This window comes from Nilaparvata lugens, chromosome 13 (genome assembly GCF_014356525.2).
Source record: "Nilaparvata lugens isolate BPH chromosome 13, ASM1435652v1, whole genome shotgun sequence".
Taxonomy (NCBI): Eukaryota; Metazoa; Arthropoda; class Insecta; order Hemiptera; family Delphacidae; genus Nilaparvata; species Nilaparvata lugens.
In genome coordinates, this window is record NC_052516.1 from 10,668,391 (window position 1) to 10,737,456 (window position 69,066).

The window sequence follows — 69,066 nt, forward strand, 5'->3', positions numbered from 1 at the left end:
ATGACTAATCAGTGTGTGTTGCGTCATAAGCAGCAATGTGAGGTATTGTGACTAAACGTGACTAGTCTCGTCTTGACTAATCGGTGTGTGACCAGCCTAAGTCTGTCAAATTTAACATCCGTAAAATTACATTTCAATCGTTCATTGGTTGCACTTTGGTTGGATGACGTCATTTTACGACATTTCAGGTAATCTTGAATTGAAACGACTTGCTGTTGACAAACCACTATTTTAACTGGTCTCATCCAAACCTCAATATATTTCTCTCTCTATCTCTCTCTCTCACTCACACTCTCTCTCTCTCTTGAGAGATATTGGTAGAGAGTTAGTGGGGAGGATATTTTGAATATTCTTTCCAAAGAATGGACATTGATATGTCCAAAGCTCCGCCAATTATGTGGATGCATAACAATATTATCTATAGTTATTCCAAATTGCTTTTTTTAATATCATATACAGTTCAATAATTATTTTCTTAGTCTATATTATGTAAATTCATCTATATTTTTGCTGTATTGTAAGCTATTGTATATAAGTGTATAAAGCCAGTATATATTGTTATCTACATGAATAAAGTACTCAATCAATCAATCAATCAATCTCTCTCTCTCTCTCCGTCCCTCACAACCTCTCTCCCTCTGTCTCTCTCATTCTCCCTCACTCTTTCTTTCTTATCTACGTGAATGAAGTACTCAATCAATCAATCAATCAATCAATCAATCTCTCTCTCCACTCTCACATTTTACTCTCTTCCCCTTCGTCTTTACCTTCTGTTACTTTCCCTCTTCTTCTCCGTCACCTTCTCCTCATCTTCTCCCTCTCCTTCTCCTTCACCTTCTCTTTCTCCTCCACCTTATTTATTTCTTTCTTCTACTTCTCCTTCTCTATCTTCTCAACCGTCCCCTTCACCTCCTCCTTCTTCTTCTTTTTCTTACCTTTCCTTCTCACCTCCTTCTATCCTCTTCTCCCTTACTCCTAAGTCTCCAATTCCTTATCTCACACTCTATCTTTATCTGATTAATAATTATCTGTTCCATTTATTTATACGTTGAATTGTAACTTCATGACACAAAATATATTAAGAAAAATCATTATAAAACCAACCAGAATAAAATTCGAGGATTCCCACTTCTGTAATAATAATATTTAAGCGGTTCCCATAATTTCCACCCACAGAGTACATTAAAGTGAGCATTATACTCGAGCAATTCTCATTAAAATTGCTGAGGAATTCTTGAGATGCCAGCGGCGTCGGCGTAGCTCTAGGCCATAAATATGGGAGGAATTAGCGTCATAAATCTGTTTATGACAGTAGTGCTGATTGTGCAGAAATGGAGAGATTTGATGACACTGTCTGTCGCCAGGCTGCGCTGGTAGTCACCATGTCTAGACAACTTATTTGTTATAGTCTCACTCTCTCTCCCTCACACACTCTCTCCAACTCTCTCTCTCTCTCTCGGAATTCTACCAAAAAAAGAACTGACACTACTTCTTTTCCAGTTTTCTTCCGTTCAAAATTTTTGGATGGTTGTATCGCGGATACATTCTCTCTCACCCTCTTTTCTCTCTCTCATTTACTCTCTCACTCTCTTTTCTCTCTTTGACAGTGTCTCTCAAAATCCTTTTTAAAAAAATACTGGCACTACTTCTTTTCCAGATTTCTTCCGTTTAAACATTATTGTCTCTCTACTGTATCTTTAGTAGGCTACATTCTCTCTTACTTTCTTCCACTATCTCTCTCTCTTTTCCACTCTTTTACTCACTCTTTCTCTGTCTCTTACTGTGTTTCGGCTAGTCTCTCTCGGAATCCTTTTCCAAGAGGAACCGGTACATTATTTTCCCAGATTTCTTCCGTTCAAACTTTCTTGTATTCCTGTCTTTCAAATACATCCTCTCTTACATCTTCCACTGTTTCTCTCTTCCTCTCTCTCTGTCTCTCACACTCTCTCTATCTCATTTTCTGTCTCCCACTCTCTCTATCACACTCTTTCTAACTCTCACATAGTCTCTCTCGGAATCCTTTTCCAAGAGAAACCGATACATAACTACCCCAGATTTCTTCCGTTCAAACTTTCTTGTGTTCCTTTCTCTCAAAATACATTATTTCTTACATCTTCCACTATTTCTCTCTCTCTCTCATTCTGTCTCTCTCAATCTCTTCATCTCCACACAGTCTCTCTCGGAATCCTTTTCCAAGAAATACTGAATCTTTTTCTTTTCCAGATTTCTTCCGTCAAACTTTCTTGTCTTGCTATTTCTCAGACACATTCAATCTCACTTTCCAACACTCACACACACTCTATCTCTCTCTCCTCTTTCTCTCTTTCTCTCACTCTCACACTCTTTCCCTTTCCAAGAATCCTCTCTCAAAATCCTCTACCAATAGATACTAACACTCTCTCAGAACTCTTCGTTCCTACTTTCTTGTCTTTCTATTTCTCAGATACATTCTCTCTCAATTTCCCTCTCTCAATTTCCAACACTCAGTCACATACACACCAACACTCTTTTTCTCACTCTCTTTTTCTTCAGGATTCAGGACTTATTCTTAGTTTTTCTCAACTTTCCTTGTTTCACAAGTTTCGTTTGATTTTTTACTTCCATCATTCTCTCTCTCTCTTCTTCTTTCTCGAATCTACACTCTATCTTTCTTCCTTTATTCAATCTCACTGATACATTTTCACACAGCTCACATTCTCTCTCTCTCTTTAGGTAGAGAGTTAGTGGGGAGGATATATTGAATATTGTTTCCGAAGAATGGACATTGATATGTCCAAAGCTCCGCCAATTTATGTAGATGCATAACAATATTATCTATAGTTATTATATTCCAAGTTGCTTTTTCATATCATATACCGTTCAATAATTTTTTTTAGTCTATATTATGTAAATTGATCTATAATTTTGCTGTATTGTAAGCTATTGTATATAAGTGTATAAGCCAGTATATATTGTAATCTACATAAATGAAGTAATCAATCAATATCTTCTTATCATATCTTTTTGTGCCTAGCTATCCCTTACTTTCTACTGATGACAAAATCCCAAACATTCTGCTAATTCTTTCAAATCCAAACTCTGTCTACAGTTGAACTAAATTCTTCTTATTTTTCTTCTTCTTCTTCTTCCCCTCCTCCTTCTACTTCTTCCTCTTCTTCTTCTTCTTATTCTTCTTCTTCTACTTCTTCTTATTCTTCTTCTCCTTCTGACTTTCCACTTCATCTTCATCTCCTTTTTCTTTTCCTCATTCTCCTTTTTCCATCGCAAGTGTCACCTGTTTTCTGCAAATCTCCTCCCTTAGCATCATTTCTTTTTCTATTCTCCCTTTCATAAATCGATTACCATTCAGCCTAACCTACCCGTCCCCCACTTCCAATATAATGTCTTGTTCGATGTATTGCACTGATATACTGACACTTCCAACACAGATAACTCTTTTCCTACATCTTTTTCTGACAACTTTCCTTCGCCTTTGATTTCCTCCTTTCCTCCCAACTTCTTCTTCTCTTTTCTCTCCTCCTTCTCCCTATCCTCCTTCTCCTTCTCCTCCTCCTACTCATCCTCTCCCTCCCTCGATCACTTACTTCTCTTCCTTCTTCTTCTTCTTCTTCATCTTCTTATCGTCTTCATCCTCCTCCTCTTCCTAATTCCTTCACCCATCCTTCTCCTCCTCCCACTCATCCTCCCCCTCCCCCGATCACTTACTTCTCTTCCTTCTTCTTCTTTTTCTCGTCTTCATCCTCCTCCTCTTCCTCCTACTCCTTCTCCGATCACTTCATTCTCTTCTTCTTCTTCTTCTTCTTCTTCTTCTCGTCCTCATCCTCCTCGTCCTTATCCTCCTCTTCCTTCTCCTTCTCCTTCAACTCTTTCTCCTCTTTTTCCTTCTAATCTTTCTCCTCCTCCTCCATACCCCTTTTTCCTCCCTCCTTTGTGGGTTAAGTGGGAGAGAAGTTTGCTGCGTTCTAACTTCATCCTCCAGGTAAACATAAAGGCACTCTCTCTATCTACCTCCTCTTTTTTCTCCTCCTCCTCCTCCTCCTCCTACTCCTTCTCCTTCAGCTCCTTCTCCTCCCCCTTCTCCTCCTAATCCTCCTTCTTTCTCCATCCTCCTTCGAGGTAAAAGAGAGAGAGTGATGAGGGATGACAGTGCCTTAACTTCATCCTTCAGGTTGAAATAAAGGCAGTACATATCTCTATCTACATCCTCCTTCTTCTTCTTGTCCTCCTCCTTCCACTTTTCCTGCTCCTCCTTCTCCACCTCCTCCTCGTCCTCCTCCTCCTCCTCCTCCTCCTCCTTTCTCTATCCACCCTTCGAGGTTAGAGAGAGAGAGAGAGAGAGAGAGAGAGAGAGAGAGAGAGAGAGAAAGAGATGACTGTGCCTTAACTTCATCCTTCAGGTTGAAATAAATACAGTCTCTTTATCTACCTCCTTCTCTTCCTCCTCATCCTCCCTCTCCTCCTCTTTCTTTTCCTTCTTTTTCTCCTCATTCTTCTCCTCCTCCTCCTCCTACTCATCCTAAATCTCTCTCTGAATAACAAACAAATCATCGAAATTCTGAACATGCCACTTGATCCTATCAACTATGTCCTCAGGAGGCTCTTACAGACTTCAAATTTCATGGAGAGAATGTTTGGGTAGAATGATAATATATATATTTAATAGGAAGAAGATGAAGAATATGAGTATATATAACGTATTTTTGCGGGGGTCATATTTTTTCAAGAACCATGTTCATAAGCTTATGAAAGTGTTTCAAATTTGTAACAACTTATAGCACTACCTCCCTAAACAAAGCCGTAGTGTATTCGTGTGACGTCAGCACAGGTAGGGCTTCTACACCAATCAAAACACTAGCTGATATAGATCAACTGAAATCAACAAATTTTTATTGGTGTAGGAGCCCTACCTGTGCTGACGTCACACGAATGCACTACAGCTTTGTTTACTGAGGTAGTGCTTATAGCCACTAGAGAGGTGGAAACTATGTCATTCTATCATTCCCACAAATGTGGATGTCACTATAGGATATTCTTAAGAATCGTATTTAATAAAAATTTAAAATAAAAATTCTTAAGAATCGTATTTTTTGAATATGGTTTCTGATTAAAATACCAGTAACTATAGTGAGGTCCAGTTATAATGACAGTGTTCAATTAGCAATGGTATTGCTATCCTTGTCTATCATTCATCAAATCGGATAGCACTATCTCTTTCTCACTCTGCTCTGTTGCCAGATCGTTTTTTGACAATGTAGAATTAATCATTAATTAACAAAATATTTCATCTCAATTATGAAAATGTATTATGCTATTATTGAACAATATAATTTCTTGCTTAATAGAATATAATTGATTATTTTAAACGAGAATGGACAGTTGATATTACATCAATACACCTGTATCAGCTACCGTCTATAGAAGGCATTGACAAGACAGAGGATCAGCCACGTTGTTCTCCTATCTTTCTCCACTGCCATTATAACGTGGACCTCACGATAGGTGCTCAGAGTATTCTAGCTATTGTTAATCCATCTATATAAAAGCGAAATGGCACTGACTGACTGACTGACTGACTCACTCACTCACTCACTCACTCACTCACTCGCAGAACTAAAAATCTACCGGACCAAAAACTTTCAAATTTGGTAGGTATGTTCAGTTGGCCCTTTAGAGGCGCACTAACAAATCTCTTGGCAATATTTCAACTCTAAGGGTTGTTTTTAAGGGTTTAAAGTTCATCTTTTAGCATGTATATTCTTCTTCTCCCAATGTCTTAATTATAATTGAAATTTCCATATCATATGTTACTATAGAACTATAATCTAGATAGAGCACCTCTTCGAAACAGTTGTTAACTGGCAACTAAATTAATAATTTTGTCAGGTTGGCATAAGTTGAGTTGACTTTGTTAAGTTGGCACCAAGTTGAAGATTTAAATGCATTTATTGCGGAAAAATTGATTGGGCACTGCTTCTTCAATCAGAGCTATTCCTGGGAATATTACTAGCCGTCAGGCTCGCTTCACTCGCCATATCCGTTTAGCCAGACGTTTAGTCTGGACCCCCGACTGGATTGTCCTAACATGATAAAAATGCCCAAATGAAAATGCTGATCTCATTTTTGTACGATCCAGTCGGGGGTCCAGGGGGCGGAGCCCCCTGGCTAGACGGATATGGCGAGCGAAGCGATTCTCAGCTTTATCGAGAAAAAATGAATAGAAAATGTTCAAATTTACTACAGAAGCTCAGCTGGGGTGTAATAATGTTGTGTTAGAAGGAATTTGCAATAACGTCAAAGATACGCCCAAAATTAGCGGTTTTGCAGCGTTTTTTTTGCTGTTTCTCAGATTTATCGTAAACAAATGAACAAAAATTGTTCAAATTTAGTACAGAAGCTAAGCTATGGGGTAATAATGTTGTGTTAGAAGGAATTTGCAATAACGTCAAAGATACGCCCAAAATTAGTGGTTTTTTTGCGTTTTCTCAGTTCTTTCATCAAGTAATAGACAGAAAATGTTCAAATTTGGTACAGAGGTTCAGCTAGGGTCTAAAAATGTTGTGATGAGGTGACTTTAATATTTCATCAAAGATATGCCCAAAATCAGCGTTTTTCTCAGTTTTTCTGCGTTTTCTCAGTACTTTGACTTTCTGATGGAATGAAGCATGCTCAAATGAAAAATGCAGGCGAGCGAAGCGAGCCCGTTGATCTCAATTCCGGACGATCCAGTCGAGGGTCCAGGGGGCGGAGCCCCCTGGCTAGACGGATATGGCGAGCGAAGCGAGCCTGACGGTTAGTTAATAATAAAAATATTAATGTTCAATGAGTTTCACCATCATAACGATTTAATTAAGAGCACCATAAATTACTAATTCCTAAATCATGATCCCATGTAGAGCAGCATACAATTCAGATTTATTGTACAGCCTGTACAATGGCTAATTTATAACAACCTCAGATCGGCAAGGTGTAAATTTCCATAATACAAGCCCTTCCCATTCCCTACTTCTGCCCTTTGTGAGAAGAGTGTGTGGGTGTCTGGCAGCCCTTATGGATTTTCGGCATCCCTTCAACCCCCAATACCCCTCGAGCCCCTACTTTTAACCCCAACCTCCTTCAGAGTCCCCTCCATAGTTCGATTCTCACCCTCCCAAACTCGGAGTAGTTGACGTTGATTGGGAAGAACTGGTTGGATTAACTGTTTTCAGTGAGTAATGATTCAACTGCTTTCTATCTGTTTTCCCCTTTCTCTCCTTCTTCTGAGCTTTCTATATATTTTTCTCTTTCTCTCCTTCTTCTTAGCAGAACCAGTAGGATATCTATGAATTTCAACTCTTGGGAAACTAACAAGTAGTCCAAATCCCGCAATTTCTTTAGCAGGATAATTTAAAAAAATAAATAAACAATTTGCACACATTTTTGAATGGTTCAAGGAAATGCAGTGAATGAGAAACCTTAAAGGAGATTTGGCAGAGGTATTTTGGTATTCATTCATTCCTCAGTTCATTCATACTTTATAGGACAAACAAATTATGATAAGCTTATTCAAAAAATAAAAACCTTCTTCTATCTCTAAATTTTGTCAGTATAGTATGTTGCAGATCTCAGTGTTATACCGTAGTTCTATTCTTATTCTTACTAAAGAATATCATCCGATAAAGGCAAATTGTAGTTGAGTTATTATAAGCTGTGTTTACACCAAAGTTATTAACAAAACTTTAAAAACTTAATCCTTATAGATTCTATAAGATTGAACATAACTTATCATACACATGATGAACATAATATGTGTTTGTCAAGTTACGTTCAAACTAATAAAATCTATAAGTATTAAGTTATCAACATGTTGGTGTAAACGCGGCTCTAATATTACAATAGACTACGATAATTAGAGGTGAATATGGGAAACAAAATAAAGATTTATCGCCTTAGACTTCAAGTAAAATTTGAATATTTTCAGATTTTTTTTTCTGTTTTTGTTCTGTTCCTAATCCGCAGCTTATTATAATCATAGCCAGTCAATACTTTCAATCTAAAGACTACGAGAATGTTTATTTTGTACATACATTTGCACTCAAAATTATCTGAATGATGATTTGAAAATTAACAAAACACAACCTTTAGTCTTTATTATTCATTGATACATACAATAAGTACATCATCAAAATGATAGAGAAAGAAAAAATAAGATAACCTTGTGCTAACCTTGGAGATGATTATGAAAAATTGAAGTCTACAATTGAGAGTTTATCAGAGATTGACAATGGTGTAATAACCGAAACCGGTCTTTCTAAGTATCAATAAATCAGTGGTTTTTTGACAATTTCGTAGTCTTTTTCATTCAATATGAATAATTACCACAATATCAACTTCTCAACTACACAAAAAAATTGAGGTTTGGGCATTATATGCATGTGCATCTAATTGCATTGTATTTATGGTTAGAGAATGAATGAATGAATAAATACATTTTATTCACTGTCAATAAATGAATTGTTGATAAGCAAATGATAAATGAATTATCTAAAGAATAAATGAGTGGAATTGCATGGTTACTGATGAATGAATGAATCCATTATATCCATTTACTATCAATGAATGAATACATCGTTGAATTTTCAAATAAATAATGAGACGAACAAAAGAACGGGTGAGTGAATTGATCTAAGAATGAGTCGCATATAGCTCGTTAAAATTGAACACGTCAACGTTTCAACTAGTTTGTCAACTAGTTGCAGTTTATCGGAAAACTGCCCCACTGCCATCAACCCCCTAAGTCACAGTTTTCATCCCTTGTGCGTTTGAGTGGAAGGGATTGGGTGGGAATGGGGAGCGATCACGCGTCCCTGTGCGTGCGTGAGTCACTGTCTGCCCACGATGATTCATCTCTCAATGGGATTGTTAACCTCACAATAACTGGAACATTTACTGGGAACGGTTACTGGAGGAAGGAAGTGGGAACGGTTGCTAGGGGCATGTAGTGGTAGCTGTTACTAGGGAACGAAATGATTATTTTTGAATTCTTCACTGTTACTGAAGAATCTTTTTTTTTCACTTTTTGTGTAGTTGATGAATTGATATTGTGGTAATTATTCATATTGAAAGAAAAAGACTAAGAAATTGTCAGAAAACAACAAATTTATTGATACTTAGAAAGAGCGGTTTCGGTTATTAAACCATTGTCAATCTCTGATAAACTCAATATAAATAAATCTGTGGTTTTTTGACAATTTCTTAGTCTTTTTCATTCAATATGAATAATTACCACAATATCAACTTCTCAACTACACAAAAAAATTGAGGTTTGGGCATTATATGCATGTGCATCTAATTGCATTGTATTTATGGTTAGAGAATGAATGAATGAATAAATACATTTTATTCACTGTCAATAAATGAATTGTTGATAAGCAAATGATAAATGAATTATCTAAAGAATAAATGAGTGGAATTGCATGGTTACTGATGAATGAATGAATCCATTATATCCATTTACTATCAATGAATGAATACATCGTTGAATTTTCAAATAAATAATGAGACGAACAAAAGAACGGGTGAGTGAATTGATCTAAGAATGAGTCGCATATAGCTCGTTAAAATTGAACACGTCAACGTTTCAACTAGTTTGTCAACTAGTTGCAGTTTATCGGAAAACTGCCCCACTGCCATCAACCCCCTAAGTCACAGTTTTCATCCCTTGTGCGTTTGAGTGGAAGGGATTGGGTGGGAATGGGGAGCGATCACGCGTCCCTGTGCGTGCGTGAGTCACTGTCTGCCCACGATGATTCATCTCTCAATGGGATTGTTAACCTCACAATAACTGGAACATTTACTGGGAACGGTTACTGGAGGAAGGAAGTGGGAACGGTTGCTAGGGGCATGTAGTGGTAGCTGTTACTAGGGAACGAAATGATTATTTTTGAATTCTTCACTGTTACTGAAGAATCTTTTTTTTTCACTTTTTGTGTAGTTGATGAATTGATATTGTGGTAATTATTCATATTGAAAGAAAAAGACTAAGAAATTGTCAGAAAACAACAAATTTATTGATACTTAGAAAGAGCGGTTTCGGTTATTAAACCATTGTCAATCTCTGATAAACTCAATATAAATAAATCTGTGGTTTTTTGACAATTTCTTAGTCTTTTTCATTCAATTACTGAAGAATATTGTTACAAAGTTGCTGAGAAATTTGACTTAAGAGGTGCCCACGTTATAATGGCAATGGAGAAAGATAGGAGGACAGCTTTGCTGATTCTCTGCCTTGCCACTGCCTTCTGTAGTGAGTAGGTGATACCGGTATATCTGATGTGATATCAACTGTTCATTCTTGTTTTAAATAACCAATTATGTTTTAATCGTCAAGAAAATGTTGAAATTGAAATTGAAATTTATTCATAACACTGACAATTTACAAACAAAAATAAATGAACTTAAAAAATAATATATTTTTAATAATTCGATAATAAATTTACATAATAGTTCTGTTGATGAATATTTGTAGATCGTGAAAACCGTTCTGGCAACGATTCGGATGTAGGAAAGGATAGCGCTATCTGCTTTGTTGAACGATAGACAAGGATAGCTACAACAATGTTAATCAAATACTGCAATAATAACATGGACCTCACTATAGTATTATAATCACGAGATTCAGAACAGTAGTTTAGTGTGAAATGATACAAAACGATTGCTTTTGATACACAAAATGGCTGTATTTGATACGGAAAATGAGCGCCTCTGATTGACTGAGAGCTCTGTTCCGTATCAGCGCTGTGACTGGCCGATGTGTAGTGAGATAACTGAACTGTCACTCCCATTTTCAACAATGGCTGCTGTTGATAAATTAAAAGAAAACTTGAAACGTTTGTAGAGAAACACTCGTAATTGGTTTTGAGCTCTGCCATAGGCTGAGACAAGACACGCCCACATTGATAGTGGACTGAGCATTCAAATTACAGTGAAATTTACGATAAAAGAATAATAACATGATATTAATGCTCTAAAGTATACTTTTTGTGTAGTTGAGAAGTTTATATTGTGGTAATTATTCATATTGAATGAAAAAGACTAAGAAATTGTCGAAAAAACACTGATTTATTGATAATTTGTGTAGTTGAGAAGTTATATTGTGGTAATATTCATATTGAATGAAAAAGACTAAGAAATTGTCGAAAAACCACTGATTTATTGATAATTGTGTAGTTGAGAAGTTTATATTGTGGTAATTATTCATATTGAATGAAAAAGACTAAGAAATTGTCGAAAAACCACTGATTTATTGATAATTTGTGTAGTTGAGAAGTTTATATTGTGGTAATTATTCATATTGAATGAAAAAGACTAAGAAATTGTCGAAAAACCACTGATTTATTGATAATTTGTGTAGTTGAGAAGTTTATATTGTGGTAATTATTCATATTGAATGAAAAAGACTAAGAAATTGTCGAAAAACCACTGATTTATTGATAATTTGTGTAGTTGAGAAGTTTATATTGTGGTAATTATTCATATTGAATGAAAAAGACTAAGAAATTGTCGAAAAACCACTGATTTATTGATAATTTGTGTAGTTGAGAAGTTTATATTGTGGTAATTATTCATATTGAATGAAAAAGACTAAGAAATTGTCGAAAAACCACTGATTTATTGATAATTTGTGTAGTTGAGAAGTTTATATTGTGGTAATTATTCATATTGAATGAAAAAGACTAAGAAATTGTCGAAAAACCACTGATTTATTGATAATTTGTGTAGTTGAGAAGTTTATATTGTGGTAATTATTCATATTGAATGAAAAAGACTAAGAAATTGTCGAAAAAACACTGATTTATTGATAATTTGTGTAGTTGAGAAGTTTATATTGTGGTAATTATTCATATTGAATGGAAAAGACTAAGAAATTGTCGAAAAACCACTGATTTTTCGACAATTTCTTAGTCTTTTTCATTCAATATGAATAATTACCACAATATAAACTTCTCAACTACACAAATTATCAATAAATCAGTGGTTTTTCGACAATTTCTTAGTCTTTTTCATTCAATATGAATAATTACCACAATATAAACTTCTCAACTACACAAATTATCAATAAATCAGTGGTTTTTCGACAATTTCTTAGTCTTTTTCATTCAATATGAATAATTACCACAATATAAACTTCTCAACTACACAAATTATCAATAAATCAGTGGTTTTTCGACAATTTCTTAGTCTTTTTCATTCAATATGAATAATTACCACAATATAAACTTCTCAACTACACAAATTATCAATAAATCAGTGGTTTTTCGACAATTTCTTAGTCTTTTTCATTCAATATGAATAATTACCACAATATAAACTTCTCAACTACACAAATTATCAATAAATCAGTGGTTTTTCGACAATTTCTTAGTCTTTTTCATTCAATATGAATAATTACCACAATATAAACTTCTCAACTACACAAATTATCAATAAATCAGTGGTTTTTCGACAATTTCTTAGTCTTTTTCATTCAATATGAATAATTACCACAATATAAACTTCTCAACTACACAAATTATCAATAAATCAGTGGTTTTTCGACAATTTCTTAGTCTTTTTCATTCAATATGAATAATTACCACAATATAAACTTCTCAACTACACAAATTATCAATAAATCAGTGGTTTTTCGACAATTTCTTAGTCTTTTTCATTCAATTACTGAAGAATATTGTTACAAAGTTGCTGAGAAATTTGACTTAAGAGGTGCCCACGTTATAATGGCAATGGAGAAAGATAGGAGGACAGCTTTGCTGATTCTCTGCCTTGCCACTGCCTTCTGTAGTGAGTAGGTGATACCGGTATATCTGATGTGATATCAACTGTTCATTCTTGTTTTAAATAACCAATTATGTTTTAATCGTCAAGAAAATGTTGAAATTGAAATTGAAATTTATTCATAACACTGACAATTTACAAACAAAAATAAATGAACTTAAAAAATAATATATTTTTAATAATTCGATAATAAATTTACATAATAGTTCTGTTGATGAATATTTGTAGATCGTGAAAACCGTTCTGGCAACGATTCGGATGTAGGAAAGGATAGCGCTATCTGCTTTGTTGAACGATAGACAAGGATAGCTACAACAATGTTAATCAAATACTGCAATAATAACATGGACCTCACTATAGTATTATAATCACGAGATTCAGAACAGTAGTTTAGTGTGAAATGATACAAAACGATTGCTTTTGATACACAAAATGGCTGTATTTGATACGGAAAATGAGCGCCTCTGATTGACTGAGAGCTCTGTTCCGTATCAGCGCTGTGACTGGCCGATGTGTAGTGAGATAACTGAACTGTCACTCCCATTTTCAACAATGGCTGCTGTTGATAAATTAAAAGAAAACTTGAAACGTTTGTAGAGAAACACTCGTAATTGGTTTTGAGCTCTGCCATAGGCTGAGACAAGACACGCCCACATTGATAGTGGACTGAGCATTCAAATTACAGTGAAATTTACGATAAAAGAATAATAACATGATATTAATGCTCTAAAGTATACTTTTTGTGTAGTTGAGAAGTTTATATTGTGGTAATTATTCATATTGAATGAAAAAGACTAAGAAATTGTCGAAAAACCACTGATTTATTGATAATTTGTGTAGTTGAGAAGTTTATATTGTGGTAATTATTCATATTGAATGAAAAAGACTAAGAAATTGTCGAAAAACCACTGATTTATTGATAATTTGTGTAGTTGAGAAGTTTATATTGTGGTAATTATTCATATTGAATGAAAAAGACTAAGAAATTGTCGAAAAACCACTGATTTATTGATAATTTGTGTAGTGAGAAGTTTATATTGTGGTAATTATTCATATTGAATGAAAAAGACTAAGAAATTGTCGAAAAACCACTGATTTATTGATAATTTGTGTAGTTGAGAAGTTTATATTGTGGTAATTATTCATATTGAATGAAAAAGACTAAGAAATGTCGAAAAACCACTGATTTATTGATAATTTGTGTAGTTGAGAAGTTATATTGTGGTAATATTCATATTGAATGAAAAAGACTAAGAAATTGTCGAAAAACCACTGATTTATTGATAATTTGTGTAGTTGAGAAGTTTATATTGTGGTAATTATTCATATTGAATGAAAAAGACTAAGAAATTATCAAAAAACCACTGATTTATTGATAATTAGAAATCAGAGATAATTTGATAAACTCAGTTTTTCAGAGATTGACAATGGTGTAATAACCGAAACCGGTCTTTCTAATTATCAATAAATCAGTGGTTTTTTGTCAATTTCTTAGTCTTTTTTTCCATAGAGCTTTATTCCGTATCAACGCTGTGATTAGCCGATGTGTAGTGAGATAACTGAACTGTCACTCCCATTTTCAACAATAGGCGCTGTTGATAAATAAATCAGAAAAATTAATAAAATAAATAGTAAAAAATAATAAATAAATTAATAAAATTCAACTCTTAAGTATAAACAATCCGCGAATCTTCTCTGATATTCTATTGGGACATGAAATTTATGGATGAAAATCAAACTGGAAAATAAAAAAGCTGAAGCCATTGTTCAATTTATTAGACTTTATTGAACAATTCAAAGACAAGTTTGATTACAGTAATTGTGATCAGATATAATAATAAAATAATTGAACTCTGACGAAGTAAACCAATTAAACTAGTAACAAAAATCGAATAAATCTGTTGAAAAGTGTGATTTAATACTCTCAGAATAATTACATTTATCTTTGATTACTTTCTCCAATACATTTAATTATATTTGTGATTGTATAACATTGAACAATCCATCTACAGTTACATCTATAATAATACACTATTTAACTTGTAACATTTTGTAACCTATTTATGACTCATCTAGCTCGTAAATTTTGTTGGATATTCACAATAAATTGACAATACTTTATTGTCTGAGATCAAGTTATCATTTTATTAATATAATCAACCATAGTTAGGCTGGGTCTAATCATTTTCAACACAGGACATACTTATCAATCTCTCTTACCTTAAATCACAAATTAATCAATTTTTATCACATAGTGAAATAACTTTTACATAATATCACATATATACTATTGTTACACTTACATAAAAAGGTCCTCTAGTTAGGCTGTAGGCTATAGTTAGGCTGGGTCTAATCATTTTCAACACAGGACATACTTATCAATCTCTCGTACCTTAAATCACAAATTAATCAATTTTTATCACATAGTGAAATAACTTTTACATAATATATCACATATATACAATTGTTACACTTACATAAAAAGGTCCTCAATTAATGTTCATTTCAACTATCATTTTACAGACTACTAATATTTACATACAATATTACATATCTGTATTTCACAATATCTATTCATTGTTAGTTACTGAACTAGAAAAAAACTGGTGGTGATAATTAGTTAGATCTGTATGTAATATATCACACAATAAACTCCAGTAGGCCCACCCTCAATATTATTATACTGATACATTTTCTGATACAATATATAATGTTTCAACTAGAAAAATCTATCCTCAAATAAACTCTATAGATGTAACAACTAGTCACTTAGTTTCTCAAAATAGGTCACAAGACTGTTAGAACTGAGTCTTAATGAGTCGATAACTGAGTGGTTTTTTGTCAATTTCTTAGTCTTTTTTTCCATAGAGCTTTATTCCGTATCAACGCTGTGATTAGCCGATGTGTAGTGAGATAACTGAACTGTCACTCCCATTTTCAACAATAGGCGCTGTTGATAAATAAATCAGAAAAATTAATAAAATAAATAGTAAAAAATAATAAATAAATTAATAAAATTCAACTCTTAAGTATAAACAATCCGCGAATCTTCTCTGATATTCTATTGGGACATGAAATTTATGGATGAAAATCAAACTGGAAAATAAAAAGCTGAAGCCATTGTTCAATTTATTAGACTTTATTGAACAATTCAAAGACAAGTTTGATTACAGTAATTGTGATCAGATATAATAATAAAATAATTGAACTCTGACGAAGTAAACCAATTAAACTAGTAACAAAAATCGAATAAATCTGTTGAAAAGTGTGATTTAATACTCTCAGAATAATTACATTTATCTTTGATTACTTTCTCCAATACATTTAATTATATTTGTGATTGTATAACATTGAACAATCCATCTACAGTTACATCTATAATAATACACTATTTAACTTGTAACATTTTGTAACCTATTTATGACTCATCTAGCTCGTAAATTTTGTTGGATATTCACAATAAATTGACAATACTTTATTGTCTGAGATCAAGTTACCATTTTAATAATATAATCAACCATAGTTAGGCTTGGTCTAATCATTTTCAACACAGGACATACTTATCAATCCCTCTTACCTTAAATCACAAATTAATCAATTTTTATCACATAGTGAAATAACTTTTACATAATATCACATATATACTATTGTTACACTTACATAAAAAGGTCCTCTAGTTAGGCTGTAGGCTATAGTTAGGCTGGGTCTAATCATTTTCTACACAGGACATACTTATCACTCTCTCGTACCTTAAATCAAAATTAATCAAATAAATAGTAAAAAATAATAAATAAATTAATAAAATTCAACTCTTAAGTATAAACAATCCGCGAATCTTCTCTGATATTCTATTGGGACATGAAATTTATGGATGAAAATCAAACTGGAAAATAAAAAGCTGAAGCCATTGTTCAATTTATTAGACTTTATTGAACAATTCAAAGACAAGTTTGATTACAGTAATTGTGATCAGATATAATAATAAAATAATTGAACTCTGACGAAGTAAACCAATTAAACTAGTAACAAAAATCGAATAAATCTGTTGAAAAGTGTGATTTAATACTCTCAGAATAATTACATTTATCTTTGATTACTTTCTCCAATACATTTAATTATATTTGTGATTGTATAACATTGAACAATCCATCTACAGTTACATCTATAATAATACACTATTTAACTTGTAACATTTTGTAACCTATTTATGACTCATCTAGCTCGTAAATTTTGTTGGATATTCACAATAAATTGACAATACTTTATTGTCTGAGATCAAGTTACCATTTTAATAATATAATCAACCATAGTTAGGCTTGGTCTAATCATTTTCAACACAGGACATACTTATCAATCCCTCTTACCTTAAATCACAAATTAATCAATTTTTATCACATAGTGAAATAACTTTTACATAATATCACATATATACTATTGTTACACTTACATAAAAAGGTCCTCTAGTTAGGCTGTAGGCTATAGTTAGGCTGGGTCTAATCATTTTCTACACAGGACATACTTATCACTCTCTCGTACCTTAAATCAAAATTAATCAATCTTTATCACATAGTGAAATAACTTTTACATAATATCACATATATACTATTGTTACACTTACATAAAAAGGTCCTCAATTGATGTTCATTTCAACTATCATTTTAAAGACTACTGATATTTACATACAATATTACATATCTGTATTTCACAATATCTATTCATTGTTAGTTACTGAACTAGAAAAAAACTGGTGGTGATAATTAGTTAGATCTGTATGTAATATATCACACAATAAACTCCAGTAGGCCCACCCTCAATATTATTATACTGATACATTTTCTGATACAATATATAATGTTTCAACTAGAAAAATCTATCCTCAAATAAAACTCTATAGATGTAACAACTAGTCACTTAGTTTCTCAAAATAGGTCACAAGACTGTTAGAACTGAGTCTTAATGAGTCGATAACTGAGTTTTATTCATGATAAATTTACTTATCGACTGTTAGAACTGAGTCTTAATGAGTCGATAACTGAGTTTTATTCATGATAAATTTACTTATCGACTGTTAGAACTGAGTCTTAATGAGTCGATAACTGAGTTTTATTCATGATAAATTTACTTATCGACTGTTAGAACAGAGTCTTAATGAGTCGATAACTGAGTTTTATTCATGATAAATTTACTTATCGACTGTTAGAACTGAGTCCTTATGAGTCGATAACTGAGTTTTATTCATGATAAATTTACTTATCGACTGTTAGAACTGAGTCTTAATGAGTCGATAACTGAGTTTTATTCATGATAAATTTACTTATCGACTGTTAGAACTGAGTCTTAATGAGTCGATAACTGAGTTTTATTCATGATAAATTTACTTATCGACTGTTAGAACAGAGTCTTAATGAGTCGATAACTGAGTTTTATTCATGATAAATTTACTTATCGACTGTTAGAACTGAGTCCTAATGAGTCGATAACTGAGTTTTATTCATGATAAATTTACTTATCGACTGTTAGAACTGAGTCCTAATGAGTCGATAACTGAGTTTTATTCATGATAAATTTACTTATCGACTGTTAGAACTGAGTCCTAATGAGTCGATAACTGAGTTTTATTCATGATAAATTTACTTATCGACTGTTAGAACAGAGTCTTAATGAGTCGATAACTGAGTTTTATTCATGATAAATTTACTTATCGACTGTTAGAACTGAGTCCTAATGAGTCGATAACTGAGTTTTATTCATGATAAATTTACTTATCGACTGTTAGAACTGAGTCTTAATGAGTCGATAACTGAGTTTTATTCATGATAAATTTACTTATCGACTGTTAGAACAGAGTCTTAATGAGTCGATAACTGAGTTTTATTCATGATAAATTTACTTATCGACTGTTAGAACTGAGTCCTTATGAGTCGATAACTGAGTTTTATTCATGATAAATTTACTTATCGACTGTTAGAACTGAGTCTTAATGAGTCGATAACTGAGTTTTATTCATGATAAATTTACTTATCGACTGTTAGAACTGAGTCTTAATGAGTCGATAACTGAGTTTTATTCATGATAAATTTACTTATCGACTGTTAGAACAGAGTCTTAATGAGTCGATAACTGAGTTTTATTCATGATAAATTTACTTATCGACTGTTAGAACTGAGTCCTAATGAGTCGATAACTGAGTTTTATTCATGATAAATTTACTTATCGACTGTTAGAACTGAGTCTTAATGAGTCGATAACTGAGTTTCATTCATGATAAATTTACTTATCTATTAATTTATTCTACAATATCTACTGATAACATTTTGATATCAGATAACATTTTCTTATCTACTGATAAGATTCTGATTTACATCAACCGTTCACTGAACAATACAGTTGCTCTAATTCATCATGAATGTTACAAACTCTTACTAGACTCTAAAATCAGTACAATTTTTCTATTTCACATATTTGAACGTGTCTCCAAACACTATATTTCAAGGTTCCAAACAACACTATTAAGCTCGAAAACCATTATAATCAAGGTTTTAAAACTCACTAGACTCTAAAACCAGTGCAATCTTCTAATTTCACATACTTGAACGTGTCTGAAAACACTACATTTCAAGGTTCCAAACCTATAAAGCTCGGATACCAGTATAATCATCAAGGTTTTAAACACTCACTAAACTCTAAAACCAGTGCAATCTTCTAATTTCACATATTTTAACGTGTCTCCAAACACTAAATTTCAAGGTTCCAACTCCTATTAAGCTCGAAAACCATCATCAAGGCTAAATAGTTGTAACACTGTAACACTTATTAGACTCTAAACTCTAAAACCAGTGCAATCTTCTAATTTCACATATTTTAACGTGTCTCCAAACACTAAATTTCAAGGTTCCAACTCCTATTAAGCTCGAAAACCACCATCAAGGCTAAATAGTTGTAACACTGTAACACTTATTAGACTCTAGTGAACTCTTTTAATTTCAAATACTTAAAAGTGTCTCCAAACACTTATTTTCAAGGTTTTAACTCCTATCAAGCTCGAAAACCATCATCATGGCTTAATAGTTGTAACACTGTAACACTTATTAGACTCTAAAACTAGTGAACTCTTTTAATTTCAAATACTTAAAAGTGTCTCCAAACAATAAATTTCAAGGTTTCAACTCCTATTAAGCTCTAAAACCATCATCAAGGCTTTCAACACTTATTAGACTCTAAAACTAGTGAACTCTTTTAATTTCAAATACTTAAAAGTGTCTCCAAACACTAAATTTCAAGGCTCCAAACACCTATTAAACTCTAAAACCTGTTAAATCTTCCCAGTTTACATACCTCAACTTAACACCGATCCCTAATTTCCAATTAGAATATCAAATATTTGTGTCTAATTTTAAAATTTGAGCATTCTCATCCTGCTCAGTTCACCCAATACTCTAGTTGACAGCGTACCTTTAAACACAAACGGTAACTGCTGAATTTCCCCACTTTCATTATTTGTGTTAATTTCTGAACTCCTGTAACTCCCCTCCCTAGACTGTAGCCTACTTCCAATCATACTATAAATTTTTTGCCTATCACTTCTGTTCAAAACAGTCGAATTCGAAGCTGAATGTCCATAGTTTACAACATTTCCCCTCAAATTTTGTGAATCTTCAAAATCCTCTGTGCTGAACCCACAATATTTCGATGGAATTTTCGTGTTTGAAGAGTTTTCCAACCCATTTTTCATCGAAGATGAACCAGCTGTACACATTTTTGAGTTCAAACCAATCGAATTTGAAGCTGAATGTTTATAGCTTACAACATTTCCCCTCAAATTTTGTGAATCTTCAAAATCCTCTGTGCTGAACCCACAATATTTTGAAGGTATTTTCGTGTTTGAAGAGTTTTCCAACCCATTTTTCATCAAAGATGAACCAGCTGTATACATTTTTGAGTTCAAACCAATCGAATTTGAAGCTGAATGTTTATAGCTTACAACATTTCCCCTCAAATTTTGTGAATCTTCAAAATCATCTGCGCTGAAACCACAATATTTTGAAGGAATTTTCGTGTTTGAAGAGTTTTCCAACCGATTTTTCATCGAAGATGAACCAGCTGTACACATTTTTGAGTTCAAAACAATCGAATTTGAAGCTGAATGTACATAGTTTGCAACATTTACCCTCAAATTTTGTGAATCTTCAAAATCCTCTGTGCTGAACCCACAATATTTTGAAGGTATTTTCGTATTTGAAGAGTTTTCCAACCGATCTTTCATTGAAGATCCGTAATTCTCACTCATTCTTAAAGAGTTTCCCGATAGAATTTTTGAATCCACCCCACATTTTCCTGAAGAAACTATCATTTTCTCTGATAACCTTCTCGAATTTCCAGTTAGATTATCACTGAAGCCTGACCTCTCTTGAGTTCCCGAGATTTGTACAAATTTATCCATTTTTCCTCCACACTTTTCCACAATTTTCCCTCCATTTTCCACTTCTATACTACATAAATTCCCACTCTCTTCAACAACATCTGGTACCACCATTACCCCATCTACCAAAACATTACCTTTAGTATCAAAAGCCAATTTTCTCACTGGACTACCCCTCAAACTTCTCACGAAAGATCTCAACAGATTTCTATCAAACCGTTCATCGTCTTCAAAGTCTTGAAGCATGTCGCAGAATTCTTCAATTAATTCTCCTTCAAGTTGAATTTCAAGCTCGCTGAATTCTATGTCTCCCTCCATGTTATTCAGACTGTCAAATGTCATGAGGTTTTCATTGGTGAAGAACTCTTCATCCTCTTCTAAAAGTTTTTCATAACGATCGATCGAATCCAAATTTTTTCCACTATTTTCATTTGTACAATTTTTCTTGAAATTTGCTCCATATCTATTACTAGATCCACAAGTATCGTTCGTTTCATATGTACTTGCCTCAAAATTTCCAGAATTTCTTTTTGTCCCAAAGTTATCTATAACACAGTTACTTACTGTTCTATGTTTTTCAATTCCATAGTTTTCAACTCCATTCATATTATCAGTTTCATTGACATAAACTTTTCCACAGTCATTATCTGATTGATACCTCTCATCCTTTCCAACTTCTCCGTTCATATGTCGAATATTATCGACCTCCATGTTGTTCTGTGATTGTTTTCCAATCTCTTCATTTCGATCATCAATTTCATGCTGATTATCTCTTTCTAGATATTTTGTGCATTGATTAGTCTCGAAATTCTTCACATATTTTTCATGATTAATAGATTCTCCAAGATTATCATCAACTCTTTCATATCTCCCATCCAATTTCTCTCTATCATTGATATAATTTACTCCACAACTGTTATCCATATTTTCGTTGATATTTGACCCAAAATTTTCATTTCCAACTCCACCATTCCCACATACATTTTCCAAATTGTTCTCAACACTTTCCCCGTCAAATTTTGAACAATTTTTTCTGTTAGGTCTCAAAATTGAAATCAGGCAATTTTCTATGGGCGCTGAGTTTTCAATAAACCAGTCACCGCTTTCAACATTTTGTCCGTCCAAATTCAAACTGCTCTCTATGACCTCGAGACTTTCATTCAGTAGTGCCAGATTTTTTTCTCTGTTGATCTCAGTATTCCTGTCCACTTCCATAATTTCTGGACAAGCTTCTTCCAAATTCAAATTCGCTCCGATTTGATTCTCATAGACTTTCTCTGAAATTTCTTTATTCTCATCACTCCCAATATTTTTGTCAATTTTATCCTGGGCTTCTACATCTAGACTCTCTTGTATGATTTCAATATCATTTTGAAGTTTCTCTAAACCATCTGCATCGACATGTTTCTCAATTTTGTCACTATTTTCATGATTTATCACATCATTTTTTGAAAAAATTCCTTCCACAACACAATTTAAATCTTCTTTTTGTTCAACAACCTTTCTAGTCTTCATTACCTTGTCTCTTCCACCTAAACCTTCTCTCTCCTCGAATTTGTCACCTCCAGGATTTATCTCTTCCTCATCTCTTCTATTTTGCTCTCTTTGGATTCCTTTTTCATTCGATTTTCTTGAACTTTCTCCACCTTTCATTTTATTTCCTTTGTGTGACTCAATCCTGGCTAATTTCCTTGTAGGCTCTCCTTCATCTTTCTTATTCTGTTTTGATCTATCCTTCCTTCTCTTCCCATCTCCCACCGTTTTCTGGGTCTCCTCCACTATCTGAAGACCTGAAGATTTCATTTTTCTATCAACTTTCCCATCATTTTTCGATCTTTTCCCATAGTTTTCACTATTCTCACCATGTTTTCCACCCTTTTTACAATAATTTTCACCAGTTTCAACACCATTTTTCCCACGATTTTCACTGTTTTTCCCTTTCTTCACAACTTTCAATTTGGTGTAACAACTTTGCACATCGATTTGTTTCAAGCGTTGATCGTAATCTGTCCAACCAGACGAGCATGTCAAAATTTTCCTGCTGGATCTTGTCATGTTGAACTTTTCCTCAACAATTTTCTCACTGAAAACACTAGTTTTTCCACTTGTGCTCACAGATTTTTCACTTTTCACCACCTGTACCTTCAGTTTTCTATACCGTCTTGCCTTATGTGTAGCTTTCTTGATTCTAGCAACGTATTTTGCCAAGAATTTTTCTTGTTTACTGGTGTTGTTTGATTTGTTGACAAAAATTCTGTATTTCTTCTCTATTTCCACCTCATTTATAACACCTTCTTCATCTTTATCTTGATCCTTCCCTATCTTCTCTCCTTTTCTATAATCCTTATTCAACAATAATTCATCACATCTGGTCAGCACTACCCTAAGTTCGGGCATTTGAGACTTTGTAACACTTGAAATTTGAGTATTTATCTGAGAAGTTCCAATATTCTTCCCATCTTTCCCACTAGACTTCAACAATTTGTTGTTGTTTGTCGTTTTTATGCTACTTGATCCTCTTTCAATTGAATCTTTTGAATTCAAATTTGTTTCAACCAAATGAATATCCTCAAATGGTACAGTCTCAGTCAAAACCGCACTACTTATCACTTTCTTTGGTTGTACATTCTTATTCAAAATCACAGGTTTAGGATTTTTCGAGTTTACTGACATATCTTGGGGTAAACTTGTAGGTATAATATTTTCAGACAGTGCAGCGTTATCAAAAATTACAGGAGCATTTCTAGAAACATTATGTATATCATCCGGGATATCAGTGGGTTGTACAGTCCCAGCATTCAAAACCACGGGTAAATCATTCTTTGAATGTACAGTCTGACCCGAAGTTACAGGTGAATCATTATTTGGATGTACCGTTCGACCCAAATCCACAGGTAAATCATTCTTTGAATGTACAGGCTCACCCAAATTTACAGGTAAATCATTCTTTGAATGTACAGGCTCACCCAAAACCACAGGTAAATCATTCTTTGGATGTACAGTCTGACCCAAATCTACAGGTATATCATTCTTGGAATGTACAGACTTACTCAAAACCACAGGCAAATCAAATCTTGTAAGTGCATTCTTATTCGAAATCTGATTTCCACAAACATTTTCAACTTTTTCTTCAGGCTCCAAAAATCCAAACCCTGTCAAATAACCATCCACATCTAGTAAGGGGGCGTTGTTCACATCTTTTTCATTTTCGAAAATTTCTTCTGCATTGATTCTGATTTCGAAATTTTCGAAATTATTGTTATTAATTTTGTCTATTTGTTCAAGGTTCTCATTTGTTTTAGTATTTTGTTGGACTTGTCTATTCTCTTTCAAAATCTTTCCTTCATTTTCTTTCACAATTTTCCCTTCATTCTCTATCAAGCTCTCGTTTTCATTCCTCTCCACACCCTCTTCATCCTTTTCCACCATTTTTCCGTCATTCTCTCTCAAGTTTTCCTTCTCATTCATATTCACACCCTCTTTATCCTTTTCCACCATTTTTCCGTCATTCTCTCTCAAGCCTTCCTTCTCATTCCTTTCCAAACCCTCTTTATTATTTTCCACCATTTTCCCGTCATTCTCTCTCAAGCCTTCCTTCTCATTCCTTTCCAAACCCTCTTTATTATTTTCCATCATTTTCCCGTCATTCTCTCTCAAGACCTCCTTCTCATTCCTTTCCACTCCATTATCCCTCTTCCTTTCACTTCCTTTTCCTCGTCTCTCATTCTTCTTCTCCTTTGTCACTCCTCCTTCATCCCCTATTCTCTTCTCCTTCTTAAACAGATCATCAAGTACTCTTCCACTCTCCTCCGCAAGTTTCTCAAAATTATACTCTGTACCTTCTTCTCTATTTCTCAATTCCTTTTTCATTCTATTTCCTTCACCTTTTTCATCCCAAATCGAGCTACAATTAAGAAGCCGCCTCCTTGTTCCTTGCTTCCTCAAGATTCTCTTATTCTCTGCTATCATATTTTCATTCTCTTCTACTGGTGTTTTGTTTAAACCAAATCTTTTTCTGAATCTTCTACGATTTTTCACAAATGTTCCACTTAGATTAATATCTTTCCGATTATCCCAATCTGTATCACTAGAATGCTCTTCATCTTGTTCCTCTCCTACTCTTTCCTCCTCTTCCATCTCTCTCAAATCAGATGTTTTCCCTCCAAAATTTCCCTTTTCCCTCGACGTACAAACTTCTTCTCTTACTCTTTCCTCTTCCATTACTCTCACATCAGCTGTTTTCCCACCAAAAATGTCCTTTCCCCTCGACGTACAAACTTCTTCTCCTACTCTTCCCTCTTCCATCACTCTCACATCAGCTGTTTTCCCACCAAAAATGTCCTTTTCCCTCGACGTACAAACTTCTTCTCCTACTCTTCCCTCTTCCATCACTCTCACACCAGCTAATTTCCCTCCAAAAATTCCCCTTTCCCTCGACCTACAAACATCCTCATCAAAGTCCGAGACATCCTCTATCTTTATCTCACTCCCAACACTTCTCCTTCCTCTCTTTCTCTCCCTTTCTTCCCTCCTCACCTGCCCATCCCATTCTAGATTGTCGATAAACGTTTCAATTTCTTTCAAGAATTTATTTTTGGGTCTCCTTCTTTTCCTAATTTTCTCAACACTTTTATTAGTCCAGGTGGAACATGGGGTTCTGATGAACTTTTTCCAAGATGGCTTCTTTCTGTTTACATAAACTCTTAGCCCTTGGCTTGAAAGGTTTGAAATTGTGTGTGTTCTTGAGACTTTATACGTTTTAGAATAATCATATCGCTTCACATTTCCATGGTTTGTGAAGAAATTAATTTTTTCTCCACTTTCCCCTACTTTTTCATCAATTTTCAGGTTCTCTTTCGTCTTCAATGCATCATCTTCTCCTTCATTTCTTTCTTCTTCTCCACTACCACTGTTTATTCCATCAGTTCTCTTACTTCTCCTATTTTTTACTGTTCTTCTCCCACTCAGTATCTTGTTTGAAGATACATCACCACCCAATATCCCATTCAGATTCTCTTTATTACCTGAAACTTCATTCAAAACCTCTCCTTTATGATTCTCATTTCTCTTTCGAAATTCTTCCTCTTCTAAGATTTCCTCTTCTTCTTCAATACTCCTCTTCTCTACTGATGTTTTATTAGAGCTTCTCTTTGGTGTCCCTTTCTTCTGAGAATTTCTCTTTGCACATGTTTTTCTCCCACTTCCCACTTTCTCTCTATCTTCTGAACTTTCCTTGATAGATTCCTCATCCTTTGTTTTAGAACTCTTCCCTTTGGAAACTGATTCTACCTCTTCAAAAATCATATTTTTAGAACCCTTTCCCTCTTGTGAGATCTTCTTTGAAGCTGCAATTCCTCTCCTATCTCTCTTCTTTGAAGGTTCTTTCTCCTTGCACCTTTCCTTCAGATGTTCTTCTTTTTCATCGCCTTCTCCTACTTGATCTTCCTTCTTTGTATCTTCCACTTTTCTGCCTTCTGCTTCTTCTTCTTCGTCTCTTTTCTCTCTTTCTCCCCCTACTTCAACTTCTCTAAACTCTTCTGCCTTTCTCTCTACAACATCTTCTTCTTCTCCATTCTCTCTCACCTCTCCTCTCTCTTCTCCAACGCTTTCCTCTTTCCCCTCTTTCTTCTGAAAACTTTTATCAAGAGATTTCTCTCTCTTTTGACTTCTCCTCAGGCATTTCTTCCCTGTCCCCGAAATTTTCTTCAATTTTTGGTCGTTGTTCAAATTTTCCACCATTATTTCCTCCCTATTCTCCACGGTTACTCCATCTTCTAAGTTTTTCTCTAGCCTTTTCTCTGATTCCTCCATATTCCTCACAATTTTCCCATTTTCCAAGTTTTGCTCAAAATTTTTCCCTCCTTCTTCCATATCTCTTACAATTCTCCCATCTTCTAAATCCTCCTCAGGATTATTATTTTCTGGTTCTATTTTGTTCAGAACAATTTTTCCACTTTCAAAATTCCCAATCACCTTATTCACTACAATTTTCGGTGCATTTCTCTTTTTCCTTACAACTAATTTCCTTCCTACAATGTTCTCTTGAAGCTCAAATTCTTGATCTCCTTCATTTTCCGCTATTTCCATATTCTCTAGGCCCTTGATCATTCCGTTTTCCATATGTTCCAAGACTTTTTTCTCATTTCCTTCCACTTTTTTCCCATTTCCTCCCACTTTTTTCCCATTTTCATCCACATTTTTCCCATTTCCTTCCACTTTTTTCCCATTTCCTTCTACTTTTTTCCCATTTCCTCCCACTTTTTTCCCATTTTCATCCACATTTTTCCAATTTCCTTCCACTTTTTTCCCATTTCCTTCCACTTTTTTCCCATCTCCTCCCACTTTTTTCTTATTTCCTTCCACTTTTTCCCCATCTCCTTCCACTTTTTCCTCATTTCCTCCCACTTTTTTCTCATTTCTTCCCTGATTTCTCTCATTTCCTTCCACTTTTTTCCCATTTCCTCCCACTTTTTTCCCTTTTCCTTCCACTTTTTTCTCATCTCCTCCCACTTTTTTCCCTTCTCCTTCCCCTTTTTTTCCATCTCCTTCCACTTTTTCCTCATTTCCTCCCACTTTTTTCTCATTTCTCCCCAGATTTCTTTCATTTCCTTCCATTTCTTCTCCTAAAAACTTCTCACCCTCTACCTTTTTCAAATTTTGTCCAGACTTATTCTTCCCCACATTCTTTTGACTCCCCTCAACTTTCCTACTCCTTGAATTTCCCACAACCTTATTCCCAAAATTTTCTGCTACTCTATCACAACCCTCCATCACCTCATCTTCTAGCAAACTCTTTTCATCTCCCAAAACTTTACCACGTTTTAAATGCTTCAAATCCTTTTTCCCTGATTTTTCCGATACCCTCAGATCACCAAAATCTTTTACAACCCCATTTTCTTGACTCTCTCCCACATTTTTTCTCCCACCCACCACAATTTTCCCACCTCCCAATTTTCGCACGAGCTTTTCCTTTATGCTATCCTCCACTTTTTGTTTACTACCCCCCTTCTCTACCTTCCTATTTTTCAAATCTGCTACACCCTTATCCCGTGAGCACACTACTCCATTTTGATCAATAATTTCATACTTTTCTAACATCAAATTTTCTTCTGTCTCTTCCAAACTATCTGATAGACAATGATCATCGCCATGATTTTTTACCATACCACCTTCAAAAATCTCTTCATCATCGTTCATTTCTAAATCATTTGCTTCATCTTGAATGTCACCATGAATATTTCCGATCATATAATCTAATTTGTTTATAATATTATCGTTTCCTAAATCCTCTGCTTCATCTCGATCAATACCATCATCGTTTCCTAAATCCTCTGCTCCATCTCGATCAATACCATCATCGTTTCCTAAATCCTCTGCTCCATCTCGATCAATACCATCATCGTTTCCTAAATCCTCTGCTCCATCTTGATCAATACCATGATTCTCTACCATCCCATATTCTAAATTATCTACACCCTCGTTTTCTAAAACCCCTGCCTCATCCTGATTATACCCATAATCCCCCACCACCTCATCCCCTTCATTCTCCTCCTGTTCATCACCTAAATTACCTGCTACATTCTGATTATTTTCAAAATATGGTGCTACATTTTGATCATCTTCAAAATATTCTGCTACATTTTGATCATCCTCGCCTACATCCTGTTGATGGGTGTTCGAATGATTCTCCAGATGTTGCTGTTGGATGTACTGCTGACTCACCGATATCGGCTCCGAATCGTCAGTTGAGCTGAAAGAGCATAGAGTGCAGTTTTTCGCTGAAACACCTTCTACCTCGTCGTACACTGTTGCCACGTTGAACAGCTCCTGGTTACTGATCTGCTGGATCCAAAGCTTCACTTTGTCGACTCGCTGTTTTGTGGACAGCATTTTTGCCGTTGAGATCAGCTGATTTCGGCGGTTGTGCGGTTGAGATCAGCTGATTTGTGCGCAGTATATCTACGAAGAAGTAAATTTAAAGTTTCAATATTTATTCTATATAATTTGATAAAATAATTCAAGCTATTATTTCAAGTGAATTTTGAAGCCATTGATCAGCTATGTCTAGTCAATTTTAAAGGCTTTACAAGTATCCTATAAGATTTGGTAGTTAAGACTATAGTGAGGTCCACGTTATAATGACAGTATTTGATCAACTTTGGTTTTGCTAGCCTTGTCTATCATTCGACAAAACCGGTCGTACTATCCTTTTCTAGGTCCGCAGCGATGCCAATTAAGTTTTTGACAGTGTAAAAATATAATTAATTAATGAAGAGAATTGGCATCGCTATTCTTCTATCTTTATCCACTGCCATTATAACATGGACCTCACTATAGCTGATTTCGAGGATTTTTTAAACTTTCTGAGCTTAAATCAACAGATGTTGGAAATTATTGTACAGAGTAAAGAGTTCTTTGTCAACTGACTTTGAAAATATCTATATATATAAAAGCGAAATGGCACTCAATCACTGACTGACTAACTCACTCACTCACTCACTCGCAAAACTAAAAATCTACCGGACCAAAAACGCTCAAATTTGGTAGGTATGTTCAGTTGGCCCTTTAGAGGCGCACTAAGAAATCTTTTGGCAATATTTTAACTTTAAATGTGGTTGAAAAATTGAAAAATGAAAAATGTCTATACCATATGTTAATATAGAACTATAATCTAGAGAGAGTACCTCTTCGAAACAGTTGTTAACTCATAACTGGTAATTAAATTAATAATTTTTTCAGGTTGCCATTAAGTTGAGTTGACTTTGTCATATTATATTAAAGCTGCATAGACAAAAAAAATCACATTATCGCGGAAAAATTGATTGGGCACTGCTACTTCAATCAGAGCTATTCCTGGGAATATTATATTAATAGCCGTCAGGCTCGCTTCGCTCGCCATATCCGTTTAGCCAGACGTTTAGTCTGGACCCCCAACTGGATCGTGCTAACATATGATAAAAACGCTCAAATGAAAAATGCAGGCGAGCGAAGCGAGCCTACTGAATTCATTCTTGGACGATCCAGTCGGGGGTCCAGAAGGCGGAGCCCCCTGGCTGGACGGATATGGCGAGCGAAGCGAGCCTGACGGCTAGTTCAGAATATGAGTATACTTGATCATCTGATTTTAAATAATGTCCAAATGTAATTGTGCTTGATCACCTGATTTTAAATAATGTTCAAATAATGTAACTATACTAACTTGATCGCCTATTTTTGAAGTTTGTCCAGAGTATGAAGTAGCTGATGTCGGATATTGTCCAATTTCGAGTCTCCTATCAGCTGTTTCCAGTGGATAATATGGTTTTCGGGTCTTCAATCAGCTGTTCCTCATGATTGTTCAATAGATTGCACATCAAATTGAAGCTACATATTGATGAACCTGGAAGAAAAGGGGATTTGTTTAAGAGTGATTCATATTGTTAGTTGTTTATTTCAAAAATTATACTATAAGTTATGTAATAAATGATATATAACATGTTTTTGAAAATTGAAAAAACAGTGATGCAATGCTGCAATAAATGAGTTGTGAATTATGAATTCTTTGAACTTACCTCTTAATTATTGGAATTATTACTTGGAATTCTCATACGCTGATAGGTGATACAGATGAATAAACGTTCAGTATCTCTGTTGATAATAACTTAGGTACTTTTTGGAAATGAACCTGAAAAAATATAAATCATTATAGAAAGTAAATAACATTTGAATGGAATAATTTATTATTTCCAAAAATACATATTATATTGTAATAGACATCGAATAAAAATTAAAATAACCTTTTCAATACTGTATTTTCATTTTCCACAACGTATCTTGGCATTGAGATCAATCTATTTTCAAGTGGAAAATAAAAATATATATTGAAAAGGGTACTTTTTTACAAATTTTGTAATTTAAAAGTAGCATTGAAAAGAAAATAAATACTATACTGATATAATAGAATATATTCTATCGTAGATTGTACTAAGTTATGATGTAGGCCTACTGCAAATGATAGAAATTAGTGCTGATACTTTACAAAAAATTAAATAATTGTATTAGCTTACCGGTAATAATTAACGGAATTCATGGTGTATAAAATCATCAATAGGTACTATTATATAATAATTCATAAAGTCAAACATAAGTTAATTCCAGTTAGTAAAATATTTCTTATTAATTATTTCTTGATAAATTGTGTTTATTTTCAAGTCAATAATGCAGCTAATCAAGAGGTTAAAAATACAATAGAAAAATAAATTTTATTGCAAACTTACGTTGAGTTTGATGAACAAAAACTGCTCCTGCTATTATATTCAATAATAAAGATATTTTCAGAGTACTTTTCCACTGTTATATACTATAATTAAGTGAAATTAATTGAAGTGAAAAATGAACAGATCTTTTGCAATATTGTTCAAAATTCAACAACCTTCCCGGCGACGAGTAGTTCGTCATAATAGAGTGCGCAACTAGTCAGCAAGACTATTCTCTAATAAAAATAAAATAAAATAAAGATTGAATAAATATAAGAATATAATAGTTCAAAAAAATTTAAAAATTTATTTTTTCCTAATGAACAATTTGATTTTTGTCTTGAAAATAAAAAATATTTTATAGCAATATTTTTTGTGACACTGTTGTGTTGTTGTCATGGCAGCCATGGAATATTCTGTTTTCTGCATTCATTCGGCATTGTTTGGTCTTGTGAAAGCTGTACTCGTAATTAAAGTTAAATATCTTGTTTATTTGCAATTTATTAACTTTATAAACAATAATAGAGTTGCTTTATAAGTTTTACAATGTATGCCTGTTAATATTTGCCTTTTTGTAGTCAACATGGACTTGAAACTACGTGTTGTAAACTAGTCACCGAATAGGTTACAAATAGACTTCCTATATTTTCATTCTTAAAGGTAAGTTATACGTATTTAAAATTCCAAAATGCTAGTATTTATGTTGAATAATCCATTCTCATTTTCAAATTCACTTATAATTTCTGGTTTCGTAAGCTTAATTTGGTTAAGTTCCAAAAATAATCGTGTACACTACTAGGCAAAGAAACTTTCTATAAAGCTTAATAGACCTATATAAGTAAAAACACTCAGAGATAATCAATTAAATATTGATTATACACTTTTTAAAACTCTTTAAATGCAATTCATATATAATTATATTAGTTTGAATGTGAGATCTTTGATTACCTGGGCAATCATAACCTTTTCAGTATCAGTATCGTAAGTTACTTTTGAGTCTTTACCTAACCTTTACACATCCAGTTATGCTATTCTCTAAAGATTAATCCAAGTATTAAAACTAGTCTTTGATTTTCACTCTTTTTTCGTAATAATTGATTTTTTATTTGTTTTTTACAGTTAAAAATGGAGTTATCTCCAATCAAAGAAGAAGAGATACCTAAGCATACCAAAGAAAGCTCGGGCGATGAGAGTTCAGAAGACAAAGAACCAAAAACGTCCAGCCAACGAGAAAAGAGTGACGAAAAGGACAGGGATGTAAAAGATGACCGTGATAAGTATAAGAGCAAGCGAGATAGATCGAGAAGTCCGTATCACAGGAGACATCGGTCAAGATCGAGAGATAGAGACAGGAAATCGGAGGACAGACGATCGAAAGATCGCAAGTCTGAGGACAGACGATCGAAGGATCGTAAGTCGGAGGACAGAAGATTGAAAGATCGTAAGTCGGAGGATAGGCGATCGAAAGATCGCAAATCGGAGGACAGACGATCGAAGGATCGCAAATCTAGATCGCCACACGGTAAACGATCCAGATCCAAGGATAGGAGTTCCAAGTCACATAGGAGGTCGAGGTCACGTAGTAGGAGACGATCAAGGTAAGCTAAATAATAATAAATAACATTATATTTTATCATGTAGAATTTCAATGCTGCTATTTCATAAAAAAATTATGTACTCATTTATTACAAACTATTTGTTCAGTTTATGAAAGTACACTAATTGTCATTCGGTAACCCTTGAATCATCAGCCCAGGTACCTTCTCATAGAAAGTTGTGTATGTTGTGGATCAGCTGACAGTATTATTTGCTTCCTACTAAACATTTCAATGATTTTGCAACAAAATTCTTCTATCTTTCACCCTAACGGTAGGACTTACATGTACACACATGTTTATCATGCATGTCCTACCGTTATTGGCCAGCCTTATACTAGATTTCCAACTCAATTCATGTGATTGAAAAGCTCAACTTGGTAACAACAAATGTTCGACAAATATTTTCAGCAAATGTTCTTTTATGACGCTAAGAGGTCAAACATTCTAAGACTTTTTGGGCAAACAATTTGATGATGATTGTCGTAGTGAGAGCAAACATTGTCCATTCAAAAAAATGTTTCAATGTTTTCATCTTTTATACTTTTTGGCAGCACCAGCAATGTTTCAATGTTTTCATCTTTTATACTTTTTGGCGGCACCAGCAAAATTTTAGTTTGAGTATTGTGCATTTAGCATAAGGGTATGATCACATTGGTTGCGCATAAATGTACTAGTGCAAGCTTGGTTATACATAGCCAAGCGTGCAGATGAGAAACAAAATGTGGAAAGATCTATAGGAACACTCACACTGAACGCGTGCACTTGCTGGTTGCAGTCAGTGTGAGCAGCTACATGCAAGTCTCAACGTGTTCCAATGACAATTTCCAGATTTTGTTATCGGCTCATGCATGATCTGACGTGCACTTTCACATACATGCATTCAATGTGACCATACCCTAAGCTTAAGTATTTAATGTATATTTAGCATAACATACATAGCTTACTCTTGATAGCTTGTGTCAAATTCATCTCAAAAACATGCTTGTCAAACATTATGTGGATCCGGCTGTTTTTAGGAAATGAATAACTTATTTAAAATTGGATGGAAATTACTGAGATATTGCAATTATACAAATGCTAATGAATTGATTATTATTATCATAGAGAAACAATAGCGTAAGTAGATATCCCACGGTATAGGGCGTTTATGTCGCAACTTTTAATGTTATCTCAAGACGATTACTATCGATAATTGTCGATTTTTACTGTTTTGACCGGGTAAGAGTGTATGAACGGCACAATATGAGAGACTACCAGCGTCATAAAGCTTCACAGGAAAGAACTACGTGGACTATCAGCTTGAGATAACAGTAAAAGTTGCGACATAAACGCCCTGTACCATGGGATATCTACTTATGCTATTGTTTCTCTGTGTTATTATGAAACGAAAATACAAATTAAATTCTCCCCGAAGACTTCTGCTACCCTGCTGTCAATATTTGCAGTAGCAGATTTTCGTTTGATAATAATAATTTATTTAAAATTATTATTTTTTTCAATTTCTAATTATTTTTCTCTGCAGGTCCCGCAGCCACAGTCGACGTCGTTCCCGCTCGCGTTCGCGCGATCGCCGCAGCAGTTCGCGTCGCCACAGTTCGCATCGCAGTTCGCGGCGAACCAGGTCGCGTTCCCGCTCGCGGTCCAGGTCGAAACACCACTCTTCCGGTTCGTCGATGGGCGGCTACTATAGTGGAAAGTACAAACAGCTATCCGGAGGGGGTAGGGGCTCTTACCCCCACTCTGTCGACTACAGTCTCATCAAGTCGCAGAAGAAAATGGCCATCTTGGAAAAGCTGGGGATTGATCTTGTCATACCGCCCGAGATGCAGGACAAAAATGCGAAAGGTTTGTGAATAAATAATACATTATGTTTTAAAATTATTGTATTATTTACAGCTATTAATTAGAAACGTTGAAATTAAATAGTATCTTAGAAATTATACTGATCACGTATCCAGTAGTGTGATCAGATAATCGAAGTATAATTAACAACACAGTTTTAAAAACTTGAAAATACTAGAAAATTGAACACAAAATAAAATAGAGTTAAAATAGTTTCAGCTATTTCGAATTATTTAGGAATGCTTCTTTTCGTCAGGGAAAAAGGTTTCCAATTACAGAAATGAGAGAATAAAGATTATCATAAAAACTGCGACTACGCTCCGTTTCGGACAGTCAGTTTTCTGACTCCAGCTGTCTATTGTCTAGAACTTAGCTAAATCCCGAGCTCGGAAACCGGTCCTTAAGGTCTTCACACGCTGAAGTACATCTTCGGAAGACTTAGTCGTCCTATAGTGAGATCCACGTTATAATGGCAGTGTTTGATTAGCAATGGTATTGCTATCCTTATCTATCATTCAACAAAGCGGATAACGTTATCTCTTTCTCGCTTTGCTCTGTTGCCAGATCGTCTTTTAACAATGTAGAATTGATAATTGATTAACAAAATATTACATCTTAATCATGAAAATTCATTATGAAGTTATTGGAAAATATGATTTCTTGATTAATAAAATATAATTGATTATTTTAAACGAGAATGATCAGTAAATTGACAAGACAGAGATTTATCAACGTTGTTCTGCTATCTTTCTCCACTGCCATTATAACGTGGACCTCACTATAGTCGTCCGATCTCCCAATTTTAAATACAAGCTATGAATCTGTTCTGTACAAACCAGCGTAGCGAAGCTTTTAATATTGGGAGATAGGACGGCTACATCTTCCGAACACCTATTTCAACGTAACGTAGCTAAGTGTGTGAAGATCTCCAGGGCAGAGACACACGAGGCGTTTTTTCAGATGAGTAGGCACTGCATGACTGGAAGTCCTCCGATTGGCTGGTTCTTGATACGTCAACGCAATCAGCCAATAGGAGAGCTTTCTCTACTCTGGTACTGTGCCGGCACCAAACGCCTCTTGTGTGTATGATCGTATTGGTTGGAACATTTCTAAAAAAACTATAGTGCGAGATAAATTACTTTTAACACGGCTCTTTCTCGAAGACGGAGAGGTCCGATGCTCTATCCTCCACTAATCACTCCCACTACCTAGCAGCATTCTCCTTCTTTTGTGTCTGAGTGAGAGAGCTTTGTAACGCGACGCGGCAACACTCCCCTCCATCTATTGCTGGCAATGTTCCAAGTAGTGAACTGGTCAGCAGGTATATTGGTTTGTGTATGTTACAGAGATGTTTTCATCACAAGAACATGAAGCAAAATGACACGGCGCATCCAATTGTGCGCAGGATGTCCGTCTGTGTCTACGCTACAAACTGTGGAGGGAGAAATGGGTTTCTCTATGCTACGGGTATTCATGGATAAGTTATAATATGCTCCCAAGACTTCTCTCTGTGTACAAGCACCCTCAATGGTTCAAGTCGCTTTATTCTACATAGATTCCTAGTTTAACATCACATTTCCTGCAATATATCTAATCGACAGTATAATGTAATAAATTAAAATAATGGAGGTGTGCTTTTCTGCAGTACTGTACCGTATTTTCAAGTCTGGGGACAACATTTTCTTTCTTACTGTAATTATTAGGACTGTATCTTAATATAAAAAGTATTTTTCCTCCACCTACTGTCTAAAGTACTTACTTTACTCCCTGAAACATAATACTAAAGTGTCACTTTTTCGCTCTCGGTAGTAAAAAACAGAAAAACTCCCTAGGGAGTAAAAGTGACTCCATTTAAATAACATGGGGAGCATCTCTATTTTGAAACTTACATTGTAATAGGTTAAAAGGTCTAAGCTCAGATGAGAAAGCATTATAGAGGTGTCTGTCATTGATTTAACTGAATTCAATACCACAACCAGAAGTTTGATTAACTCATGAAATATATGTTTGTATGATAATTATTATATTCTTAATATTAGTAGACGATAAAAATTTATACAATTTTTAAAATATTTTATTCTATTCAAAATACCAGCCAACAAATATTTTTGATCTGCAATTCAAATCTGAACCGCGTGATCTGGAGTCAGCCATTTTTGGTAGCTGCTCAGCTGATATAATTGTTACATCTTTTGCCAATAGATAGCGCAATCGGCAGTGCCAATCAGACGACCGGTTTTTAGTTTTAGATATAGGTTATGTTGTTAGGAATCATTGTCACCAATACGTAAGTTATTAGAATGATTTTATTTGCAGTTTCTATAAAAAAATGTAGATGGAGGAAAAATGTTGTGTACATCACGAGCGAAAAATACTTTTTCTCCCTCAGGAAAATTGCTGCCCTCGGCTTCGCCTCGGGCTTGAAACTTTTTCCCACAGGGAGAAAAAGTCGTACTTTTCACTCTAGATATACAAATAACTATTGACAGACGTCTTTCTCAAAGTGTCTGAATGTCAAAACGATTAATTGGCTGTTAAGCAGTCAATTAGAAGGTTTTAAAGAAAAGACTTCTCTCGAATGTTTATTAAAAGTCATTCTATGAATCGTTGTACGTGGTAGCATTATAGACGATTAATGTACTAAACCTCTCCATCTGTTTTCTACGGTGGTAGGAAGGTGCTTGTGGTTCTGTGGAAACTGTTCGATTAGGCCTATTTCGAAAAGGTATCATATGTTATTTATAACGGACTTAACACAATGAACTCTGTTTGAAATAATTTTGGAAAAAAATATTGACTCTAACACTAAAGAAAGCCAATTGTGAAATAGTCAATTGTGTGGAGTTGATGAAGTGACCAGTAACTAACCGAATGTTTGCTGAAAATACAGACAAAATCAGTTTGATTGTTCAACAACAATCGATTGATGTCAGTTGATGAGAAGAATGAGATGACGTCATCACAACACCGGCTGCCGCCGTATTGGATCGGCGCCATTTTGGAAATGATGATGAAGATGGTGGTGATGATGATGAACTGCAAGGTCTACCCTCTCTCTCACTCTGTCTGCGGAACAGGTTTATGTCTTATTAAGTAATCAGTTGTAAGTAAGTTACTACATGAGATTTAAGAAATAATTGGAAAATTTAGTTTTTAAATGGAGTATTCAATGGAATATTATGTGATGTAATGAGATATAATAAGTTAGTAGTTGAATTTCTTGTTTACTATTGATATGTGCATAAAGATTGAGAATCAAAGTACATTTTCAACATTTTATTTTCATAAATGTCTCTAAAGTTTCATACATGTTGAAAGAGTACTAATTGTGTATTTTCTATCAATAGGAAATATTGGGTTCTAAGTGGGTTGTAATAGTGTATTCAATGAAGTATTATTTATTCATTTATATCATCATAAGCAACTATCATACCTGATGGACAGGCTAAAACCGTTCCTCTTGAAACTGATACTACAGTGCTAATTTTATGCTGTGTGTGTCACCATAGAGAAACAATAGCGTAAGTAGATATCCCATGGTATAGGGAGTTTATGTTGCAACTTTTACTGTTATCTCAAGCCGACTACTGTTGATTATTGTCGATTTTTACTGTTTTGTTGGGGTGAGAGTGTATGAACGGCACAATATGAGAGACTACCAGTGTCACACAGCTTCAAGGGAAAGAGCTACATGGACTATCGGCTTGAGATAACAGTAAAAGTTACGACATAAACTCCCTATACCATGGGATATCTACTTACGCTATTGTTTCTCTATGGTGTCACTCTATAGATATTTATATATCCATTATGTTGTATTGAAGACAGTTTTTTAAAGGTATTATTATGATTAGTTTGTTGTTAATCATTACGAGAATTTGAGTCGGCCCAATGTAAAATATCAGAGTTATTTATTTTCAACAATGTATTTAGATGATTAGAGTATTTAATTCTAAATATCAAGATGGAAATCGGATTTACTGTATGCTTAGATTTTTGAGTCTTGAAGCAAGATGTTTCTCTTATTGCTCTCTTGGAGCTATCTTTCTAGATAGGCATCGCTACCACGCAAGGTGTTGAGAAACTTTTACCTTTATTTAAAGCTTTTTGTGTAGTTGAGAAATTGATATTGTGGTAATTATTCATATTGAATGAAAAAGGCTAAAAAATTGTCAAAAAACCACTGATTTATTGATAATTAGAAAGACCGGTTTCGGTTATTACACCATTGTCAATCTCTGATAAACTCAATAACTCTAAAACTCAAGTTTATCAGAGATTGACAATGGTGTAATAACCGAAACCGGTCTTTCTAATTATCAATAAATCAGTGGTTTTTTGACAATTTCTTAGTCTTTTTCATTCAATTTGATTTAAAGGCATAAACTCTGCATCAAAATTAGCCTTATATTGGAAGTATCTTTGGGATGCTGACTTTATAACCTGAATCGCTCGTGACAACTACCTATAATACTATATTGTAACTTATATGAACAAAGAACTCTAACATAATCTAATACTATAATTTTTTCACTGTATCAACATTCCCTGTCTCAAATTTTAACCGTTGCATTTTGTTTTGTTAAACACATGAACATACGATTCTGAATCTGGAATTCTAACCGTTGCATTTTGTTGTGTACTGTATCTTCCAATTTGTATCTTCTAAATTCCAACCGTTGCATATTGTCTCACTGTATGTTACACTTGGTATCTTTTAAATGTTAACCGTTGCATTGTGTTGGGATGTGTGTTGCCAGGTGCTGGCGGTGGTGAAGGGGGAAAAGATAAGCTGCCAGTGTTGTCGAGTGACCTAGCCTCGTTTTGCAACCTGACGCCAGCCAACTCCAAGGCCATCATGGAGCGACTGCATCGCAAGAAGGTGCTCTGGCAGAAGAGTGATTCTACCTCCACCACTTCCTCCACTCCTGCTGCTACTGAAGGTAATTAATTAATTAATAATGAATTACAAACACATAAATGAACTCAACTATACTATTCTACTGTTTATATTCTACATGGTGTCCCACAGCCGTTGTAACAGCCGAAGACCGTAGATTCTACAGGAAATTTGCAACAAACAATGTTCAGTAACATTTTTCTAAAACACCTATAGGAATACATTGGTCAGATTGACCGATACACATTTTTGTCCTGTTGTTGTGGCAGAACTGGTTAAGTGTGAAGCCAGCCAATCATAGTACCTTTCCCACCACTATAGACACGCCTATATAGCACATTAACAATCAGTTCAAGGCACGGAGTCTTGATATATAACAAATATTTTTTCCTACAGTTACCTTGAAAAGTGACGATTCCTGCACTGATTACAGAACGCAAAGATTCACTTTTCCGCTCTAGTGCGGGAAAAAATTTTTCTGCACTCCAGATTTGCAACTTGCAACCCAAAATAGTTGGCGGGTTATATGGAGGATTAACAAATGGAGGAAAACAAAAATTAAGTTGGTAAAAATGACTTTAGTTAGGTTTAGATAAGAATCATTTCAATGGCTACCCTTCATTTATGATAAAATCCCAATCTAGAAATCCAAAACAAGAATAGAACAATAAAGACCATAGATTATACAGGAAATTTGTAACAATGTTCAGTAACATTTTCTTATATCGACCTTAGTTTTCGAGATATGATTCTTCGATAATTTTAAAAAACGACAATAACTAGAAAACTATCTGTCGAAATGCAATTCTAAGGATGTGGTTGGAAAGGGGAAGAAATTTCAAATAAGATTCCTTTAATTTGTTTCTTTGTTTGACGTTTTATGAGCTAAACCCTGATAGTATTGTGAAAATAATTTGGTGATTTTGTGTTGATTCAGCAGAGGGAGCTAACTCTCAGCAGCAGTCGGCAGCTCCGGCGGGTAGCAGCGTATGGCAGTCCTCGTCAGCACTTTTCTCCAAAGATGGCGACGGAAAACAGACCGCCAAGTTCAAACGACTCATGGGAATTAAGGTAAATAACTCACTTGAAATTCATTTGTCACTTATCGGATGGACACGTTAAGGTGTCGTTCCCGGCTGAAATATGACAGTCGTAAGGCTCATTGACGAGTTGAATGATGTATTCAGGCGAGGTGGAACCCGCCACCTATAAAAGCCTTTTATTATGATTATTCACATGCAATGATGCAGCCATATGTTGGCCCAGTAAGCTGGCCCAGCCTGGATGGTAAAGATGCAATTCCTTACGAAATCCATCCACACACTGACGCTGGTCGACATTGGCCTTCATTCGGCCAACGTGTAGATGCGGAATAATCATTAATATTGTTGATATTCAAGTATTAAATATCGGGGATCGAGCGTCGCTCTGGAGTACAAAAGCATAAATTTATTACGAAAGAAGAAATTATAATAACATTCATAGTTCATACAGAAATGATCTATCTAATCACATTAAATTCAGATTAATTCCCAGAGGAATGCAAAAATTTCCCTCACAAAGGCCCGGTTGCACAAAAACCGGTTAAATTTTAATCCTGATTAATTTCACGTGAACCAAATAAGAGTAGACTAAAGAAGACCGGTTGCACAAAAACCGGTTAAATTTTAATCCTGATTAATTTCACGTGAACCAAATAAGAGAAGACGATTTCAAAAAGATGGAACTACTGGAATTAATCAGGATTGAAAATAACCCGACTTTTTTTGCAACCGGCACTAAGTACCTGATTGAATGATTACAAAAGTTCAACAGCTGAGTCATAATTTTGACACAGTCCCACACACATGAACTCGCTTACTCACTTTCCATCATCAACAGACGAAATAATTATTATCACCTGTTTTTCCAAGGATGAATAATAATTATCCTTTTAATGTTCTTCAGCGAGTTTTCCCAGGGATGAGACTTAGAGCAATCGAATTTTTATATTATAAACCTACTATGTTCTGAATTTTGTGAGAATCGTTAGAGCCGTTTTCGAGATCCGGTGAAATACAAACATATAAACATATAAACAGAAATTGCTCGTTTAATAGTATAGGATATCGGGGCACCGAGTTTCGTTCGTTATTTTTATTTATTGATAAACAGAATACAGTTCTCTAAAATTATCGTGTTTATATTTTACAGCTGGCTATATGTCATCTTATGAATTTCGGGGATGCGATATTTTGATTTTCCACATACTCACTCGCTCACTCACTTTTTTAATATCCACAGCTGTTTCATCCAAGGATGAATTATCCATTTAATGTCGTTCAGCGAGTTTTCCCAAGGATGAGACCTAGTGCAATCGAATTTTATATCATAAAGCTACTATGTTCCAAATTTCGTGAAAATCGTTAGAGCCGTTTTCGAGATCCGTTGAAATACAAACATATAAACAGAAATTGCTCGTTTAATAGTATAGGATATCGGGGAACCGAGTTTCGCTCGTTATTTTTATTTATTGATAAACAGAACACAATTCTCTAAAATGATCGTGTTTATATTTCACAGCTGGCTATAATATGTCATCTTATGAATTTCGGGGATGCGATATTTTGATTTTTCACATACTCACTCGCTCACTCACTTTTTTACTATCCACATCTGTTTCAGCCAAGGATGAATTATCCTTTTAATGTCGTTCAGCGAGTTTTCCCAAGGATGAGACCTAGTGCAATCGAACTTTATATCATGAAGCTACTATGTTCCAAATTTCGTGAAAATCGTTAGAGCCGTTTTCGAGATCCGTTGAACATGAATAACCATATATAAGTAAATAACCAGTTATAAAAATACAGAAATTGCTCGCTTAACATAATAGGATTTTCACTATTTTTTTTCTCTGTTTGTTTCTCCAGGACGACGGCACAGACGGGACAACAGCTGTTACAGCTGCGCTGGTGGGATCAACTGGTGGGGTGGTGGGGGAAAACCCAGCTGATCAGCTGATGAAGAAGCAGGAGGAGATGTTCCAGAACATGGAGGCCCAGTACGAGGTGGCTCGAGCCTCCACGCACACACATCGAGGCATTGGCCTTGGGTTCGGAATACACCAGTATCCTAGATAGGGAACAGGTTGGGTTCGGAATACACCAGTCTCCTAGATAAGGGGCAATCTCAAATCAAGCTTCTTTATTGATGAACCTTCGCCAATCTAAGATTATTTTCCTTGAGATCGAAAAATTAATGTCTATTCCTGTTCCTTATTAAAATATACTTGTCGCATTGAATTAATGAATGAATTGAGATGAGTGATAATTAGGATGTATGTAAATAATTAGGCATTGCAATAAATAAAACTATGTTAGATCAAAGATTATTTTTAATTGAGATTTGCGAAATTAATCTTGATTGATTAATATTATAATCGTTGATTAAAGTCTGGTACTATTTATTTTACTTTACGAGAGCGTTCTATAGCTCCAAGTTGAAACTTTATAGCTGTACTGAATGTTAACCACTTTGAAGAAGCTCCATGGACATTGGAGAAATCAATGTTTTTAATTTGACATCTTTTAAATGAAATACTATTGTATTACTTATTGCAATAAATAGTGTATGATAATTTGTGTATATATTATTTCTTATCGAATAAACTTATTTGCAAAGAATTGTTTTTGATTTTTCTATTCATCTATAAGGGTAGGCACACACCCGTTAGTCAAGACAAGACATGATCAGACACAATACTTCACACAGTTGCTTATGAAGACATGTCTAATTGCAATGACCAAGGCTAGGCACGAACCAGTTAGTCAAGACAAGACAAGACATGATCAGACACGTATAGTCACAATACTTCACACAGTTGCTTATGAAGACATGTATAATTGCAATGACTAAGGCTAGGCACGAACCAGTTAGTCAAGACAAGACATGATCAGACATGTATAGTCGCAATACTTCACACAGTTGCTTATGAAGACATGTCTAATTGCAATGACTAAGGCTAGGCACGAACCAGTTAGTCAAGACAAGACATGATCAGACACGTTCAGTCACAATACTTCACACAGTTGCTTATGAAGACATGTATAATTGCAATGACTAAGGCTAGGCACGAACCAGTTAGTCAAGACAAGACAAGACATGATCAGACACGTTCAGTCACAATACTTCACACAGTTGCTTATGAAGACATGTATAATTGCAATGACTAAGGCTAGGCACGAACCAGTTAGTCAAGACAAGACATGATCAGTCACAATACCTCTCATAGTTGCTTATGATGCAACTCACACTGATTAGTCATTGCAATTAGACATGTCTTCATAAGCAACTGTGAAGAATTGTGACTAATCATGTCTTGTCTTGTCTTGACTAACTGGTTCGTGCCTAGCCTAACCTTTTATTATAGCATAGTTTTTGTCGATTTACCTGGGATGAATCACTACCTCCATAAACAAAGCCATAGTGCATGACAGGTGGTTGATGGTAACGTCAGAGGTAGGGCTCCTACACAAATAAAAATCAGGTGTGGTACACTCACACAACTTTTCTTGCTCATTGATCTATAAGCCTCATTAACGAGGATAATTTCGGGGAATAACATTATGCCGATTGGCGGCTAAATAATCAAAACTATGATTATACTAGTTATTGTTTTCAGAGTACATTTTCCTTTGTTTGAATTATGAAATTTGAGGATTTTTTAAAAGTTGTCAAAACAGCTGTTCTACAAATAAAATATCGACATGTGTTCTTTTGAATAAACTGCTCTACCTACCTACCTACCTCACGCACGAGAAGGAGGTTACAAAGTAAATTTCTCAAAGATGGGGTGGACCCCCTGTTAATTTCTCAGGAAGGAGACTCATACCAGTTAATAGAGCTGATATATTATAAACTATACAGGGTATGAATTTAAAAAAAAATCGGTCAAGTCATTTTTGAGAAAATCGTGATAGAAATTTAACAAAATTCATTCTTCTCAGGAATATGACGGAGCTCCTGCAATTTTCCCAGAAATTAGACTCATGTCATTTGATAGGGCTTATAAATAGCTATCTAGGGTATAAATTTGAAGAAAATCGTTAGAGCCGTTTTCGAGAAAACCGTGAAAAACATGGTTTTTTAGCCATTATCCGCTATTTTTTCCGCCATTTTGAATTGAATTTTATTGAATTTCTTACTGTCGGATCCTCATGGTATAAGGACCTTAAGTTTAAAATTTCAAGTCAATCGGTTAATTAGGAATGGATTTATCGTGTTCACAGACACACACACAGACCAACACCCAAAAATATTTTTTTCTGGACTCAGGGGACCTTGAAATGTATAGAAAACATGAAATTAGGGTACCTTAAATTTTTTTGGAAAGCAATACTTTCCTTACCTATGGTAATAGGGCAAGGAAAGTAATGAAACGTATAGAAAACATGAAATTAGGGTACCTTAAATTTTTCCGGAAAGCAATACTTTCCTTACTTATGGTAATAGGACAAGGAAAGTAAAAACACTAGGTGATATAGATCAGCTGAAATCAACGATTTTTTATTGGTGTTGGAACCCTACCTGTGCTGACGTCACACGAATGCACTACGGCTTTGTTTACGGTGGTAGTGGATGAATCAGTTTTGAAAAGAAGCTATAATTACCAATATTTTTCGTCAGAAATCTCATTATTCGTTTATTTGTGGATTTTCATAATTCATGGATTTCATGAAAAATGCAAATCTCCCAGATTTGGTTGATATTGGGGCTATGAATAGAGGTTGACCAAACAAGTATTGTGCTATAATATGAGACGTTTCGCTACAATACAGGGTGAGTTATTCACCGAAAACAAAATTATTTCCTCCACTAACAGATCAGAGAAATCATTCATCTTCAAATGCTTATAACTCAAGAATTGGAGTGAATTTCACCATTAATTATTAATTCTACATTGTCAGAAGACAATCTGGCAACAGAACAAAGCGAGAAAGAGATAGCGCTATCCGCTTTGTTGAATGATAGACAAGGATAGCATAATACCATTGCTCATCTAACATTGCCATTATAACGTGAACCTCACTATATGGTTTTCGATGGTTTATGTATATGAACATGGTTTTCTATTGAATTTCTTAAATAATGAACATTATTCTAGTATTTGATAACTGTTTCTTGTACAGTTGAAGTGAACATCTTCCAAAATTTCTCTACATCAATTTGCTAAGAATACTATCACAACTTGAAGAATTTTTAAAAGTTGTCAAAACAGCTGTTCTACAAATAAATATCGACATGTGTTCTTTTGAATAAACTGCTCTACCTACCTACCTACCTCACGCACGAGAAGGAGGTTACAAAGTAAATTTCTCAAAGATGGGGTGGACCCCCTGTTAATTTCTCAGGAAGGAGACTCATACCAGTTAATAGAGCTGATATATTATAAACTATACAGGGTATGAATTTAAAAAAAAAATCGGTCAAGTCATTTTTGAGAAAATCGTGATAGAAATTTAACAAAATTCATTCTTCTCAGGAATATGACGGAGCTCCTGCAATTTTCCCAGAAATTAGACTCATGTCATTTGATAGGGCTTATAAATAGCTATCTAGGGTATAAATTTGAAGAAAATCGTTAGAGCCGTTTTCGAGAAAACCGTGAAAAACATGGTTTTTTAGCCATTATCCGCTATTTTTTCCGCCATTTTGAATTGAATTTTATTGAATTTCTTACTGTCGGATCCTCATGGTATAAGGACCTTAAGTTTAAAATTTCAAGTCAATCGGTTAATTAGGAATGGATTTATCGTGTTCACAGACACACACACAGACCAACACCCAAAAATATTTTTTTCTGGACTCAGGGGACCTTGAAATGTATAGAAAACATGAAATTAGGGTACCTTAAATTTTTTTGGAAAGCAATACTTTCCTTACCTATGGTAATAGGGCAAGGAAAGTAATGAAACGTATAGAAAACATGAAATTAGGGTACCTTAAATTTTTCCGGAAAGCAATACTTTCCTTACTTATGGTAATAGGACAAGGAAAGTAAAAACACTAGGTGATATAGATCAGCTGAAATCAACGATTTTTTATTGGTGTTGGAACCCTACCTGTGCTGACGTCACACGAATGCACTACGGCTTTGTTTACGGTGGTAGTGGATGAATCAGTTTTGAAAAGAAGCTATAATTACCAATATTTTTCGTCAGAAATCTCATTATTCATTTATTTGTGGATTTTCATAATTCATGGATTTCATGAAAAATGCAAATCTCCCAGATTTGGTTGATATTGGGGCTATGGATAGAGGTTGACCTAACAAGTGTTGAGCTATAATATGAGACGTTTCGCTACAATACAGGGTGAGTTATTTACTGAAAACATAAAATTATTTCCTCCACTCACAGATCAGAGAAATCACTCATCTTCAAATGCTTATAACTCTAGAATAGGAGTGAATGTCGCCATTAATTATTAATTCTACATTGTTAAAAGACGATCTGGCAACAGAGCAAAGCGAGAAAGAGATAGCGCTATCCGCTTTGTTGAATGATAGACAAGGATAGCATAATACCCATTGCTAATCGAACATTGCCATTATAACGTGGACTATATGAACATGGTTTTCTATTGAATCTCTTAAATAATGAACATTATTCTAGTATTATTTTGATAACTGTTTCTTGTACAGTTGAAGTGAGCATCTTCCGAAACTTCTTACATCAAATTTGCTAAGAATACTACCACAACTTGAAGAATAATACAAACAATTTGGCAAATTCAACACAGTTGAATAAAAACAACTCTCAAGTTTTAAGTGAGTGTTATTTAATTATTATTTAACGAAAATCCTAAATAAATGCTGTAAATCACCCCGAAGACTTCTGCTACTGCAGACATTGACAACAGGGTTAACAGCTAGATGGAAATTCGATGAGAACTACTATCCAAAAATTAAATAATAATTATATATCAATTAGCATTTGAATAAATGCATTCTCTATTTAATTCCATCTGTGAGTGTTATTTGATAAACTTAGGCAAATTAAACAATCTTGTGGACTTTAGGCTTCCCGTACAGAAGCCAACGTTCCACAACGTCTACATAGTTACTAAAAAACACTGCCATTATAACGTGGACCTCACTATAGATGAATGAAAGATAGCTTTTCTTCATGGTACAATAAATAATGTGCGATACCAGCACGAAACGGACGTCGCCACATCAAATAATGTGAGTGCTATTTCACTTAAAAGTTTTATAAAATTTAATAGTGATAAATAATTCAGTTGTTAATTTCAATAAAAAGGTACACAAATCAAATTTACACATCTTTATTAAAAAATAGATTTTAAATATTAAAATAGAGCACTATACTCAAGATACTTTACAATTATTCTTTAAGGACATAAGGCATGCGTATTATGAATCAAATATTTAAATTTCAGATATTTTATAAATATTAAATTGAGATCTGATCACAAAAATCTTCACACCACATAGAACCAATGTTTTTGGAAATCTCTGTTCCAAGAAAGCTCAATACTATCATAGAGAAACAATAGCATAAGTAGATATCCCATGGTATAGGGCGTTTATGTCGCAACTTTTACTGTTATCTCAAGCCGATACTAGTATTAATTTTATTGTAGTATAGTATAAGTAGTAGCTAGTAGTAGTAGTATATCATTGACAGCAAAGCAAAGTCTACATTTTGTTTTGACAGCTCGGCAGTTATGTGTTGACGCATTACTATAACATGTCAAAATGTTCAACTTCAACTTTTCGAAAGGATTTTGGATATTCAATTGCTTCCCCATTACTTTATAATATACTGTATTCAGTTTCCACAGTCTCACATAAGTTACCCAAAATGTAGCCAGTTGAAAACATGATACTTCATGTAATTCTTTCCCGTGAAGCTGTGTGACACTGGTAGTCTCTCATATTGTGCCTTCCATATACTCTCACCCCAACAAAACAGTAAAATTCGACAATAATCAACAGTAATCGGCTTGAGATTACAGTAAAAGTTGCGACATAAACGCCCTATACCATGAGATATCTAGTTATGCTATTGTTTCTCTATGATACTATCCTCTAAATTAATTTAGTCTATCACTTTATAAACACAATTTACATGAAACAAAATTTGTAAACAGATTTAGGAGTCCAGTTCTTGTGTAATTTACAACTCAATACTGTAGACTAGCAGATAACCCGTGCTCTGCAAGGGTCTATTTTAACTTGATAAACTGAAAACTTGACGTAATGAAACTTTGGAGATTTGAAAACAGGCCTACAACCATCCTCGGTTAATTAAGAGTCTATATATGCAAAATTTCAAGTTAATCAGTCCAGTAGTTGAGACGTGATGATGCGTCAAACATGATTTTCCTATCCCGTACGTGTATAAGCCAGTTCTTTACTTTATTATAGTACAGATGGAAGGTGAACGTTGTAATTTTGAATGGATTTTTGTAATCTTGGAGTTGAAATGAACTTGAAGGTTTTTATTCTAGACAAAGTACAGTTCAATACTTATGAAATTTTCATACTCAGTGCAAACATGGAGAAAATATAGCATAAGCTTATGCTATGATACTATGATTCATCTATGGTACAAGGGTACAACTGACGTATATACAGCAAATTCTTCCCTTTTTTCTCTAATATCTCTATGAAATTTCACATTTTAAGAAATTCTTCTTACACAAAACATGACATTAAACAAAAATAAAAATCTCATCTTTTAAGAGAACAGCAAACAATCCTATGTTCCTAAAGAAGCACATTTTTTATCAAATCACTTATTAAAAATATATAGGCTCTTTACTTAGATCTAAGAAACACAGTTAACAGTAGATCAAATTAAGCATAATATTCTAAAAGTCTTGAATCGATAACTCTAAAATTATTTCAGTTTATTTTTCATATTCAATCCTATTTAATAGGAAATTCCTAGATTTCTCGAAACACGCATATATAAAGGCTCTTCACTTAGGTCTAAGAAACAAAGTTAACAGTAGATCAAATTAAGCAAAATATTCTACAAGTCTTGGATTGAAAATTCTGTAATTATTTCAGTTCATTTTTCATATTCAATCCTATTTAATAGGAAATTTCTAGATTTCTCGAAACACACATAGAACACAACACTAGGACTTCTTCTTCTTTGAAAACTATATATCAAAATACAACACTTTCATATACTATTTCAGTTCATTTTTCATATTCAATCCTATTTAATAGGAAATTCCTAGATTTTTCGAAACACGCATAGAACACAACACTAGGACTTCTTCTTCTTTGAAAACTATATATCAAAATACAACACTTTCATATATAATCACATTTATATACGGTACTTATTTATATTATTTATTATATTTACAAGCATATACTAACACGCTACACTGAAACAAAAGGCTTTTACAGCACAAGTCTGTTACAGATTCAGAAAGTAATATTCTGCTTTTCATTGCTTTCGATTACAGTATCATGAAATAATTTTGTTCGAATCAAAAAATTTTTCAAAAGGAATTCTACATATTATAAATTTCTATAAAATTGTAAATTGTTGTACATTCAGGAAGTAACAAATTTATCTCTACTCTCATCACCATGAAATAATTTTGAATTATAGTTTTTTCCAATGATAAATTCCAAGTTTCTACAAAATTGCGAATTTCTTGTAGAAACTCTACACTTTATAAAAAAGTCTATGCCTATAGATTTTGATGAAAATATGCACTTTCAGACATTTTTGATCTTGAAAAAATAACTATCTACAGATTACAATGTGATTCAACACATATTTCGACAAGACTTTATCAGTGCTACTTTGAAACTACAAGGATTTTGATTTTGTTCCATTTTTTGTGCTTAAAAAAATACGAGAATCGTATTTTCTGCACCTTTCTCAAAGGACTTCGCACTCCCAATATTTTTTAATATAATATTTGCAGTATATTATAATATTATTTGTTAAATGTCAAATAACATTATTCTCGAATTACTTCAGACTGTAGTACACTTCCAACCCTTTTTAGTATGAATATTTTGTCTTTTTACATTCAAATATTTTGTATTCGTTAAATGTCAAATCACATCTCTCAAAGTACTTTACTACACTCCCAACATTTTTAATATAATATTTTCAGTAAATTATATTATTTGCTAAATGTCAAATCGCATTTTTCGAAGTACTTTAGACTGTAGTACACTTCCAACCCTTTTTAGTATGAATATTTAAAATATTTTTATTTATATTCAAATATTTTGTACGGTATTCGTTAAATGTCAAACCACATTTCTCAAAGTAGGTACCTACTTTACACTCCCAACATTTTCAATTTGAATATTTTCAGTATATTATATTATTATTTGTTAAATGTTGAATCACATTTCTCGAATTACTTTAGACTTTAGTACACTTCCAACCCTTTTTAGTATGAATATTTAAAATATTTTGTCTTTTTTATCTATATTCAAATATTTTGTACGGTATTCGTTAAATGTCAAATCACATTTCTCAAAGTACTTTACTACACTCCCAACAATTTTAATATGAATATTTTCAGTATATTATTATATTATTTGTTAAATGTCAAATCACATTTTTCGAAGTAGCCTACTTACTTTAGACTGCGTAGTACACTTCCAACCCATTTAGTATGAATATTTAAAATATTTTGTCTTTTTCATTTATATTCAGATATTTCGTTAAATGTCAAACCACATTTCTCAAAGTACGGTACTTTACTACACTCCCAACATTTTTAATATGCATATTTTCAGTATATTATATTATTTGTTAAATGTCAAATAACATTATTCTCAAAGTACTTTAGCGACTGTAGTACACTCCCAACCCTTTTTAGTATGAATATTTAAAATATTTTGTATTCGTTAAATAATGTCAAATCACATTTCTCAAAGTACAGCACCTACTTTACACTCCCAACATTTCTAATATGAATAATTCAAATAGTACTCTATATTTTTTGTAAAATGTCAACAAATCAGTTTACTTTAAAGCACTTTACACTCTCGACACTTTTTCGGTCTCACTCGGGTAGCCACCCTCACAGCTTCGACGAAAACATTTTCTAGGCCCTCCTTGTTCATGGCGGAGCATTCCAGCAGTTTGACCGCTTTTATTTTCCGTCTCATCTTCTTGCCTTCAGCGGTTGACACTGAATCGTGATCTGTGGCACGGAGGTCAGTCTTGGTTGCTGGAAAATTGGAAAAAAATATCAATTTAAATTTCAATTTATTCATTCACACACACTTTGTTGCTGGAAAATTGGAAAAAATATCAATTTAAATTTCAATTTATTCATTCACACACACAAACAAGTATTACACAAATTAACAAAAAGAATACATGCAAACAACAACAACAATTACAATAAAACAAAATAAAAAATAGTGTTGCGAAAAAAGGGTGGAGGATTAAAGGGTTGTTACAACTATTTATTCATTCATAGGCTATACAAATACTGATATGATATGAGAAGGCTTGATACAAATAAATGAGAAGCTCACTTTATATTCTTGATGCTGTAACTGTATAAAATCTGATTTTATTTATTTATTTATTTATTTATTTATTTATTTATTTTATTTACTTACTTATTTACTTATTTATTTATTTATTTATTTATTTATTTATTTATTTATTTATTTATTTATTTATTATTTATTTATTTATTATTTATTTATTTATTTATTTATTTATTTATTTATTTATTTATTTATTTATTTATTTATTTATTTATTTATTTATTTATTTTTATTTATTTATTTATTTATTTATTTATTTATTTATTTATTTATTTTTATTTATTTATTTATTTATTTATTTATTTATTTTTATTTATTTATTTATTTATTTATTTATTTATTTATTTATTTATTTATTTATTTATTTATTTATTTATTATTTATTTATTTATTTATTTATTTATTTATTTATTTATTTATTTATTTATGGAGACAACAGGTTACCCCTAATGTGTCTCCTTCACAAATACAACAATACAAGATACAATACGTGAAATACAACAATACAATGAAAAAAAAAATGAACAAAGTAACTTTCAATTGCAATATTGTTAAAAGAAAAAAAACTATAGAAATACAAGAGAAGGAAAAAATAGATGTATACAATAAAATAATTATAAAACGGAATATAGAAATGAAAAGGTTCTAAAATTAAAATAAAAATGTTACAAAGAATGGATAAAACTAACAAATGAATGTCAGAGGACTGGTACCTGCCAATGAAGCAACAGAATGAGTAAGAAGTACGAGTACATAGTGCAATAGATACACATCTATATACAGCAACAAATAATCGACAACACGACTGAGCAAGGATATCTCACAATAGACTGTTTAATATTCTATAAAATTTTCCACGAGAGAACCAGAAGATGTCCAGTTGCCCAGAGAAACAGTTGAAAAGTCTTTGAATTCTGTTGACTGGAGAATTATAGTGACTCACAGTTCTGGACCGGGGCACAAAAAAAGAGAAAGTGGAGCGACGTGATATGGTAGATATATAAATATTTACATATGAAAGCAAATATGGGGAATCTATTTTATTATTTAATAAGCTATGAAGAAAAATTAAAGACTTAACATCTCGTCTTGTTTTTAATGATTTCAATTGAAACATATTTCTCAGAGTGTCAGAGGGAAAGTCAAACGGACAATTGAAATTGAATTTTCTGAAGTGAATGTACCTTAAAAATTTATTTTGTAAACGCTCCAAAAGTAGCACTTGATCATTACAATAAGGGTTCCAAATTTCAGATGCATACTCAAGAATACTTCGGACAAGAGATTTATACAGAAATATTATGGGTGAGACATCATTGAAAGGTGAACATGTTCTCAAGATAAACCCCATCTGCTGATTGGCCCTACTACACAAAAGGTCTATATGTTTATTGAATGTAAAATCAGAGCTGTAAATCACACCCAGGTCCTTAAAAGACTCTACCTCCTCCAACGGTATACCATCAATACTATAGATGCATCTGTGTGAAGCTACCTGCCGGGAAAATGATAAAGTTGGGATGAAATGATATTGTTTAGGAGCTGAATATCATAAAGCTGCGTTTACACCAAAGTTATTAACAAAATGTTAATAACTTAATCCTTATAGATTCTATTAGATTGAACATAACTTATCATACACATGATGAACATATGTGTTTGTCAAGTTCCATTCAATCTAATCGAATCTTTAAGGATTAAGTTATTAACATTTTGTTAATAACTTTGGTGTAACGCAGCTTAAGTTGTGGAACGTTTTGTTATTCAAAAAACCAATATTTTAAAAAAATACTGGATCATTTCATTGAGGAGTAAATGGGGCGCATTCCTCGTGTTAATAAACGTTTTTAAGGTCTCCTTAAAACAATATTTGGAAAAAGTACTGGATCATTTCATTTAGGAGTAATTGGGGCGCATTCCTCGTGTAAGGAATGATATAAATTTGATAGGTATAAATTTTTACACTGATTTGTTATTATTATAATTTCTTTGCTGAGTATGATGCCCACATGAGCTCTAGGCTTGTGCGTGAATATGAGACGGATGATGATGAGAAATGTAGGCTACACTGGATTGGTCTTTATACAAATTTGGACAAGCCTTCATAATATGAAAGCTTCATAATATATAAATATTATTTGAATTGCAGTATCGTATTCATCTTTCAGTCTCCATGTTTAGACTGCATGTATTTTCTAGATAAATTCTAGTATTTGTCATTTTTATTTTTATTTATCATCGACTTCACGAGGATGGTGACGAGTGCCCTTCGAGAAAGCTTCGACTGAGTTTCAACTCAGCTATCATCCTGACGTGTGCAGTATACTAAGGCAATTTCTAAGCTGTTCTGCTGCACTAGAAAACCGTACAAAAACTAATTTTTATAATTTATTACTTTTCTTGCCCTATTACCATAGGTAACGAAAGTATTGCTTTCCGAAAAAATTAAGGTACCCCAATTTCTTAATTTCTATACGTCTCAAGGTCCCCTGAGTTCAAAAAAGTGGTTTTTGGGTATTGGTCTGTATGTGTGTGTGTGTGTGTATGAGTGTATGTGCGTCTGTGTATACGATATCTCATCTCCAAATTAACGGAATGACTTGAAATTTGGAACTTAAGGTCCTTCCCCTATAAGGATCCGACACGAACAAATTCGAAAAAATCCAATTCAAGATGGCGGCTAAAATGGCGAAAATGTTGTCAAAAACAGAGTTTTTCGCAATTTTCTCGAAAACGGCTCCAACGATTTTGATCAAATTTATAACTAGAAAAATCAAGTTCTATCAACTGCCACAAGTCCTATATCTGTAAAAATTTCAGGAGCTCCGCCCCATCAATGCAAAGTGTGATTTTAGATTCCCAATTATCAGGCTTCAGATACAATTAAAACAAAAAAATTAAGTGGAAAAGATTGAGCATAAAAATCTCTACAATTAATGTTCAGTGACATTTTCACCTAAAATTGGAAATAAGCTCGAAATTCAAGAAAATGTGTTTATTCAATAATGCAAACTGTTGGCAACTGTTGATTCTATTAAATCATCCACTATGAAGAGATATCAGACCTCATGTGTGTCTCCAGCGTTATTGTCCTATCACCGGCTGGCAAATCTTTGAATAATAGACTTGTGATGCGCGTGTACACTAGCGTCAGGTGATCAATTTTCATAACGGCAAGGAAAGTTGTGTGAGTGCGCCACACCAGATTTTTATAATTTATATCTTTGTAACTCACTTGTTTTTTGTTCAAATAAAATAAATAATAGATGAATTTTCGAGGTACCGACCTACTAAAACTACAGGAACATCAGGGCAGTGGTGTTTGACCTCAGGATACCATTTACTCAGGATATTGTCAAAAGAACTTCTACTGGCCACTGAGTAACACATTAGGAAACAGTCGGTCTGAAACAAAACAAAACAAAAAACTTATAAATAACATAATTTTAAACAAATTTTGTCAAATTTGTAAAGAAACAAAATTACATGGAGATCATATATATATTTTTTATTTATTCATCTATTTCATTCAATAATTACAATATCAAATTGATGATTGGGAGAGAATCAATAGGATAAACCCAAAACTGACTCTCTCCCTAATTTTGATGAAAATAGTCCAAATGAGGTTATATGAAAACACATATATAAAGATCACAAAATTCACAGTCAAAATAATATGCATTATACTAGAAATTTTGTATCTGAGTAGTTGACCAGGGGCCTGTTTCATAAAAATTTAAAAGTCCTGTAATACAGGAACAGCTGATTTTATCGGCTATATTGAGCATGTAATTGGAATAGTGATTCTCCTGTATTACAGGACTTGTAACTTTTATGAAACAGGCCCCAGAAAGATGAAACGAATAATTTATTATTAGACTAGAAAATGCATTAATAAATTGGAAAATATAAAAAATCCTGATAAATTTGAAGCCAGAAAATCACAAGTGCATTTACGACAAATTAATAAGTTAAGCTCATTAATTTAAAAGCAGTATAATCTTGATTGTCAAGTTTAGAGTACCGTAATGGAACATTATTGGGTCGATTTAATAGAAACTATAGAATCTGATCTCGAGCAACTATAGTGGATCCACGTTATAATGACAGTGTTTGATTAGTAATGTTATTGCTATCCTTGTCATCATTCAACAAAGCGGATAGCGCTATCTCTTTCCGCTTTACTCTGTTGCCAGATCGTCTTTCAACAATGTAGAATTAATGATTGATTAACAAAATATTTCATCTTAATTATTATGAAATTATTGAAAAATATAACTCTTGCTTAATAAAATATAATTGATTATTTTAAACGAGAACGAACAGTTAATATTACATCAATAAACCTGTATCAGCTACCGTCTATAGAAGGCATTGACAAGATAGAGGATCGGCAACGTTGTTCTCCTATTTTTCTCCACTGCCATTATAACGTGGACCTCACTATAGTCTGTTTGTTCTAGCTATACAAATAAGATTATACAGTTGACTCGAATCTTGCTTGAAGAAAATAAAGATTACTTAGAACTAGCAATTGCTAGATTTCATTCAAATATCCTGATAATTTTGAACATTGTTTATGGAAATTACAGAAAATATACTCTGTTATTGTCTTGCTGTGTATTGGAAATATTAAATCTTTCACTAATCAAATTGATCTGATATTTTTGAGCATTGTTTATGAAAATTACAGAAAATACAACTTGGCATTCTAGCATTGTTCATAAAAATCGAACTAGCATTGTTCACTACTAATCCAATTGATCTGATATTTTGAGCATCGTTTATGAAAATTACAGAAAATACAACTTGGCATACTAGCATTGTTCATAAAAATTACAGAAAAAATACACTTTGGTATTGTCTGGCTATGTATTGAAAATATTATATCGTTCACTGTCCGCTGATATTTTTGAGCATTGTTTATGAAAATTACAGAAAATACAACTTGGCATACTAGCATTGTTCATAAAAATTACAGAAAAAATACACTTTGGTATTGTCTGGCTGTGTATTGAAAATATTATACCGTTCACTGTCCTGATATTTTTGAGCATTGTTTATGAAAATTACAGAAAATTCAACTTGGTATACTAGCATTGTTCATAAAAATCACAGAAATACACTTTGGTATTGTCTGGCTGTGTATTGAAAATATTATATCGTTTACTGTCCTGATATTTTTGAGCATTGTTTATGAAAATTACAGAAAATACAACTTGGTATACTAGCATTGTTCATAAGAATTACAGAAAAAATACACTTTGGTATTGTTTGGCTGGAATTGAAAATATTATATCTTTCACTAATACAATTGATCTGATATTTTTGAGCATCATTTATGAAAATTACAGAAAATACAACTTGGTATACTAGCATTGTTCATAAAAATCACAGAAATACACTTTGGTATTGTCTGGCTGTGTATTAAAAATATTAATCTTTCACTAGGTAATCCAATTAATCTGACATTTTTGAGCATCGTTTATGGAAGTAATTACAGAAAATACAACTTGGTATACAATATGTGTATTAAAAATAATATATCTCTCACTAATCATATTATTATTCTTCATTCTTGTATTCTTTATTGATTGATACAATAAGTACATCATCAAAATGATAGGGAGAGAAAAAATAAGGTAACCTTGTGCTATTCCTCTCCCAAATTTAGATAAGGTTACACATAGGCTAATCCAAAATAGATTAATATAATTTATAATACTCTAAATATAATATACTTACATTAGGGTAGGATAAAGGCCTAAGCCTTTCATAATCTTCCTGCCCCGCTGTATCCCAAAGAATGACGTCATGATCCTTTCCATCTACATTTATTGTGTCAGGATAGTTATCAAATCTGCAATCACAATAAACTATTTAGTACAAATTACACAATTATTGAATCTCCACTTCAACTATATTAAAACAATACAAAACAATTTTTGGTAGTCAAATTTGATTTGCGATAACTTTTTTTAACTTTTCTTCAAACCACGAGCCAATAACGTTACCAAATCAAATCATAACTATCTTCTTATTTTATTAGTCAGTTTTTTTTCATCACCAGACTTGGAAAAACCTGACTAATGAAATAAGGAGATAGATATTGCAAGTTTGATTTGGTAACGTTATTGGTTCGTGGTTTGAAGAAAAGCTAAAAAAAGTAGAATACAAAAAATATATTTCACCGATACAAAGATTTTAGATTTAGATTCAGATTTTATAACAGCAAAATGTAAGACTAGATAAAGCTGAATAATGATTGTTGAAAACTAGAATGAAAAGTAGTAGACAATAACACAGAGTTACAATTCAATTTTGTAAATTATCTAAGAAAATAAATCACTCCAACAAGCATAGATTTCTAGTTTAGGCGTATTATAAATAAAAATTAGAAATCCAAGTACCCGTTTAAAATTGTTCAATTACAAAATGTTTGGGATATATAATGCCATTGTCAACTAATAGGCCTAATACTAATAATTATTATTTTTATCAAGTGATTTTATAGTTGAACCATGTCGTGGTTGAACAATTTTAAAAGGTTACTCAGATTTCTAAATTTTTATTTATATTTAAGAGTAGCCCTAAAGAAAAAAAGACAAGTTCCACTTTATTCTTTATCCAAATAAATTAACACTCAAATACAGAACAGAAAAAGCGATTGCAGTGAAATAAAAACGATGTGATATAAATAAAACGTTTTTATTCCACCTTAATATTGAGAAATAATATATCTGTTCATAGAGTAAAAACAATAAATTGCAATACCACTTATTTTTAATAAAGTAAAAGATGGATGTGATGGTGAGTTTGAAGTCGGAACAGGCAAATTGCCGCCTAATCCTTGTAGGAAGACGACGACGACGCCCATTTATTTTACAATAATACAATACTATTTTATTCTATTTTTAGTTCCAAGTTGTTTTTCATTAGAATTCTTTCCCCACACACAGACTTGTCTATGTGGGGAAAATTCACAAGAGTTTTCTATTATTTATACATGTACTTCATTTGTAATGATTTTGTAAATAAAACTCAATTTGTATTTGAATTACAATTTACTACATTTACAGATGAAAATTACTGGGAATTACCATCCAGCTGTTTACCCTGTTGTCAATATTTGCAGTAGCAGAAGTCTTCTGGGTGATTTATAGCATTCAATTTGGATATTCGTTTAATGATAATTATATTACATTTAGTTAAATGTGTGGAATTGATTGAAATAAAAACAGGTTTTCATATTTTTCTACACTGATGCTTCCAACATATAGACACTAATGTTCAGTGTCAAAAATGAGACTTTCAAATTTGAAAACATGAAATATATTCAGCTCTAATTCTAAATTTATTGGTATGGAAGAATATACCATCCACAATAACTGACATTCATATTTGAGAAATGAAAAATATATTCAGTTCTAAATTTATTAGTATGGAAAAATACACTACTCACAATAATTGACTTTTATATTTGAAAAGTGAAAAATATATTCAGTTCTGATTCTAAAGCTGAGTTTACACCAAAGTTAATAACTCAATCCTTATATAGATTCTATTAGATTGAACATAACTTATCATACACATGATGAACATATGTGTTTGTCAAGTTCCGTTCAATCTAATAGAATCTATAAGGATTAAGCTATTAACATTTTGTTAATAACTTTGGTGTAAACCCAGCTTTAATTAATTGTTTTTGGAAAATATCTTCTTCTTTAGCTTCAACCATTTGATTTGTATGCAGCTTTATATCCCTATAACTTCTTCATTTTCCTATAACTTTACATATCAAGAAAAATTTACAAAATAATTATATTATCCTTCAAAAACAATAAAGCCCGAAGGTATATTACCTGTTTGGGACTTCACCAATGGTTTTCCATCTTTTTCTGTCTAAAGCTGTACTTTCAGTTAGATGTAGGTAGCTCAAAAATATTTGAAAAATATACCACTCACAATAATTGAGCATATGCATCACACACGTGAATGAAAATTCAAAAATCATTACATAAAATACATTTATATATCATCAATGGAGATCACAAAAATCTTTGTTTTTTTCGTTAGGGCTACCCTTGAATATAAATTAAAATAAAAATCTGAATACCATATTTAGTGAGTAAAAAATTTAAAAAGTATACTCAGATTTCTATTTCTATTTCCATGCATCTTTATAATGATTATTCTATTAATCTACAACGTTTCTACTCACACTGTAGGCACATATTCGGTTGGAAACCTTTTTTTCGTGTATGTTATCAATAAACAAGTTTTTCCAACCATTCCATCACCTATTGTCGTTATTTTAAGTGGCATCTTCTCTTTGGTAGAATGTATCTTCTTCTCCTGAAAAAAAGAGGAGACAAAATTATTTCCGAAACATGAAGATAATAATTCAACTAATTCAGTAAAGAAAAACGCATTTATTGTTCAGAGAAATTAAATTTGAACTGTCAGTATTGATTAAATGGAAAGCATAGATGTTATCTTATTAGGAAAGCTGACAGTTTGAAGTGTCTCTCACTATAGAATAACTCAAACATTTTTTTTTTCACTTTTTGTGTACGGTAGTTGAGAAGTTGATAATGTGGTAATTATTCATATCAACTTAAATGAAAAGACTAAGAAATTGACAATTTTCTTACCAAATAAATTGTGGTATCAATAAAAACCACAGATTTATTGATACTAAGAAAGACAAGCAGTTTATCAGAGATTGACAATGGTGTAATAGCCGAAACCGGTCTTTCTGAGTATCAATAAATCTGTGGTTTTTTGACAATTCCTTAGTCTTTTTCAATGAATATCAAACATATTTATTCAGACCAGTAAATCTGCTCGAATTTCAGCCTCACACTTATCCTACAATTTCATGTAACTTTACTGGATATTAATAATAATTACAGATTTGAACATCATACTATTGAGGTCCACGTTATAATGGCAGTGTAGAAAGATAGGAGAGCAACGTTGCCGAGCCTCTGTCTTGTCAATGCCTTCTGTAGACGGTGGCTGATGCAGGTCTATCGTTTGAAATAATCAATTATATTTTATCAAGCAATAAATTGTATTTTTCGATAATTAACAGTAGAATAGTATATAGTGAGATGATGGCAGTGGTGAAAGATAGGAGAAAAACGTTGTCGATCCTCTGTCTTGTCAATGCCTTCTATAGACGGTAGCTGATACAGGTTTATTGATTCAAAATTCAATTCAAAATTTATTTTTATTCAAGTAAGTCACAACACATTCTGGTCTATACACGAATCTACAATAAATTACAGCACAACAGCTAACTATGCAACAAATTTCACATATTATGAAAACTTATTAATTAAATGAAGATTGAATGCAACATTAGAATATTGATAATATAGTATTGTAATGTAACTACATAAATCAGCTGTGCTTCAACAATGAATAAATGAAAACTTCAATGAATAAATATACACCCCACTATAAATTATATGTGTTGGGGTATAAGTAATTAGTTGCTTATTGCGTGTTCTTATTGATGTAATATTAACGGTTCATTCTGGTTTAAAATAATCAATTAAATTTTATTAGCAATAAATTGTATTTTTCGATAATTAACAGTAGAATAGTATATAATGAGATAATGGCAGTGGAGAAAGATAGGAGAAAAACGTTGCCGATCCTCTGTCTTGTCTTGTCCTTCTATAGACGGTAGCTGATACAGGTTTATTGATGTAATATATTATTAACTGTTCATTCTCGTTTAAAATAATCAATCATATTTTATTAGCAGGACATTATATTTTTCAATGATTTCATAACTTAATTAAGATGAAATATTTTGTTAATAAATTATCAATTCTACATTGTTAAAAGACGATCTGGCGACAGAGCAAAGCAAGAAAGAGATAGCGCTATCCGCTTTGTTGAATGATAGACAAGGATAGCAATACCATTGCTAATCAAACACTGCCATTATAACGTGGACCTCACTATAGTTTTTTATCACTGTATATTCTTAACGAGTTCTTATTATTAATGGAGTTAAGAGGCGTATTAAAGAGCATCTTTGAAATACAGTAACTTGAAAAAGATAACTATGGCATAAATCTAGTGAACTTGACTCATGAATGACTATTATGTAAGATTTATTTTTGGAATAATTCGAGCAATTCAGTTGGTTACTCAACTTGCCAAGTAGCTGCAAAGTGAAATTGTAAACAACAAAGAAACTTTATTGCGTGATTTATCTTTCAATTTCAAGACACTATAGATTAGAATAATTCAGTAATTTATTGGTTATTGTACAATCAATCATTATGAATTTATTGGCGATTGATATATTGCATTACCTAATGAATCACTCTGTCCAAACTTCAATATAAAGTGGATATAATGAATCAATATCGGGGGACCGAGCTTTGCTCTGGAGTGTAAAAGCATAGAAAATTTGTAACGAAAGATTGAATTTATAGTTTATATTTATTTATTCATTTTCTCAGTCGTACAATTATTTTTACAGTTATATGAGGAGGCACAACAGGCTTATGCCCAAAACTGTCCCTTTTCAAAGTTAATACTACAGTCCAAATCAAAATCTAGGTTAAGATACTATCACTCACCAAAATAACAATTTATTCACACTTCAAAGAACAAACACATAATCAATTACAAATAGATATACTATGAATTCTATTTAGAATAATATACTATGTTTGCTACAATATTTGTTAATATACTAGTATGTACTATTCTACACTAACAGCATCTAGTTACTATTTTGGACTTTCTGAATTGAACAGGTTTTCTAAAAAAAGAGAAATAAACGAAAATAAGTTAATCTTGTTGAATTTTTCTTCTCGTGAGATCAGCTGAATGATCCCACACATGCACTCATTCACTCACTTCCATTACCGTATCGACAGACGACAAAATTTCCAGCTGTTTTTTCCAAGGACGTATTTATCCTTTTGAGGTCGTTCAGCGAGTTATCCCAAGGTTGAGACCTAAAGTAATCGAATCTTCATATCATAAACCTACTTTGTTCCAAATTTCGTGAGAATCGTTAGAGCCGTTTTCGAGATCCGGTCACATACAGATATATATGTAATATAATATATATATATAAACATAAAATAGTATAATTCGCACCTAGAGCAGAAAATGAGATTTTTCCGGCTCGAAATCGGTTTTCAAGTACGAGGCCGTAGGCCGAGGACTAGAAAAGATTGAGAGCCGGAAAAACATTTTTGCCTGTGGTGCAAATGCTATTTTTCGCCACAAACAAAAATAAACAATATATATATATATATATATATATATATATATATATATATATAATATATATATATATATATATGAGAATAGTTGTTTACTAAGCACTTCCGAAAGCAGAAGTGGAAGGTGATAGCTCAAGCAAATCTGAGGTAATCTGAATATCAGGAAATTGTCCAAGTATTTTTATTCTTTAAACTGATTTGTCTAAATAACCTAAAAGATGATGTTCAATTATGTGGGAGGTTGAGTTTATACTTTTTTATTCTTTCAAATGACAATAAGATAATATTATTAAAAATGTTTTAATTATTGAATAATGAACACAAATAATGAAAAGTTTTTTGATCAGCTGTTTTTTGATCACCTTTCTTAGTTCCATGTTAGCGGCTGGAAAGGGTACTCTTTCCGGCCTAGGCCTGAAAAAAACCTGTTCTGACGTCAGACGAGAATCGTCTGCAAACAATGTCTTTCAGATCTACGTAGGGACTGGAAAACAGCTGCTTTCTGTGCAGTGTGGCGAAAACATATAAACAGAAATTGCTCGTTTAGGATTGCTAAAGAAGTATTGTGGAATACTTCTGTTTACTGGTCTACCAGCTCACATGATTTATAATTTCCTTTGAAAAAGGAGAAATCTTTTGGGATATCAGTTCAAAAATGAGAGATTGAGAAATAATTATGAGAGAAAATTGATTTATGAACAATATCATAACATTGGATGAAGTTTGATAGCATAGTTGACAACTATAATCATAAATCAACTAGAATAATAGTTCATATAGTGAGGTCCACGTTATAATGGCCGTGGAGAAAGATAGGAAAACAGCGTTACCGATTCTCTGCCTTGTCACTGCCCTCTATAGAGGATAACGGTAAATCTGATGTGATATCAACTGTTCATTCTTGTTTAAAATAATCAATTATATTTTTATTCGTCAATAGAATATTATTTTCATCATTGATTAAATAATACATTTTCATAATTTAGAAAAGGATATTTGTTCAATTACTAAGAAAGTTCAATGCTAATTCAGTGTGAAGCTGTAAAGTGTAAAGTTGTGTTGTAAATTGTAAAGTTTGTAAAAAATTGTTTACAGAATGACGAACGTCATTCACTCATATTCATGCTGTTTTTAGACACACTACCAATCTAGCTACCAAACAAGAATATAACCCAAAATGATTATGACAAACTGTTTGACTTTTCTGTTATCGTCACTACTTCACTTTTTCTATTAGCTTTTATTACTCTCTCTCTTTCTCTTCCTCTATCCTCCTTCTCATATTCCTTCCTCTCTTCCACACAAATTGTTCCTCTATTTCCTTCTCACTCTATCCCTCATTCTTTCTCTGTTTTATACACACTTACTATTCCACCATTCTTTACTCACTACTTCACTTTTATCGCTCTCTCTTCCTCTATCCTTCTCTTATCTCTTTCTCTCTTCCACACATATTATTCCTCTATTACCTTCTTACTCAATAATTTTTCTTTCTCTGTTTTACACACATTATTCCACCATTCTTTTCTCACTACTTCACTTTTTCTATGAGCTTTACTCTCTCTTCCTCTTACCTTCTCCTATTTCTTCCTCCCTTCTTCACATATTGTGTCCTCTATTTCCTTCTTACTCTATCACTCCTTCTTTCTCTGTTCCTCACACACTATTCCACAATTCTTTTATCACTACTTCAACTTTCTATGAGCTTTATTACTCTCTCTTCCTCTATCCTTCTCCTATTTCTTCCTCTCTTCCACACATATTGTCCCTCTATTTCCATCTCACTCTATCTCTCTTTCTTTTTCTGTTCCTCAAACACTATTCCACCATTCCGTTCTCTTATTTCTACGAGCTTCATTACTCTCTCTTTTCCTCTTTCCTTCTTCAATTTCTTCCTCTCTTCCTCACATATTGTTCCTCTATTTCCTTCTCTCTCTATCTCTCTTTCTTTCTCTGTTCCTCACATACTACTCCTCTATTCTCTTCTCACTCTATCCCTTCTTCTTCGTCTGTTACACACACTGTTCCTCAATTTTTATTCCATTCTTTCTTAGTTTTATATATTTCTCTCTTCCACACATATTGTTCCTCTATTTACTTTTCTCTCCATCCCTCGTTCTTTATATGTTCAAACACACACTATTCCTCTATCTCCTTCTCTCTCTATCAATCTTTTCTTTCTCTCTTCCACACTTTCTCTCTTCCTCTATTTACTTTTCTCTCCATCCCTCGTTCTTTATCTGTTCCAAACACACACTATTCCTCTATCTCCTTCTCTCTCCCTCATTTTTTCTCTCTCTTCTACACACTGTTCACCATTTTCCCACTCTTTCTTACTGTTAAATGTTTCTCTCTTCCACACATATTATTCCTCTATTTCCTTCCCACTCTCTTTATCTGCTCCCTACAAAATATTCATCTATTCCCTTCTCACTCTCTCCCTCAATTTTTCTCTCTCTTCCACACACTGTTCCACTCTTTCTCACTCTTCTATCTTTCTCTCTTCAACACACACACACTATTATCCATCTATCTTTTTCTTTTCCTCTATTGCTTTTCGACTGACTGCCATACCGGAAACGGACACGATTGGGTCCCGATCGGTGGGGGAGGGAGAGGCTCTATTATCTTTTGGGGGGTAATTTAGGGGTCCGGGGAGTGGCATATTATAGTGAGGCGGGGGTCGGGGGGTTAAGTGTAGCACACGCTATAAAGAAACAGTGTTTTGTTCTGGCGCTTAGAACTTCTGTGCTTCAATGAGTTTTTTAGTTCGTCAATTTTTAGCTGTTGATTGAGTTTGGTTTTCAATCAATCACTCAATTTTGTTGGTATTTTAGGCACAGAGTATGGAATGTACAGAATATATAGTGGGGTCCACGTTATAATGGCAGTGGAGAAAGATAGGAGAACAGCGTTGCCGATCCTCTGTCTTGTCAATGACAGACGGTAGCAAATACAGGTTTATCGATGTAAATAATAACTGTTCATTCTCGTTTAAAAAAATCAATTATATTTTATCAAGAAATCAATTTTACTTTTCGATAATTAACAGAATAGTATAAATATAGTGAGATAATGGCAGTGGAGAAAGATAGGAGAAAAACGTTGCCGAGCCTCTGTCCTGTCAATGCCTTCTATAGACGGTAGCTGATACAGGTTTATCGATGTAATATTAACGGTTCATTCGCGTTTAAAATAATCAATTGTATTTTATTAAGCATGGAATTATATTTTTCAATAATTCATAATGAATTTTCATAACTAAGATGTGATATTTTGTTAACCAACTAGTAGTTCTGAGAACAGTAGACCTCACGCAGTATTCTCATCCACAAGTACCTGATTGAAACTATAGACCTTAGGGAAATACAGCAATAGACTGGCTTCTCCACACATCTGTGTAATCACTTGTCATCTGATTTATGATGAATAATTCTATAGTCTGATTTTTACTCTAATATTGGCATATGAAGGAGGCTCCTTTTTCCTTTTTATCCTTGAAATGCGAAATTGCCAAAAACCTTGTATATACGTCGACGTGCAATTAAAAAAGGAACATGCCTGTCAAATTTCATGAAAATCTATTACCGCGTTTCGCCGTAAATGCGCAACATATAAACATATGAACATTCAAACATTCAAACATTTAAACATTAAGAGAAATGCAAAACCGTCGACTTGAATCTTAGACCTCACTTCGCTCGGTCAATAATTCTACATTGTTAACAGTGGAGAAAGATAGGAAATCAAAGTTGCCGATCCCCTATCTTGTCTATGCCTTCTATAGACGGTAGCTGATACAGGTTTATCGATGTAATATTAACTGTTCATTCCCGTTTAAAATAATCAATTATATTCTATTAAGCATGAAATTATATTTCTCAATAATTCCATAATGAATTTTCATAACTAAGATGAAATATTTTGTTAATTAATTATTAATCCTACATTGTTAAAAGACGATATGACAACAGAGCAAAGCGGGAAAGAGATAGCGCTATCTGCTTTGTTGAATGATAGATGAGGATAGCAATACCATTGCTAATCAAACACTGCCATTATAACGTGGACCTTACTATAGTATAGAAGATTTATGTTAGAATTACATTCTATAGCCTACTCTCTGATTTCAGGAACGATTTGTGATTTTTCTAGTCCAGCTTTCAATCTATAACGCTCCAGTTCAATAATTACATTTTTGATGAAAATGAGATGCGATTCCTCCGGAGAACCAAGGGCTGCGATAGAAGGGACCACATCAGAAACGACGATATCCGAGCAGAGCTAGGAATTTACAGCTTGTTGGAAAAAATCACACAATACCGGAAGCAGTGGAAAGACCATGTGGAAAGAATGCCGGCAGAAAGGCTTCCACTACAGATATTGAATTATAAACCGGCAGGGAAAAGATCTATTGGTAGGTCACGGAAGAGATGGCAATAAATACACTACTTGTATATATTATTATAGCTTAATTTTGTAATAATTGAAATATAGATACTAATAAGCTGTTTGTAAGTCGGAACAGGCATTAACCTAATCCTTGTACGTAAGATGATGATGATGATGAAAATAGAAAGCATTGTATTTCTACCACTTTATGAACTGACCATCAGGTAACCCGTGCTCCGCGAGGGTCTAATTGACTAACTGAAAACTTGACCTACTAAATTCTTGAAGAATTTAAAATAGGCCTATAACCATCCTCGGGAAATTAAGAATCTATATGAAAAATGTCAAGTTAATCAGTTGAGTAGTTGAGACGTGATGATGCGTCATTCGTGAATTTCCTATCCCCTACGTGTTGAAGCCAATTCTTTCCTTTATTAAATTACTAGCAGGTAACCCGTGCTCCGCAATGGTCTGTCTAATTGACAAACTGAAACCTTGACCTACACTGTAATCTTGAATATTTGGAATAGGCCTATAACCATCCTCGTTAAATTAAGAATCAATATGCAAAATTTCAAGTTAATCAGTTGAGTAGTTGAGACGTCATGATGCGTCATTCGTGAATTTCCTATCCCCTACGTGTATAAGCCAGCTCTTTCCTTTATTATAGTACTAGCCGTCAGGCTCGCTTCGCCATATCCGTCTAGCCAGGGGGCTCCGCCCCCTGGACCCCCGACTGGATCGTCCAAGAATGAGATCAGCAGGCTCGCTTCGCTCGCCTGCATTTTTCATTTGAGTATTTTTATTCACATTATTTTCATGTTAGGACGATCCAGTCGGGGGTCCAGACTAAACGTCTGGCTAAACGGATATGGCAAGCGAATCGAGCCTGACGGCTATTAATATAATATTCCCAGGATTGAAGTAGCAATGCCCAATCAATTTTTCCGCGATAAATTCATTTCAATCTTCAACTTGGTGCCAACCTAACAAAGTCACTCAACTCAATGCCAACCTGCAAAATTATTAATTTAGTTACAGTTG

General features: G+C 33.4%; 2 protein-coding genes and 1 long non-coding RNA gene across 6 annotated transcripts; 1 reads left to right on the forward strand and 2 right to left on the reverse strand.

The window, feature by feature from the left end:
* Positions 1 to 31,876: 31,876 nt before the first annotated feature.
* Positions 31,877 to 43,466, forward strand: LOC111054931 (arginine/serine-rich coiled-coil protein 2). Of its 4 annotated transcripts, none has more exons than XM_039439813.1 (6): positions 31,877 to 32,124; positions 32,584 to 33,062; positions 34,585 to 34,907; positions 39,644 to 39,847; positions 40,742 to 40,875; positions 42,714 to 43,466. In XM_039439813.1, the coding sequence occupies exons 2-6, from the start codon at positions 32,590 to 32,592 to the stop codon at positions 42,921 to 42,923; spliced, it is 1,344 nt and encodes a 447-aa protein (XP_039295747.1). In that variant the 5' UTR covers positions 31,877 to 32,124; positions 32,584 to 32,589; the 3' UTR covers positions 42,924 to 43,466. The 4 variants fall into 4 exon arrangements, with proteins under 4 accessions (XP_039295747.1, XP_039295748.1, XP_022197753.2 ...); XM_039439814.1 differs by having other exon boundaries at positions 40,745 to 40,875; XM_022342061.2 differs by having other exon boundaries at positions 39,665 to 39,847; positions 40,745 to 40,875.
* Positions 43,467 to 48,113: 4,647 nt separating this feature from the next.
* Positions 48,114 to 50,005, reverse strand: LOC120354012. Its single transcript, XR_005572766.1, has 2 exons — positions 48,694 to 50,005; positions 48,114 to 48,426 (listed from the first exon to the last, which is right to left on the reverse strand). It is a non-coding gene; the product is annotated as an uncharacterized LOC120354012 (long non-coding RNA).
* Positions 50,006 to 51,089: 1,084 nt separating this feature from the next.
* LOC111063596 (ras-like GTP-binding protein RhoL) lies at positions 51,090 to 60,721 on the reverse strand (the record flags this gene model as incomplete). Its single annotated transcript, XM_039439816.1, is given in 4 exon segments — positions 51,090 to 52,032; positions 55,651 to 55,768; positions 58,112 to 58,226; positions 60,588 to 60,721. Coding segments are annotated over 4 exon segments (570 nt in total), but the record flags the coding sequence as incomplete, so codon positions are not given.
* Positions 60,722 to 69,066: the final 8,345 nt, after the last annotated feature.

What these genes read in the sequence shown, in the direction of transcription:
- LOC111054931 (XM_039439813.1), top strand. Translation starts at nt 32,590, where the DNA reads ATGGAGTTATCTCCAATCAAAGAAGAAGAGATACCTAAGCATACCAAA. An exon ending in GCAGGACAAAAATGCGAAAG is followed by an intron (nt 34,908 to 39,643) that starts GTTTGTGAATAA and finishes ACCGTTGCATTG; the next exon opens with TGTTGGGATGTGTGTTGCCA. An exon ending in AACGACTCATGGGAATTAAG is followed by an intron (nt 40,876 to 42,713) that starts GTAAATAACTCA and finishes TTGTTTCTCCAG; the next exon opens with GACGACGGCACAGACGGGAC.